Raw genomic sequence first — 71,906 nt, 5'->3', positions numbered from 1 at the left:
GGATAGGTGAGTCTGCTACTCCCAGTAAGAGACTTGGTAGAGCTGACTATTCCCAGAGCTCAAAGTAAAATAGATATCTGGAAATCACACACAAAGAACAAAGGACTGCGTTGGTGAGCATATTTCCTTTGTGCCTTTGACAGTCACAGTTGTGGCAATGGTAGAGGCCATGAGGAGTCTGTTCAGGAAGCCAGGAGTACTGTTCTGGGTCATGAAAAGGCAGCCAGTGGTTTGACTATCACATGTTTATGTGTTTTGATGTTTCACAGTGGGTTTTAAGTAAAAGGAACTCAGGTTTTGGTTGCCTGCAGGACAGATGTTCTTTTGGGTTCAATATGTTTGCATAGTGACTTGCAACCATGGGACTGGTGTTCAAGGACCCTCTTGGTTCCTTCAGTTCCTGGGTTCTTTCTTGCCTAGATTTGACACTTAGTTTCAACAGAAGAGCTGATATTCTCTAGTGAAGGCTATTAGTTTGGGCACAAGTGGTAACCTAAACCTGTTCCAACCTGTACATACAAACCTGCTAGATGGTCTCATTTCAGTCCCTCAGTCAATACTTTTTCTTTTCTTCCCTCAGAGCCAAAACCTGTGTTTATAAACCAGGAGAAGGTGCAGAAAGACGTGAGTGCTGCCCTGGCAGCAAGTGCCTCCCTCAGCTGTGAAGTAGCACAGGATCCAAGCGAAGTAAAATGGTACAAGGATGGAAGACTGCTTGCCTCCTCCAGAAAGTTCAGAATGGAATCTGTGGGCAAAACACGGCATCTGGTTGTGGAGCAGCTGGAGAAGAAAGATGCTGGAGAATACATCTGCGAGGCTGCTGGCCAGAAGATGACCTTCAAGTTGGAAACAACTGGTGAGCATTCGCTTTGGGAGCACTAAGCAGCTTTGGTGGGATGTGGTTGGGGTGGAATGGGTGGTTTCATTGACATGAGAGAAGAGGCAGTGATGCTGTGAAACCAGATGGATGATGCTCAGCCTGGCCATGTGCCTCAGAGCTGTTTGCTCAAGGAAGCCAAGTGTAGTTGTGGGGTTGCTCTCAAGAGCACAGTTTGGTAGGGATGAGTTGGCGGTTGGACTAGATGAGCTTAGTGGTCTTTTCCAGCCTTAGTGACTCTGTGGTTCTCTGCTTCAGGAAAGACCTGCTCTCTGACTTACACACGTGTCCAAGTCAAGGATGCAGCAGAAATCAAATCTGTATCAGAAAAGGCAGAATCTCGTGCCCATCTTACAGTTAACGGTAATTATGCTTCTGATGACGATTTTGCTTAAATTATCTTATATTATAAACCAGCTAACATCCTTTGCTTTAATGTCTAAGAAGTTAAACACCACCAGGACCTTTCACAGAAATAAAAACTCCTACCTACCTACCTTTCTGCCCACAAAGTATCCGGCTTGTCTTTTGGGATTTACTTTTGCTAAGTAAAACAGATTATTTTCTTAGGAGGTTGATTTTCTACCTCTAGACTTGAGATTTGTGTTTGAACGTTGAGGGATAAAAAACATAGCTTGACTTTTTCTTCATTTTTTCTGTCTGTTTGAAAAGAGCACAGGGTTCTTTTTTTAATATATACAATGTTAGGATATATATATGATGTTAAGTGCGATAAAGAAAAGGGAGACATTTGAGTTAGCACACTACTCAAGAGTTCAGTCCCCAGCTTTGCCACTGTTACAATTATAAGGGCAAAAATATTCTGGAAAATGAATTTCTCTTAAGTAGAGTCATTACGTTTGAGCTACAGAGACCTTTACTAGGAGAAAACTTGTTGTTCAGAGCTAAGTTGCTGTATTTAACCAAAGTAATGATCAATGTCCGTGTTTCATTGAACCTCTTTTCCATTTTGTAATGCGAGGAGTTTGATATCGGGATGGGAAGGTCATAGTTTGATTTGGATGTTGGAGTAAGAATCAAAAGATCTGAGCTCTCTTCAGGTTGTCAGTCTTATTGTCTGACTTCTTAACAACATTCCTTTCTTTCTATTATTTTTTAATGATGTTTTAAGGCATTTTGAGCTGATAGGTGTAGTGTTCATGTGCAGTAATGCTGACATGAGTAAGTAGGGTGATAATGTAAGGGTTTTTTACATTCCTTCTAAATCTCTGCTTTCTCTTGTTCCATCTTTCTTAAAGAGCAATCCATTAATCTAGTAAAGGAGCTGTGTGATGAGGATGTGACTGAGCCTGAAGAAGCCAAATTTGAATGCGAGGTATCCATTCCTTCTGTGAAACCTCGCAGGTGGTATCTAAGTGGGAAGTCTTACAGGCTGGCGGAAACTTGATTATGCAGCAAGAAGGCACCATCCACCGGCTGACCATACTGAAAACCACCACTGATATGACAGGCACCATTCAGTTCTCAATTGGCAGATCCAAATCCACAGCCAATCTGCTTGTTAGAGGTAACATATCCTGGCTTGGTTTACATCATGAAGATGAAGAATTAATTAATGTCCAGTCTTCATTCACTGGGGTCTTTGAAATATTGTGTGTGTGTCTGGAGGTTCTGCTCCATTTCCAGTTCAAAGTCATTGGACACTAAATGAGACCGCTGCGTCTTAGTAAAAGATCTGTATGAATAGTTGTGATGTGCTTACTATTCAGATCTACAGAGCTGAGGTTTTGTCCTTGGCTATACCAAAGAAGTCAAATCAGGTGAAATTAATTGTATTTCTGAACTAGACAAGTTTAAGTTTGGTAGCACCTAAATTTGATGCAGTTTGTCATTGATTTTATCTGAAAGAAATTTGCAGGCTTTTTATCTCCTGTTGTCCCCAGCGTAAGAGTCTCCATTCACATCCTAAAGTAATTATTATATTTTCAACTCACTCTTATTTGAATAAAAGCCTCAACTGGGAGCAATTTAATAAGCACAGAGCAAGAGCTGGAGCTTGCATTTGGTAGATACTATACAGTATTACTTTATAAAAATATAATCAATGGCCTTCCCTATAGACAATCATTTGTTTTATCTTTAGAGTTGTTCAAAGAACCATTGTGAACATGAAATTAATTGGAGTGGAATAGTTGCAAGAGACTTTCCTCTTCTTCCAATTGTCCTCATCCTTTCTTCTCTTCCACCCCTGCTTTTCAGATTACCATATACAAATCACCAGGAAGTTGGAGGACAAGACAGCTTTGGAACATCATTCTGTCATCCTGTCCTGTGACTTCAGGCCTTCTCCAAAGGTTGTGAAATGGTTCAAGGGCCACACACCCATCGAGCCCTCCGAGAAGTACAAGATCAAGAGGGATAAGCATTCAGCAGAGCTCCAGATTCTGAAGCTGAAGCCCAATGATACTGGTGTGTACAAGTGCAAGGCGGGAATTGCAGAGACTGAGGCCACGCTGACAGCTGAAGGTATGAGCAGGGAGGGTGGCCTCTTCCATGTCCTATTTCACCTCAGATTTCTCTTCTTGAGGTTGATTTCCGCCGTTCTCTCCTGCTAACTTTGCAAATGTATAAACTTCACTGAGAAGATTACACAAAGATTATCTAGTCCAGCCATTCTACTACATCCCAGTATGCTTTATAGTAACAGTGGTAACAGTTCACCTTGTTTCCCTACAGCCCACGATGTAGAAGTAAGGAAGCACCTGCAGGATGTGGAAATTGAAGAAGAGAGCTCTGCTGTCTTCTCATGCGAGCTGTCCCATGATGATGAGGATGTGGAATGGTTTCTGAATGGCAACCTCCTTTACACCAACAATTACAATGACATCAAGAACGTTGGCAACTGCTGCACACTGACAGTGAAGCAGGTTAAGCCTGAGGATGCTGGCCCAGTGACAGTGAAGTCAGACAAGGTGTCAGAAAGCGCGCGCCTGAAGGTGAGAGGTGGGTCTGATCACAGCCCTCCTGGATGTAAGAGATGCTAAGGAGCTCCAGTTCATTCTATTGTGCAGCAATCCTGCTTCTAAAACTCACCTCTCTGGGTGACAAGTCATCAGGGGCTTTCTTCCAGTGGAAGGTTCCATTGCAGCAGATATCAACGAAAGAGGATGGTTTTGGTGTCCTGCCAAAGCATTCCATTGCTTTTTATCATCATTTTACTTAACACAAGGAGAGTTACAGGAGCAAATTTTTTTACTGCTTCAGTGCCATGCAGTGTCAATGCTGTTGTCCCAAGGATTTATGACTGCAGGGAGAGATCATTCAGTGTGTGTTTTGCCTCTGGAATGACTAATGACCAGGCTGTGAGCAACCCGATCTAGCTGTGAATGTCCCTGTTTATTGCAGGGGAGCTGGGCTAGATGGCCTTTAAGGGTCTCTTCCAATTCTAAGGATACTGTGATTCTAATCTGCTCTCCCCAGTAATTAAGCTCTTTTACTCTACGTGCTCAGTGTTTGAAGGATTTCCTCTTTCTCCTTTCTTTTGCATTTGGTGGATCTTTTTTCCCCAGTGTAAACCTCTGATGTGTGAAATAGAAGATAGATAAAAGGAGTCAATAAAGAGGAAAATCAAAAGTGTTCAGCAGCTTATCCTCTTAATACTGTGGCCTGCTGTATGAGCTCTGCTCCACGTGAGGGCAATGCCAGCTCTCCAGCTTTAGAAGAGCTACATCCCAATTTTTTCATATGATATCAGTCCCACCCACAGCAATGCAGGCTGTCCCTCCTGTTCCCTGTATTCTCCTACTGATTAGTTCAGAATTCCTTAAAGTGTATTCAGTCAACAGACATGAAACCACTTTAGGTTCTACATTGGTGTCGTCAGTAATGGTAAAGATTTATTGATACCTCTTTAAAAATCTGAACACAACTGGAAATGTCTCAACTTCTGTATCACGTTGTTCTGTTTTGCCTGTTTAATTGCAGAGAAGCCTGCTGTCTTCATGAAGTGTTTGAATGATGCTTTTGTTGAGGAGTGGGGTGTGATTAAATTGGAATGCGAAGTCTCTAAAGAGAAGGTCAAACCAGTGTGGAAAAAGGACGGTGATGTGCTCACTTCTGGCAACAAGTTTGAGCTGCTACAGTCTGGGAAGACCCTATGTCTCCTTCTCCATGACCTCGAGAAGCCAGATGCAGGTTTATATACCTGTGATATTGGCACTGATGTTGCCAAGTCAAATGTCGGCGTTCAGGGTAAGTACTGTGGAAAGTGAAGGAGTGCTAAAAGCACATTCAGTGTGGTCACTATGTCTTACACCTATTCCCCCACGAGCCTTAATAGTTTCTACAATAGAACTGTATTTCTGCAATTTAGCGCAGTGATGTCTGGAAAATTCCCATTGCTTTTGAAGTAAATGTATCTCCTTTTGCCATGAAAATCACAAAACACGTCAAGAATGTCCTGGAAATGTTTCCTTTCTAAACATCCCTAAAATGGAGAAATGGTTTGAACACCAGTAGGGGTAGGATGGTAACAAATTAGCTAATAGAAACATTTAATGTCTTGTCGTAGGCAAAACCCTTTTTCTCACGCAGCATCCTAGAGTTGTCCTCTCTGTTAGGTTTTTCCCTCTGTAGCTCATTGAATCTTCATTGTGCTCCATGGACTGAGCTGCTCTCCTTGTAGTTCTCCCAGAGCAAAGCCAAGAGATTCACGTCTCTTTTTTTTTATAGCTTTCTGGTAATTCTGAGAGGAGAATGTCTTAGAGAATACATCAGTGAGGAACGCAGCCATGATCTGCAAATCCTGAGTTCAAACACCAGTACTGCTACTCACATTGGTCACGAATGCCTTTTCTCCATCTAAACCTCATACTAACCTATCTCTTATCTTCCAGAGCTGAATATTGGCATTAGCAAACGGCTGAAAAACAATGAAATCCAGGAGGTAGAAGATGGCACTTTTGAATGCATTCTGTCCCATGAAAGCATTGATGAGTTCAAGTGGACACTGAATGGAAGCAGAGTGGAAAGTGGTGGGCGATTTAAAGCTTCTAACGTGGGTTGGTAAGAGACTCTCCTTATCAAAAGTGTGACTCCTACTGACTCTGGGGAAGTCGTTTTTATTGCCCGTGGTCTAACCTCCAAAGCTTCTCTGTCTGTGAAAGGTAATGAGATGGGAGAGATTCTGGGGTCTGATTCCTTCAACTGTCTTCTGATAAGATTGTCATGAGAGCTAACTCATAATGTGGTTAAAGTGAATAGCAACCTTCTACTTGAACCTTGAAGCACTGAGAATTTCTCTTAAAAATAAGTAAAAGGAGGAACCATTTGACACAAATGTGAGAACTACCCAAAGCGCTGGGGTAGTGTTGGAAATGGGCATCTCACTACAGCTTGTTCCATTAACAGTAAATCAGGAATGATCTGTTGAGGGAACTGTGGGAGCAATATCCTCTAAGTATAAGCTGAAGGGATGGCCTTCACATCATCTAGCTGTACAACAAATTCCTATCTAGAACATGTGCATCTGAGAGCATCATCTGAGGCTCCCAGTGTGATCAGTGGAGAGAAGGAAGAGGCAGTTTTCAGACATGGTTCATCATCCTCAATGGGGTAGATTTAAGAGAGAATTAATGGTGCCTGCAATTCTATTGTCTTTACTTTACAGATTACTGCTGGCTGTAGGATGGCCTCTGTTGCAAGTGCCTCTCTAACTTATGTCCAGCATGTAGATGCGTGTATTTTGAGAGAGGCATCCTACCCTAAGTGTATGTTACTCAAAAGCATGTTTTCTTTCAGAAAAACCTACTGAGGTAACAAAACAGCTGGAGGATAAGACAGCAGCAGCAGGGCAGGACATCAGCCTGAGCCGTGAGCTGTCGAAACCAGATGTGAACATCAGGTGGTACAAGGATGGCAAAGCAATCAGAAAAAGCCAGAAGTACGACTTGCAGCAGGAGGGAACTGGGGCCATTCTGATCATCCATGACTCTACCGCCAAGGACAGCGGGGAGTACACCTGTGAGACAGAGGACTCTGAAACAAAAGCCAGGGTCACTGTGCAAGGTGAGTTGAAAAGCACACTGGGGATGGCATGTAGAGAAGTCGAGGTAAATATCTGCAGCCTGTGGGTAATGTTTTTCTCTTCTGTTTCCTTGAGCGGGATCAATTCTTAGTTTTCAGAAAATATGGTGGATTAAAATATTTTAGTTAAAATAATCTCTAAACTGAATGATAAATGGCATGAGAAAGCAAAGCTGAGAACTAAGCTCCAGAAGAGAAAACAAAGTCAAGTATGGCATATTTAGAGACAGGTGAAGAACCCTTGAGCGCACTGAGGAGTACTAGCATACTCTGGAATGTCTCTTGGGCTCCCTACAGCACACATACTTGCTCTGGGGCATGTCTGGATGTCTATAGAGCTAATTGCAGGGCCCTGAGAAACCTCTGGGGCACATTAGGGGCACTGGTTTCCATGTGAGTGTTTCCAGGTTCCCAGAAGTCAACAGGGAAGCCTTTGGAGACCCCTTGGGAAGACTCAGTGGGGCCCTAGAGTGATGTAGCAGCTTGTGTTGGTTACATCTGCTTGGCAGGGAAGCGATTTCCCTGGTGGGAGCTGACTGACTGGGAGGTGATTCCCTTGGTTTAATTAATTTAATTACCTGGATTATAATTAAATAACACTGTTCAGCGTTCAATCAAGATTATATTTTTCCAAAGTACTGCAGTCGTGCATCTGTAGCAGCTTTCCTAAAATATATCGAGTTTATTCAAAATTCCAGTGATGCTCCTAAAGCACTTGAAGTGCATTTGAGGTGGCGAGTGACAAAACAGCTCTGAGAGAATCATCATCAAATCAGAACATTGGAACGTAACTAATAGCAGAGATTCTGATAAGAATATTTAAATTTTCAAATTACCTTTTTCTAAAGTTGTATTTCACCAAGTTTCATCAATATGCACACTGAAGAGCTGACTTGCTATGTTTCTTTTTATAAAAAATCGTGTGTTACAATTGAGAAAAGAAGGTATAGCATGTAACATCCTCCAAGTAAAGTGCAAAAAACATTTCTTCACAGTTCCAATTAATGTCTTATGTTTTGTTCAGACTCACTAAATGATGTATTTCAGGGTACATCACATGGGAATATAAGAAGACTATTCAGAACAGGAGCTGCAGAGCAAGATGAACAGCATGTGAAGGTAAGGCCGGGAACCAAGGACACAGCTTTTGTGTCACTCAGCCACCTGTGGCAGAGGTCAGGATTTCAGCAGGGATTTCTGCAGACGTTCCTTGAACACCCCCAGGGTGGGTGACTCCACCACCTCCCTGGGCAGTCCATTCCAGTGCCTGGCCACCCTTTCTGAGAAGTAATATTTCCTAATGTCCAGCCTGAACCTCTCCTGCCGCAGCTTGAAAACATTCCCTCTAGTTCTATCAGTAATGACACGAGAGAAGAGGCCGACCCCCAGCTCACTGCAACCTCCCTTCAGGAAGTTATAGAGAGCAATGAGGTTTCCCCTGAGCCACCTCTTCTCCAGGCTGGACATTCCCATCTCCTGCAGCCTCTCCTCATATGGCCCCATTGTGCTCCAGACCCCTCACCAGCTTTGTTGCCCTTCTTTGAACACGTTCCAATGCCTCAGTGTCTTTTTTGCAGTGAGGGGCCAAAAACTGGACACAGAATTAGAGTTGTGGCCTCACCAGTGCTGAGTACAGGGGGACAGTCACCTCTCTGCTCCTGCTGGCGTCACTGTTTCTGATGCAAAATGTATGTAAGTGTCACATGTGTGACATCCTTTTTGATGGAGTTCTGTGACTGGAGTTCAATGGATTTGAGAGCTAACTTGAAGCCTGTGGGCATCACCCAGGAGTTGGGGTGAGAGGATGAGGTGTAGGAACAGGAACCTCTTTGGTCGTTATTAACTCCCAACTTTTTGGTCAGGAATCTCTGTGTGTTTCTTTATCATGTAAAGAACAGTCATTGTGCAGCTTGTGAATGAATTGATTCACGCCTGCTGATTGGTGCTGTTCTCTACAGGGAGCTGCAATGGAAATGGACACTTGTAGTCCACTGTCCAGCCCCCTCCCGTGTTGGATTTTCTGGGCTTTGAGACACGTCTTCCAGATGCACTTTGTGTTATTTCTGATGTGTTGACCTGTTGAGCTCCAGCCCCAAAGGAGGATTCAAGTACTACCATTGGGAATGTAGTATTTCTTGCTAAACAGAATTCGTGTGCACCCTTGTCTTTCGTCTGCACAAAGGATCTTGTAATCATCTCTGTCTGTGTTTCTTTTAGAGCCAGAGATGGAGCAGAGAGGAACACAGACTTGGGTGAATCTTCATTCAGGAGCAGGGACACGTCATGCTCATCTGAGGTGTCTGACTGACAACAAGAGCAGAGAGGTAAGTTTCATAGGGTCGCGTGCCCATTTTATTTTATTTTTCATTCATGATGCATAGAGGCGTTCCCCAGACAAAGTGAGCATTTCTCAACTGGACTTTCTAGAAATGAGCTAGGCAGTGAAAATGGGTTTGAAGCATTCCTAAGAGCCCCGCAAGAGAATGCTGAGAGTTAATCTGGCACCCTCCTTTGGAAACGTCCGTTGTCTGTCAGCTCTTCAGCTGTGCCCTAACACCTCCCATTGCGCTGCCACACCAGGATAGAATTCCAAGCCCACACTGAGTCCTGGAATGTTTTGGTGCCGTGTTGGAATCAGATGTGACCACGTGGTCTTGGCTCCCCGCCTTGTGGGGGGTCATGGTGGACCAGGCTGTTGGCCGTTGGTGATGTCATAAGCGGCTGGAATGAGGGGAGGAGCGGTGCGTTCTGTGTTCCTTTGTGGGTGAGCTAGTGGTCGGAGTGGTTGGTTGTCTTGTTGTTCTTGTGCCTTTTGTGCCGTTAGTTAGTTAGTTTTGTTAGTTAGTTAGTTTTGTTAGTTAGTTAGTGTTGTTAGTTAGCGTTGTTTGTTAGTTACTGTTGTTAGTTAGTGCCGTTAGTTAGTTAGTTCCATTAGTTAGTTAGTCCCTTAAGTTAGTTAGTGCCGTTAGTTAGTTAGTGCCTTTAGTTAGTGGCTTTAGTTAGTATCTTTAGTGCTTTTTCTTCTCACCGTCGTGTGCAGCAGCTTGTAGGTAAGCTGAGCTGACGTGGGATGGATGGGTGGGCAGTGAGGTGTTGAGAACTGCTGGCTGTTTGAGCTCACAGCACCGTATTGCTTACTCTTGACCATCAGACGTAATTTTCCCCGGTACACACGTTCCAAAGGGGGTATCAGTAAAGTTGGCATCTGTCCCGTGCTTCTTCCATTGTCTTTGCTCAGTAGTGGAAGCATTGTAAAGTTGCTGGGCGGACAGGCATCACGTAGCCTGAGACTCAGCATGTCTTGCAGCAAGTGGGTGGGACAGTTGTGCTGTGTGTGTTATTCCATGACTGTCTTAGCCCTGCTCACTGACCTGCTCTTTCTCTCTCCTCTCCTCACCCTCCGCCCACTGCCTCGGTGCAGCTTTTGCTCTCATTTCATCCGAGCAAAGCGACAAGGAACTGCTGCAGATAGCTTGAGGTGATCTCACTGCCAGGTACGTGCCATGTTTTGTCCCCCCGCATGGTTTTGCCGCAGGGTATGCGCGGGTAGCTCTGAAGAAGTCTGTCCATACTGTGCTGTGTGAATAGAGAAAACAGAAGTGTGTTTCTGCTCTGTTCCAGCTGTTCACACTTGCTGTGATGGGTGCTGCGTGCAGTGGGATCAGCCGTGAGCCTGAGTTGGCGGCGACGGAGGTACAGTATGAAGCTCTGGCCGGTCTTTTTTCCCTGTGTTGAGCCATTAGAAGGAGCTGCAGGTGTACTCTCCTGCAGGAAAGAATGGGCCAAAAAGGGCCTGGCCACCTGTCTGTGCCAGTGCCATTGCTGATTAGTCTGGGTAGAGAGAGATGCATCTTTGCATGGCCTGGCAATGCACGCCAGAAAGGGAAATAACTGTGATGAGACGTGCAGCTCCTTCTGAAGTGCTCCTGATAAGGACGGAGCGCATTTGCTGCAGCTTTCTTTGCAGATGTGCTCCTCACCTTGAAATCCTCCTGGTTTGTCCTCATCTCCTGACCACGGCCTGTGCTCTGTTTTGCAGGCTGATAACATGCGGGAGCCGCAGCTGGTGCGTGCTATGTCATCTTTAAACGTACCAGCAATTGCGGCAGCCCATGTTATTAGGAGCCACGTCGCCCAGGGGCCGGATGAGCTCTCTCTGGAGGTAAGCAGTTCCAGGCGTTCCTTGTTGTTGTGCACAGAATTAGTATAGAGTGTGAACGCCTTGGGAATACTCTCATATTTTGTGTCGTAGAAGAAGGCTTTTGTTTTAGCTGTGCTGAAGCTGGGATTGATGTTTCAATCTTTTGCAGGTTGGAGACACCGTGTGCATTGTTGATATGCCACCAAAGGAGATGAGCCCCTGGTGGAGAGGCAAGCGTGGCTTTGAGGTAGGCACACATTTTTGACTAGAGAGCACAGCTTCAGTAGTGTCTAGAATCTCCGGTTGGAGCTGCTCTGCCTGCACAGGATGGCTTCTGGATGCAAACAGTTGCCCTGTGTCGGTGTCAGAGGACCTTCCCTTTGGCTCTGGGCTTGGGCTAATGCCCACCTGTCTTTTTGTTCTTATTACAGGTTGGTTTTTTCCCTGGTGAGTGCGTGGAACTCATCAGGGGAAAACTGCCTGAGTCCATCCTACATTCATTGCCAAAGCCAGGTGCATATTTTACATTTGACAATGCGGGTTAGTAAAATGGGGTCTGAACGTGGCTTTCAGGGGGTTCATTAATGCCCGAGTTGAGCAAGCTTAGAAAGAGAACTGCATTAAGCTCCTTGGGCACCTCCAGGGATGGGGAAAATCCGTTCTTGTGTGTCTTTGTTGGGAACATGCTTTCTGTTGTTACGTGTTCTGTTGAATGTGTTGCACTCGGCCTCGTCCAACCGAGCCAGGGCTGAAATGAACTTGTTTTTTTGTTTTGTTGCGCAGAGCCAAAGAAACGGGGCAAGTTCATCTCCTGCCTTCGTTCCCTGTTGAAGGCCTGCCCCAGGAGAGCGAAGCAGCCTGAGCCTCCAACATTCTCGGGATCCATGTCCCTGCTTGACATCGTTGAGAGGTATTTAGCCAACAGGACTTGAGGGCTGAGCTGTAGGAATGGAAGCATCCTCTGCTGTTTGAAACAGAGGGCTTTTCTAAGCTGTGTTTCAGCAGAAACCAGGCATTGACAGGAACAGGCAACTATTGGCAAGGGTTCGGTGCAGCTCTTCCCTCACCCTGCACCACGACTGACAGCATGCTCTGTTTTCTCTGCAGAATGAGTTCTCCCAGTAAGAGGGCAGAGTCAGCAGCTTGCAGTTGGCGTTCCTGCTTCTGCCTGGGCAAACCATCCCCTGTGGCCAAACGCCAACTGCAGAGCAGTGCCAGGGAGCCCTCTGAAGCTGAAGTCTTGGTCCTGGCAGGTAAGCATGCAAATCCAGCTTTCAAAACACTGCTTGTCAGCAACACAGGTAGAATTCATGCTTTCAGTGGGCTTGTACATCCTTCTGGCATTCAAGCCTGTGCCTGACATCTTCAGTTGACCCCTGTCTTTCCCAAATGAGTCTCTTGTCAACACAAGAGCTGGACCTGCACGAGGATCACTTTCAAGACAGTGACACTGTTGCTAGAAGCCTATTTGCTTCTGCCCACCATCACTGCATAGCCAAATGTCAAGAACCTGTTTCATGATTCATCTTGTGAAACTTTGACACTAACTGCTGTGCGTCTACTCCTTCCTAGGTGACCCGAGCCCTTGTATATCTCCAAGACGCCAGGCATGTTACGATGCAGCATCCTGTGATTCCATCAATGAAGAACTGTTACTAAGCACAGGATGCTGCAGTTCAGATGAAAGCCTTCCGTATAACATCAGTTATAAAGAGAAGAATGCCATCATCGTTGAAGCTCTCGTTCATCCCATACCTGTTGAAGCTGCTGACCTGAGCCTGCCAGACTCCTCAGGCACCAGCCTGAACCGAGTGCCTTTCGAGGACAGCCCAGCCCAAGCACAGCACGAGTGCCCCGACAGCAGCACAACCATGCAGGCTCAGGTCAGCATTACAGAGGAGAAGCCAAACATCTTGGAGGGGGAGGTAGAATCAGGCCAAGAGTCCAAGGCTCCGGGCAACAGCACGACTTCTGAGACACTCTCGTCAGACAACAGAGAATGAGTCCCATCTTTCCTCCAGACCTCACACCCCCTCCTTTTTCCTATTGAATAAAGGCACGCTCGTGCTCAATCAACGCCTTGACTGAATTCTGAGTTTTCATTCGCAGAGACTGGGATGAGTACAAGAAACAGCAAGACAGCTCAGCTTGCAACGCTCTGGCTGTGGGGTGCGTGCAGGGACACTGTAACCATACAGGGAAAGGCTTCCACTGCTTCCTCAAGCTGTAGTCCAGCCCTGCTACTGCTCTGTGGCACAAAGCCCTGAGGGATGTTCCATATTGTTAACCTAAGTGAAGCCAGCTTCATGCACTGTGTTTTGTTGTTGCTGGGTGAGAGGGGGATGCACGTTGGTGAGAAGATGAACATTGCTGGATCTGCCACGAGTGTCCCTTCTGCCTCTAAGAATATGTCCTAAGTAGGATGTGAACACTGCTGGCACTTCCTCATTGCACGGGCTTGGAGGATCTTCAGTTCTTGCACATTCAGGATGTCTGTCAGTGACTACGAGGAAATTCTCAAGTACTAGGAATTCCATGAAACAGTTGGAACGGGTAAGTGTCATCTTTGTACAGAAACAGCACGCCTAACAGTCTGTCTCACCACTCTAGAATTAATGTGAGAATAGATTAACAGCTCTTGTCAGTTCTCTAAGTCAGGTTTCATTTGTATAAATTTGGAATTCGTTTTTTAAACCAGTTGGAAATTGTAATATTATATTAGAGAAGAATTCACACTCAACTTTAAGCATCTGTGTTTTGATTTGTAGGTGGTTTTGCCAAGGTAAAACTCGGGCGGCATCTTCTTACTGGTGAAAAAGTTGCACTAAAAATCATGGAGAAAGTTACTGTAGGGGTAAGCCAAAAGGCATTTAAATATGATAATATCTTCTGTTGGAGTTGTGGAGTTCTCAAGAACACGGGGGCAGGTGGGATGGTACATACGAATGCAGCCTACTGGTCCCATTGCCTTTTGAAAGATGCTGTAGAGCTGGAAAAAGTTTAACAGAGCACCACAAATCTTGTTGCTGGTTCTTCAGAGGGCAGTATTCTCTGGGTTTAAAATGGAGGAAGTTATTACATCATTACATTACATTACATTATTGTTACATTATTACAGCAACTTTACCAAAATGCCAATGAAAATGCTGAATGTTTTACTTTTCATTTTTCACAGCTCTGTTTCAGAATTTCTATGGGAGTGATGTCAGTCATTGCTGAGTTGATGTTGAATTGTGTACTGTCCCGTATGTGCTTGTTCTGTTCCACAGCAGTCAGATGTGGTACCTGGTATGTCACAGTAGTTAGCGATTTCATCGCTTGCTTTTATGGTCTCTTAAGGATGACTTGCCTCATGCTAAAACAGAAATTGATGCCATGAAGAACTGAAGTCATCAACATGTTTGCCCATTGGATCACGTAAGAGAGACATCAAAGAAATATTTATAGTCATAATATAGTCTTATATTATATATATATGACTATATATATATATAGTCATAATAGTCTTATAGAGGTAAGAAATAGTTTCTGCTTTCTGTGCTGTCTTTCTTACTTATCTTTCTCTGATACTCTCTAAATGCATTTTCAGATAACCTTATCTTACAGGGAAGCTGTTTGATTGCATTGTTTCTAAGGACCGCCTTTTGGAAGAGGATGCTCCAGTCTTTTTTTGACAGACTGTTTCAGCAATTGCTTCTGTTCACAGTCAGGGTTATGCCCAGAGACCTCAAACCAGTGAGCCTGAACTGCAGTCAGTCTTCCATAAATAAAAATGAATGTGTTTTTATTTTTCTGTTGGCAGAGAGAGTTACAGTACTCCACTCCATTCCAGTGGATTGCAGGAGAGAACTGAAGGGGGGAGAAGTAACACAAAGTAGAACTCATGGGTTGAGATAGAATTATGTACTGAGATAGAGAAAAGGATAATAGTTATGATGAATGCAAAAGCAATTGCTCACCACCTACCAATCAGTGTCCAGTTAGCCTCCTAGTAGTGGAAGAGATTTACATGAAGTTATACCCCCTTCAAAACTCCTTCCACAATATGTCATATAGTATGGAATATCCTTTGGCCAGTTTAAGTCAGCTGTCCTAGTTCTGTTCCTTCTCACTTCCTTGGGCTCTCAGCTGAGATTGACTGTGGCTCTGTACAACGCTGCCTGGCAGCAACTGTAAGCATCACTGCGCTATCTCCATTGTTTCTCTAGAATGAAAACGTAGTATTATATCAGACACTGAAGAAGATAATTCAGTCCCAGCTGAAACTCAGACAATAACTTGTGCTTAGGATTCTTTCCCTACAGGAAATGTTAGATATTTATTGCTATGTGGTACTGTGTTCTGTAGCTGAGCTGGATTTTGTTATCCTTGAAGAAGTATCTTCCTCTGAAAGGGGAGTAAAACATGATGCTCCTAATGAGCGGAGCAGAGACACAGATCTGATCTGAGTGTTGGTTTCACATTTTTGTGATGCTCTTTGCTGCAGTTTGTATCTCGAGAGAAGCCCTTGTGGTGTCAGTCTGTTGTGTAACCTGCTCTAGTTTTGTGCCTCAAGGAAGAGTGATCCTTTAAACAAATGGTGGCTGCACAGAGGGTATGGGGTGAGATGCATTCCTCTGGCCCCATCCAATGGATTTTCTGTCACAAAGATCATTCTCCCCAGCTTCTCTTCACTGAGTGGGAGCTTCAGCCCCCTGCACAGGCTGGAGATCATCCATAGAACTTGCTTCAGAGTTTGTTTCAGGTTGTTATCCTTCCTGGCCAAAAACCAGATACAGTATTGTAGATGTGGTGCAATGAGTGTTGAAGCAGGAATGACTTGTCCTGGTCTGGTTGTGCTGCTTTTTAATGCAGCTGATGATCTTGTTGTACTTCTTTTCTGTCAGAGCACACTGCTGGCTTGCATTCAGCCTGTGGTCTCTCACCACTTGTCCTCCTAGTCCCCAGGTCCTTTCCAACAGATACAAGCTAGTATTTCCCACCTGGGATATTGGAAGATGGGAACTTGCCAGCAGTCAGTGAAGATCTCTGAGACAGCGAGAGCGAGCGAGCTTTGAGTAGACTGGGAACCACTGTCCACAGCAGGAAAGAAGAGAAGAGAAAAGATGTTTCCTTGGGCATTTGGGTGGAAATCATTCCTGACTGCTTTCTCATCCACCGGGAAAATCTGCTGATTGACAATTTGAAGCTGATAGACTTTGGACTCTGTGCAAAGCCACAGGTAAGAGTATCTGTTAAATCAAATACAATGTGCCCCCAAGTAATGCATGTTTGACCACCGTATGCAACAGGGGCTTGTCCAAACAAACTCCTTAAAATCAAGCTGTTTCTGTGGCTGACATGTCATTGCATCTTGTTTGGATTGGCCTGAACTGTATGAGAGTGGTTAACAGATTGCTCAGAAGCACAGGTAGATAATTTTCTCTAGCTAGACTCCCTGTTTTCATAGTCTAAGCTGTAGATAATCTTGTAGGTATATCACCTGTCTTATGCAAGGGTCTGTAATAGGAGCATGGGGTTGGTGTGCCTAAGGAACCCTCTAAGGAACTGCATGTAGGATGAGATTGTGGATAGAATAAAATGACTTTTGCAGGTGACGTACAAATCCTGTGATTGCATATGCTTGAACTGAATTGTTTCTTGATCTTCAAACTGATTTCCAGAATCCTTTATTAACATGTAAGATGGGTGCTGGTAAGAAAGAATGGGAAGACTGCCTTACTGATTCCAAGAGAATTGTCCTCAAATGATTTTTCCTGGCCAAAGTTAGAGCCTCTCACAGGTAATCGAGACCAACAGGCTGTTGTTGCACAATCAACAGGCACAATCTAGATGATCAGCTGAGGAAAATAAAGCATCATGCCAAGGGTACTAGATAAGTGAGCAGCTTGAGATCTGCACATTTATGTGATACTCATGGTCTTAGACAATATTTGTTTAGTGAGGTCACATTGAATGAAAACAAAATCTAAGATTAATGAAAATATACAAAGGAGAAGAAGCCTCTGAGGCTTCTGAAGTGTTATGACCAGAAGACATAAACTCTGTTTTTGAAAGAGCAATTTGCTCTGTTAATTATCCATCATTTTTGTGCAGTCTGTTTTGTCAGACTTGTCTTTAGCTTCCAAGTTGTATGTGAAGACTTGTTTGCACTGTAATGCACAATGTACGAAAAATTGAGAGATGAAAATGTGAAGAGTTTTTCTATCTTTGACTTCATGTCTGGAATTTTGGAACCCACTACTTGCAGTTGTTAATCTGTCCAAACTGGTCTGGTTTGCAATGCCCTCATACTTCTTGAAAAGCTCTGCTGTTAAAGGCAGAACAATTCCTACAAGTGCCATGGCCCCACTGTTGTTCTAATTCTTGTTTCTTTGTTTTCCACACGCTGCTTTTCAAGCCTCCTTTTTCTTTACAGTCCAAGTGAGAATTGCACTATGAGGTGTCTGAACCTTGTTGTGCCTCTACATAAAGAGAACAGCAGCAAAGCCTGACAGGTGACTGTGCTGACAGCTCTCGTAGCCAGTAACACGTAACTGTGCTAAATCCCTTGTGATGGCTTTGATTTAATTTTTGCCAGTGAAATCCTTGTAAAAGGAACTGCAGCAGTGTGATGAGCTAAGGTGAAGATGCTGGTTTTAGTAGTGCTCTAAGCTGAGTGGAAGGGCAATTGAATGAGGGTTATATGCTTTCTGTGGACAATAAGGTTGTGGTGCTGTTGGGGTTGGTCCAGAGGAGGGGCCACTGTGATGATCAGAGGGTTGGAGCAGCTCTCCTATGAGGAAATGCTGGATTGTGGCTCTGGGCAACCTGGTCTGGTGGTTGGCGACCCTGCACATAGCAGGGGGTTGGAACTGGATGATCTTTGAGATCCTTTTCAACCCAGGCCATTCTATGGCTGTACAGTTCCATACTGGAACAAATATAAAATGCTAACTATGTAAAACATGGAGTCAAACCTGTGTGATTTGTCCACACCAGGAGGTGATTAGAAAACAATTTTTTAAGCTACAAAGCTGCTTGCATGAAAGGAAAAGAAAATAAAACTACAAGAAAAAGGGAAAACGTTTCTTCCTGAAAATAGGAAGAATAATGGACCTGACATGAAATTTGGGTGAAGCTGCCTGATTTTATGAAGCTATTCCCATTATTTTCTTGGTGCTGTGTTTCCCAAATGAGTGGTTTCTGGCTGTGCTGCAGCACCAGTCTGCATGTGAACATCAGCTCTATTCACCATCTGGGAAGATTAGGACTTCCCTTCTCCCACCAGCACCACTGAATTACAGTTACTCAGTGGTTAAACAATGGAATCCTTAAAGAAGGGTTTACAGCTGTCGTGTTATCTGAAGTGCTTGGGGCATTCTGATGCTATTAAGCTCTATGTATTAACAAGTTCAAAAAGAAAAGGTAGGCATCTGATTGTTGTGCCAGTTTCTAAGTGATTTGGAAAGCTGTACCACCCAACCACTCCTTCTGTTTGATGGAGGTGACAAAGCTCAGTTTAATTTCTGACTGCTGTTTAAATCCTGAAGCTGGAGCTGGTTCCTGGAGCAGAAAAAGCTCGGAAGCTGTCCCTCCTACAAGCAGGCACCTCTGAGCAAAATATGACATCTCGATTTCTGATGGTAAGGTCAGGAGATCTGATTCCAGCGTCTAGCTTTCAGCTTCATGCTATGTTAGTGGGACCTTTGGCATCTAGCACTGACCAACAGCAACTGACAGGCTGGTAACAGTGCACCCCAAAACAGTTATGCGTCTATTTATGTTATGAGGGAAAATTGCATTGCATTGAGATTTCCTATTTTTACACTTTGCAGATCTAACTCGCTGCTGGAAGAATCCTGTACGCCATGTTCACACCATTTTCCATGAGCTGGATGAGTCTGTTGTTGGCATTTTAATACCATTGACCAGGCAGGCAATATGTATGGAGTATTTGGCTCTCTCTACAGTCATGAATGTTTGAGTATCTTCAACATGTGGCTCATTGCTTCCATTTCAGGCTGCCCAGAGAAGCTGTGGATGCCTGTCCTTGGTGTTGAAGGCGAGGCTGGATGGGTGATGGGCATCCTGAGCTGGTTAGTGGGCAACCAGCCCATGGCAGGGTGTTTAGAACTGGATGATCTTGAAGGTTTCTTCCAACCCAAGCCCTCCCGTGATCCTATGATTCTGTGATTTCATTCAGGTTTATTAAGATGAGATGAGTTCTCCTAAATGCGCTGTTCTCCATATGATTATAATTGGAGTCTAGATGGATGACTTAAACCAGACTCCAAACTTTTTGATGGCCAAAATGAAATGAACTCAATCCTTTACTGTGTCAGTAGTCTGTAACTAGAGCCCATCAGGTAATTCCCAGCCTCCTGCCTGTATCAGTGGCTGCACACAGTGAAAAAGTCTGATGGGATTTTAACCTCTAAAATGTTCCAAAGCAACCAGAGGGTGAATATATTCACTATGCAAATACCTGCAGGAATAAGCTTGTCATGTATGTCCTCAGGTAGTACAGTAGTTAATGGTGGGACTCAGTAGGTCATGCTGAAAGTTGAGTCTGCTGATCTTGAAGGTCTTTTCCAGCCTACATGACCTTATGCTAATATTTCTGTATTTATTTCTGTTCAGCTCCCAGAAAACCTCCCACCCAGCCCCCCGCTGACCCCGTGGTGAAAAATAAAACAGAAACCTCAGTGACACTGGCATGGTCCCCTCCGAAGATGCAGCGCCCCATTCCAATAGATGGCTACATTGTGGAAGGCAATAAACTAACTGGCTTCACGTGGGTGAGGTGCCACGAGTCTCATGTCCCCGTCCCAGAGTTCACGGTGAGCAATCTGTCTGAAGAGGCTGATGATCAGTTCCGAGTGTCTGCAGTCAATGCGCATGGACAGAGCCCGTCTCTGGAATTCCCAGGGAGCGTGCACCTTGGTAAGCACAAAAACCCCAATGGAAATGGGTCAGTGTGAGCTGAGCAGCTGTGTTGGTTCCCTAAAGATGTTTCATTTGACTTTAAGGATAGTAGTGCAGTAACACACCAAAGGCTTTCCTTTATTACTAGTTCTCCTGTCAACCTCCAGCTACCACTAAAGTGATACAAGTTCTGTTTCTGTGAGAGAGACATGAATATTATTATCTTTTGATATCTCACATGTGCAAGAGGCAGAACTTTCTGTAACAGATCTTAAGCATAGAAGTGCTTCTTCCAGCACTCATGCAAAGGGAGAAGTAGAAATGTACCTATGATTTAATCTTCCATCTCTAAATGAGATACCAGACTTGCATCTAAAGAGCATTAAGACATCCATGTTGTTCTTCCTCAGAACCAGTCCTGGCTGTGAAATCCCCCCTAACAGCTGGTGAAGCTGTACCTGGAGGGGATGCCATGTTTACTACTGATCTTACAACAATGTGTTGCAGCACTTGGTACCTCAGTGGTAAAGTCTTACAGGAAAGCGAGACCTGCATCATCAAGAGAACCCAAACTACTCACAGCCTAATCATAAAGAACATCACCAAGAATGATGGTGGAGCAGAAGTGAAATTTGTTGCCGAAAATGTTGATGTCAGCACCAAGATGAGAGTGAGAGGTATTTGCTTTGATCCTTCTCCTTTCCTCTTCCAGTCAAGGCATAGTTGCTGTGATCTGATGATTAGAACTGGGGCTGCAGGCATTCACTGCCTGTACCAAATACCTGAAATTGCATCCCATGGACTGATGTGAGTCCTGGTAATGACCTAAACATGATAGCACTGAGTGTAGGGTAAGCCAGTCTACCCAGCTGCTTGGTATCTGAACCAGATTGCTTCATGCCAGCTGATGAATGTCTGCAGTTCACAGCTCTTGGCCAGTGCATTCAGTCAGCAGGTTTACCACTGCATCACCATAGAGCAGTACTTTCAGCTCCAGGTTCAGACAGCCTTTCTGATTGCACTGGAATAATTTAGAAGTAGGGGAGCAATCATTCCAATAATATCTCTATCAATCAGCTTTACATGACAAAATAGAACAAATAAACATTCATGATGGGAGGACCTGTTTGTCATTGGGTGGAAACCTCTGCAGAAGCATGTTTAGAGCATTCTTAATCAGTAGAAGGAGATGTTTGGTTGATTTTTACTTAGTAAATCCGGCAAGAAGACCAAATGAAATATCTTGAATTGCTCAGAAGTGACACAATGATGAGTGCAGGAACAGAAGGTGATACTTTTTCAGAGATGTTGCAGCAAACATTGACCACGTTAGCCTGATATCAATTGAACTAACGAGGCCTTTGCTCCTGACAGGTGCTGCAGTGAGATTTACCAATAAGAGCAAAGATGTAGAAAAGATCTCCGCTCGGCTGTGTGACGAAGCCAAACTGCAGGCTGAGCTTTCAGACACAGGTGCTACTGTGGAGTAGATGAAGGATGGGAAGGAGCTCAAGGCCAGTGAAAAATATGAACTGCACATTGTGGGGAAGAAACACACCCTGAAAATTCACAACGTCTCAATGGATGATGCTGTAAGTTGTCAGTGCATCTGTGAGGGGGATAAAATGCATGAGTTTGCATGATGAGGCTCTTCATCATCTTCTGCTGTCTTGTCACCCTTGTTGATCCATGGAGAAACAAGAAAGGCCTAGAGTAGTGTATGCACTTTGGCATTGGAGAGCTTACTTAATTGCTTCTTCTCAAAGAACAAACTCCAGAAAGTCATGGAGACATCTCCAAACAGAATTGAATAATGGGACTAAATTGATGGAGAGCAGAACTTCCTGCCACGGCTTGTCAGCTAGTCTTAATTTTGCTTTTCTTCTCTCTGTCATGTTAGCATAATATTTCATACTGGCAGGTCTCCCCAAAGAATTAAATGAATTAGCTGATGGACGTTTCCATGTGCTTTGCACTGTAATGTGACTATCAAATGAGCAATCAATGCTGTTATTTTAAAACCTGTGTTGGCAAGCTGTAAGACAAACAGCTGCTGTTGGTAGCTTGGTTACTGCAGAATCAGCTTTTGTGTATCTCATAGATAGGGAAGAGACCCTTAAGGGTCAGCTAGTTGGACTCCCTTGCAATGAACAGGGGCACCGCAGCTCCATCAGGTGCTCTGAGCCCTGTCCATCCTGACTTTGAACATCCTCAGGCTCACAAATCTTATACCTATGCCACACACTCGCAGTATTTCACCATTCAGCATCACCACTTGTATCTTCTCTTGCTGTAAATCAGAGCTAGCTGGTAAATCATCTGCTGTGCGGGTCAGCTGTGTCTCTCCCATGGGCATCACGTGGCTGCTGGGAGGCTCTGAAGAGCTGCAGCCAGAGGTGTGTCACCCGCTGGGCCTCGTGCCCAAAGGAGCCCACAGGAAAGTGTTGTTGCAGTTTGTCATGCACTGCACTGCCATGAGACTTGACGTGCCAGACATCCTCTGACATGTGAGCTCCTGCATCCAGGCAGGACATCTGAGACGTCTCCTTCAGCCTGACGTGGCTGCAGTTTCACACTGGTTTTACTAAGGAAGGAGAAGGCACGTGGATGAAACTCTTTTCCTGCTCTTCCTGGCATTAGCTCATAGTACAAGTAAAGCACTGTCAGGTCAAGCCTGGAGGAGTAATGCTTGTCACTGACATGTTCCTGTTCAGGGTGGAGCTGGAGGATAAAATAACACAAGAAATTGTCATTGAAATTCAATATCTGTGAAATTCAGCTGGCTGCATTCACAGAACCTGGCGTTAAGATCTGTTTTCTGGTTTATTTCTTGAGCCTATTTTCCATAACCCAGTCCTCATTTATGAACCGAAGCTCTACTGAAAACCTTTCGCTGTGTATGCTCATGCTGCAGTGCAGCTCTTGTGACTTTTAACAACACATTCAAGTTCCTCTGATCACAGGATCCTTAAGGTTGATTAAGACCCTCTAGTCCGACTGCTCACCCATCTCCACCAAGATGCTCACCATCAGCTAGCTAAAAACTCAGCAGAGATGATAGATCAAGCCCAACACTGGATTTGGGATGGCTAGAGATTCCTAAGATATTGAAGGATTGCTTGCAGGTGGTGTTGGCTCAGGTATTCACCCTGCATCCCACCTCCCGTTCTGTTTGGTTGAGAATCATGCATTCTGCAATTTCAGTTTGTAATTCAAAGCCCCTTTCTTTATCTGTTGACAAACTGATCTAAAACAAGCCGAGAAGACTCCGTTGGAACTGGTTGATGCAGAACAAAGGCATCCCCAAAGGACAAGTTGCACTGTTTGATGAACATTATTGGATGAGAGCTAAGCTAAGATTTAAAAGGTTCTGGGGCTGTCTCTGAGCATCAAATACAGAGGAAGCCTGCATGATTCCCTGAGAATGGATACCTCCTACTTTGGTGTAGGGTGAAGGGAACACTAGCAGTAACTCCTATCACAAAATGTCACATGGCTCAGACAAAAAAGCCATCAAGAGGGCTTAATTAGGAGCACCAAATGGTCACAAGATGGTCTTAGGGCAGGGAAGTAATCTATCTACGTGACATTGATTGATGCTATTAGTTCTAAACAGCTTGACTCTAGAGGGACTGTTCTTCTTTGGTCACCTAGTTTTACAAGAATAGATGACTCCTGTCTATTACAATTTTTAACTCATTATTTGTTCACTGATGCCATAAATGTGCCTGGCATAGCAATTGGCCTTGGTATATTCAGTGACTGAAAGCAACAGTTGTTGCTGTAAGAAATGCAATGCTAAGCTAGGTCTGCCTGTAGCTGACAGCCATCAGCTTGCTCCTCAGGCAGGTTCTGTCTGGATGGAATGAAGCGCATGAAATACTGATGTGCTCTTCAAACGCTGCTTGTTAGCTTAGAGACAAAGTGTTGAATAGGTTTGTTCATGCATTGCAAACACGTTACTTATCTGCCTTCATTTTAGCTTCAGAAGAACGTGTGCAGAATACAGAATTGATTAAAAGAAATAAGAACTGTCTGCATAGAACTTACTCTTTCCTTACACAGGAGAATCAAGCAGACGTTTGTATGTGAGTACCTCCAGAGGTGAAACTCCATCACCCAAATTTAATGAGCAGAGACATTACAATCAGTTCTAACTGTATCTTAATGCTGTACTGAATAAGCCTGAGTCAGGATGTAAACCACTTTCTCTTTTTTTCTTCAGATGAAGCCATTGATTTTGTCAACAAGCCCAAAACGACTCCAGAAATATTAGTCAGTCCTTCTGAAGACCTGGAGCTGGTGTGTGAGGTGTCAGCTGCAAGCGGAGCTGTCGTATGGAAGAAAGATGAAACAGAGGTGAAGCAGGACCAGAGGACAACCATCATCTCCAAGGGGACGCACCGCAAGCTCATGGTCAAAAATGTGACCCTGAAAGACCAAGGGAGCTACAGCTGTGAAACAAAAGATGACAAAGCAACATTCCAAGTGAAAGTCAGAGGTGAGAAAATGCTTGGAATCCCAGAGATAAAGGAACGCTTCATTTTGTGTGTCTTGCATTTGGAGGATCAACTGACAGCCTCTCTGGTGCAAAACATTTTGGCTATAGGACTTTCTTGGTCATCTAGTATCATAGCAACACTTTTCTACATGTGATTTACATCCAGGAATGAATTACTGCAACAAAGGGGAGTACAGCTGCAAGGCTGCTGGCTAGAAACTCACCTTCAAGATTCATGTAACTGGTAGGAAACACGTTTTGGTTGATATTCTTTGATTATTCCCTAGTCTGGCTGTGGAAATGTCTGTGTGAACGTGTCCTCTTGATTCTGCCATGAAACTGTTTTGAGAAGGATGAAAAGAAATGCTTACAAACGTGCAGCTAAAATGATTATTTGTTTTTAACAATATTTCATCCAGCTCTTCCCCTACAATTACTTTTATCATCAGCTGTCCATGGATGTCCAACTGTGATTTGTACAATGTGCAACACTGCTCTACCAGTTGATATTTCAACAGTACTATTTACACAGACGTCCTTTTCTGCTCCAAATCCACACCAGCCATGGGAGAGGCTGTAGGTGAGCATCTTCCTCCATTAGCTTGATCTAAATCTGACAGCTTCATCCAATCCAGGGCTTCTCCAAGACCTTTGAAAATTCTGTTACTGTTGAGGAGACAGCAGGCTTCTGGGCTTAGGTTAGAATATGTTGCCCTGTTGATGGGTCCTGAGAGTGTCCAAGCCTTACATGGAGAAAACCATCACTGCTCTTAAGATGTTTTGCAAGCAGGTGAAACTTGATTGAAGTGTGGCAGTGATGCCTTCTGAGATCTCTGGCCCCTAGTTTTTCTAGGCTTTTTGTTTGCCTCTTAAGATACAGTGAGCTGCTCTTAATTGTGGCTGTGTCCTTTGCCACGAGCATACCTCTGAGCACACAGTTATTTTGAGCTCCTCTTCTTCCAGTGGCTCGGATGAGCAATTCTGAGAGATATGCAGAATGGGGATGGCTGTGCTGCTGCTTCCTTTTCTGTCTTAGCTGTGGTTTTCCCTTGCAGGGCACAGTTCTCTGCCTGGGCCCAAGTCTGTGTGGGTCTCTCCATCCACAAAGCTGCTCACCGTGCAGGCGGCACAGGCTGAGAGGAGAGGCCAGAGCAGCTCTCCTGTTGCAACACGGAGCAGCAAGATACAAGTGGAGGAAGGGCCTGCAGCTGTACTGAGGAACTTCAACGCAATCATTGATTTTCCATCTGAAAGATAAAGAAAGAGGAATTCCCTTTCCAGCCCCTACCATCATTGTTCGGATGATTTTTATTGGTTTATTTTTTGTCCATTATATCTTTGAGGATTCAACTAACACACAGTTGCCCTATGGCCTCAGTGGAGCCACACAAGGTGCCTTTCCTTCCTGGTTGGGCAGGCAGTCACAAGATGCAGAAAGCCATGCTGGCGTCTATCCTGTTCTGTGCTGGCTGTACATGGAAATCTTGGGGTTTTCCAGATTTCAGGGCCATGTGCCTGAAACCAATTGTGCTTCTCCTGTAAGCAGAGCTGTTGGTCAGACTTGCTGGCACTAGAAATTAAAGGTGGCAGTGAGCTGAGGCCGAGGAGGTGTTAATGTAAGAGTCAGGGATGCTTTTGAACTTCCCTTATAACTGTACGGTTCCTCAGAAAGCAGTTACGCCTGCCAGCTCCTTTCCTGTCCGGCTGTGGAGCCTTTGCTCACATGCTCCGAATCTTGCTTGAAATCATTGAGAGGAATGTAGCCAGCAGGACTTGAGGGCTGAGCTGTAGGAATGGAAGCATCCTCTGCTGTTTGAAACAGAGGGTGTTTCTAGGCTGTGTTTCAGCAGAAAGCAGGCAGTGGCGGGAACAGACAACTATTGGCAAGGGCTTGGTGCAGCTCTTCCCTCATCCTGCACCACGACTGACAGCATGCTCTGTTTTCTCTCCAGACTGAGTTCTCCCAGTAAGAGGGCAGAGTCACCAGCTGGCAGTTGGCGTTCCTGCTTCTGCCTGGGCAAACCATCCCCTGTGGCCAAACACCAACTGCAGAGCAGTGCCAGGGAGCCCTCTGAAGCAGAAGTCGTGGTCCTGGCAGGTAAGGGTGCAAATCCAGCTTTCAAAACACTGCTTGTCAGCAACACAGGTAGAATTCATGCTTTCAGTGGGCTTGTACCTCCTTCTGGCATTCAAGCCCGTGCCTGACATCTTTGGTTGACTCCTGTCTTTCCCAGATGAGTCTCACAAGCTGCTTGAAACCTGCTTGACAGGCAGCACCAAGCCTTTGCCTCCTTGGACAGTGAAAGTTTGACGCTAAATGCTGTGTATCTACTCTTTCCAGGTGAATCGATCCCTTGCCAATACAGGAACCCACCAGCAAGTTGCAATGATGCACGTTGTGCTTCCATCAATGGAGTGCAGTTAGGATGCATGAGTCACTGCAGTTCCAAGGACAGCCTTCCACGTGACAGCAGTGATGGAGAGAAGGATGTTTGACCTATTCAGTTTTGGGCCCCTCCCTGCAAGAAAACCTTGCGGTTCTGGAACGTCTTCAGCTACGAAGGTAGTGAGGGGTCTGGAGCACAAACCTTTCGAGGAGCTGCTGAGGGAACTAGGATTGTTCAGCTTGGAAAAGAGCAGGCTCAGGGGAGACCTTATAACTCTCTATAACGTCCTGAAGGGAGGTTGTAGTGAGCTGGGGTTTGGCCTCTTCTCTCGTGTGATCAGTTATAGATCTAGAGGGAATGGTTTTAAGCTGTGCCAGGAAAGATTCAGGCTGGACATTAGGAAATATTACTTCCCCTAAAGGGTATTCAGGCATTGGATAGCACTGCCCAGGGAGGTGGTGGAGTCACCGACCATGGGAGTGCTCAAGAAACGTTTGGATGTTGTGTTGAGAGGTATGATTTATCCGGGAAGTATTGGTAATGGTTGGACCAGATGATTTTGTAGGTCTTCTCCAACCTTGATAATTCTGTGATTCTGAGCTGAGAAACTTTTCTTGCTCAAGTCCAGCTTCCAAACTTAACCACCTACAATGAAGTTGATGTCGTTTTTCTGGTAGCCCTCAAGACAGTGACCGCATTTACCCAAAATCAGGAGGTAACCAGCTGCAGTGAAGTGAGCAATTTCAGTGCCTATTTCTGATGGTGGCAATGAGTTCAGAGGTCACACTTAATTGACGGTGCCTGTTTCCATTCTGACAAAGGATGTAGTTGCAGCTGACTTCCCGAGGCTGCCATACGTGGTGGTGACGCAGCCTTGGGCTTCTGCGTTTGCATGATTCCCACCTTTCCTTTCTGTGTCTTGCAGGTCAGCTGGTGCTGGAAGCGGCCGGTATCTGAGTAGGAATGAAGGTGAGTGCAGGAGCAGCTGCTGAGGGGAGGAAGGAAGTCCATGCTAATGAGCTCTGAAGCATCTGCAGGTCCAGTACGAAAGGAGGCAGCAGTGATGCAGGGGGCTCCCCAGCAGGAAGCTGTCTGATCCAAATGCTTGCTGAGAGTTTGGAAGCCCAAGCCCTTATGGTCTCTGTAAGGGTGGCTAGTAAAAAGATGTTAACCAAGATGGTGGTAAATAGTCAAAGATTATTAGCAAAGGAAAACTCACCAATGTTGGTGCCTTGACCAGAAAGCTGAGGCAGTCTCAACTGGGGAGCAGTCTCCAAGAGATTCTGCCTTAGTGGTGGTCAGCCTTTAAATGAGGTGAGGTCTCAGAAGAGGTGCAGTCGAGGTCCACCCCTTCTGGGAGCACAGCTAGATTACTCTCACCTGTGCTCCCGCAGCTGGCCCAACACTTGCCTCAGCTGATTAATCAGAGGTTCAAGCTGTGATTTCCCATACAGTCTCTAAGCTGAAGGCAGCATCTCCTTGATCTGATGGTGGTGTGCCTGAGTGAGGGAGTGATCCAAGCTGGATGCAAAAGAGTCATCTTAATTTCTCTCCTATTTTACTTCAGATGACACCTATTGGGTGTTGGTTTCTTAAAATTTGGATCTAGGAGGTGGCCTCGCCCTTTGCTTCTGGTGAAAGCACAGATGTGCAGCAGGAGTAGAAGACAAAGAGGTTTTCTTGGTGACAGCAACACCAATTATTTGATTCAAATGTAGAACTGTGATGAAGATGGTGAAGAACAGATCCGCCTCAAAGACATGCTTGATCACATAAGGAATGAGCATGTGATCCAAGACAGTCAGCGTGGCTTTAGCAGGGGAAGGCCATGCCTAACCAATCTGGTGCTCTTCTATGATGGAGTGACGGCATTTGTGGACAAAAGGAAGGAAACTGATGTCATTGACCTGGACTTGAGCAAGATCTTTTACATGGCCCTCCACCACATCCTTATCTCTAAACTGGAGGGATGTGGATTTGACAGGTGGACCACCTGGTGGATAAGGGATTGGTTGAAAGGCCACAGACAGAGGGTGGTGATTCATGGTTCTGTGTCCAGGTGGAGGCCAATAACAAGTGGTGTCATCCAGGAGTCTGTCTTGGGACCAGTGCTTTTTTACATGGTTATCAGTGACACCAATGATGCAATGGAGTGCACCCTCTGCTGTTTGCTGAGTGGTGGGGCTGATGCAGTGGAAGGAAGGGATGCCATTCATAGGGAGCTCAACCGAGAGGTTGGCCTAGGTGAATCTAATGAGGTTGAACACAGCAAAGTGCAAGGTTTTGCACTTGGGCTGGAGGAATCCCAGGCATCTGTACAGCCTGGGAGGAGCAGTCCTTAAGAGAAGCCCCGCAGAGAAGGACCTGGGGGTCCTGGTGGATGAAAAACAGAACGTGAGCCATCAGCGTGCTCTTGCAGCTCAGAGAGCAAATGGTCCCCTGGGCTCCATCAGAAGAGGGGATGGCCAGCAGGGACAGGGAGGCGATTGATCTTCATGATCCTTGAGGTCCCTTCCAGCCCGGGCCATTCTATGATTCTGTGATTACACTCGCTGTCAGAAATAACGGCAGCTGTACAGAAGCTTGTTTTTTCTTTCTTTTTCTGGCTTTGAAGGAGAAGGGGTGGAGCAAGGGGAGACCCACTGGTCATTTGTCACCTCATGAACAGGATGGATTCTGCATTGACTGTGAAAAACCTGGGCTAGTAGCATGGGCATGTTTCAGGCTGGACTCTTCTTTTGCTGCTTGGTTTCCTTTTGGCTACAGGGAGACAGCTGTCTAAAGGTGTGTTTTCAAACCCACTCTCCAAAACCGTGTTTCATTGTTGCAGGTGGTTCAGTGAGCTCTTGCAGTGCAGATGCTGTAGTTTGCTGTAGAATCTGAATGGTTTCTGTTCCTAGGGGAGGACTGGGAGGAGGTAGTGAGAAGAGAATTCAATGCCTAAGGGGAGGGGAGATCGGGGATTGGTGGGAGAGGAAGCCAATAGGAGGGAGAGAGGAGTTGGGCGCAGGGTGATGGTAACACCCCTTTGTGATGTCATAATGCCCCTTTGTGATGTCATAATGCTTCTTTGTGATGTCATAATGCCCTTTGTGATGTCATAATGCTCCTTTCTGACATCACGATGCCCCTTTCTGACGTCACGATGCCCCTTTGTGATGTCATAATGCCTCTTTGTGACGTCATAACAATCCTTTGTGACGTCATGCTGCCCCTTTGTGATGTCATAATGCCCTTTGTGACGTCATAATGCTTATTTGTGATGTCATAATGCCCCTTTTTTACATTATAGTGCCCCTTTGTGACATCATAATGCTTATTTGTGACGTCATAATGCCCATTTGTGACATCATATCACCCCTTTGTGATGTCATACTGCCCCATATGAAGTCCAGGCAGAGTCAAAACTTATGGACCTGCACGAGGATCACTTTCAAGACAGTGGCTCTGTTGCTTCAAGCTTATTTGCTTCGTCCTGCCGCCACTCTATTACCAAGTATCAGCAACCTCTTGCATGATTCAACTTGCAAACGTTTGACACTAACCCTTGAGTTTCTGTGCCTTCCTAGATAATTCGAGCCCTTGTCAACCCCAAAGATCCAAACCAAGTAGTGATGTGCAGTGTGTTTCCATCAATGGAGAGTTCTTATTAAGCACAAATCGCTGCAATTCGGATGACAGCCTTCCACATGGTAGCAGTGATGGACACAAGGGGCTCATCCACGTTCATGCTCTCATATCTCCTGGCTCTGCTGAAGCTCCTGACCTGAGCCTGCCAGACACCACAGTCACCTGCCTGGATTGTGACCCAGTGCCTTTGCAGTGCTGCCCATCCCAAGCACAGCCCGAGTGCCCCAACAGCAGCACCACCATGCAGGAGCAGGTCAGCATCAGTGAGGTGAAGCTGAGCATCGTAGATGGGGACTTAGAGTCAGGCTGCCAGTCCCAGGCACCAGGCAGCAGCACCAGCTCTGAGCCACTCTCATCTTGACAAGAGGAGTCCCATCTTCACCCTTGACCTCTCAAGCCCTCCTGTCTTTTATTGAATAAAGTCACTCTCATGCTCAATCATCGCCTTGGCTGCATTCCGAGTCTTCATTCACAGGGATTGGGATGAATGCAACAAACAGCAAGGCAGCTCAGCTTGCAATGCTATGGCTGTGGGGTTCGTGCAGGCAGAGCTCTGGGTTCCCATTTTGCATGGCTTTGGGATGTCAGCAGCAAGATCTCTACCATTTTGTATGGCAGCAAATAATCTCTAGCATCCAGGTTGCTGCTCATGATAATCCCAGTCTTCCTGGCTGTTGCTTTGTGATACCTTTTAAAGCCTTTTGATACTCTTTGATGCCTTGGCTGCTCCCTAACACCTCTGTCCTCCTGCCATGTTGACTCATGTCTCCCACTTTTAAGCTGGCTTTGCAGATCATCTCCAGCCCTGTCATCATCACGCTGCAGCAGGAGGTGCTCACCTGGCCCAGTGTCTGGCAGTGCTGCTTGTTCTGCAGATGAGCAGCTGCCTCCTCATCTCTTCAGCTACAGTAGTTTTTCTCAGGGCAGTTAGATGCAGTTGTGCTCCTCTGGATTTGGTGTGTTAAATCCATGCTGCATGGCAGCAGTCAGTGCAATACAAAGGTGTTCTGTGTGCCACAGCATTTCTCCAGGGGCTGCCAAAGGTAGAAGCACAACACAGCACCATCCTTCTGACAGTAATGTCTGTGAGTGTTAGACATGTGAGCACTGCATCATCCCCAGCGTGTCAGTGCTTTTCCACACCAACCTGACTCTCACACTCTGCACTGAATGTAACTCTGCTCTTGTGGAGACAAATGCTTTCTGTCACATCCTCCATCCCTGCAACCATTTGCCGGTAGGCAGCTCTTGCAGAAGAATCAAGCAGCAGAACCTTGTGCTCACCCTACAGCATGCAAATGCTATGAAAGCAGAAATAACCTGGCGTGCTCTGGGTCTGCAAGGCTGCACAGATGGGAGAGGTAGATTGTGTTTTTGCAGTGGAGGTTTCCAGTATTTTCAGTACATAGTGTAGGCCCTACCTGAATGTATAACCCTCTTGTAAAACAGCTGTATAAGTCGTTTTTCCACCAAGAAAGTTGCTGAACAGAGTTAAGTTCAGACTGGGGGCATTCTGACATGGGTAGAATTGAGGCAAGCACAAGATAAATACAGGGTGGGTAGAGCCCAGCACAGGACAGAATGAATGTACTGACTGTTGGAAACATCGCCTTTCTCTGTCCGCAGAAAAGTACAAGGCAGACCTAAAAACAAGAGGTTGGTAATTGACCTTCTATGGAAATGAATCCTAGCAACAGTCTCGAGGAGTCTGTGAGCCTGAGATGCTCAACCAATGAGAGCCATGAGAGCATCACCTGCATTGGGTTTAGGGCACAGAACAGAATTGATTTCACTGACTGGTGTGCAGTTTCTCCCTTGCCAACAGGGGATGTGCGCGCAGTATTGCAGTAATGAATAAGCACTGCTGCTATCGCTGCCATCTTTGCCTAACTAGAAATCTTTGACTTTGAGAGTTTCTCACACAAGGGGAGAGAGTAAGAAAGTAAAGAGGCACAGAAAACTAAGGGAAACTGCTCTTCTGTATCTTATCTATAAAAATTGATACAATTGATGCTGTCGTGCATTTATTTATTTATTTTTAATTTTTGGCCAATGTCAGTTAGATTGTTTTAAAATATCCACACACCAAAATCTGACTACCAAGGAAATGTAATGAAAATGAAATGAAGGTGAGTTAGTGGAAAGCACAAGGCCATATTATATTAGGCTCTAGCAAATTTACAGGCAGTCACTGCACGAAGAGGTAGATCTGAATTGCACATTATATGATTCCCACAAAGATTAAGGAAATCTGAAGCTTTCAATATATTTTTTTAATTCTTTTTTCATTTCATTTTTTAAACACCTGACCCAGACCCCAACCCTCACAGGAGCTGTAAAGATAACAGCATTAACCCACAATGTAACTCTAATCCTAACCCTTACCCTGATTCTAAAATCATCTCTAACTCCAAATGTAACAACAAAAATGATGCTAGAAGTTTGTAGCAAAAGGAACCTTAACCCTGATCATAATCCAAAAAAAAAAAATCATTATGGTAACAATAATCTTTACCTTAAGAGTAATATTAATCAGAGCCCAGATGATGCCTGCATCCAATCAGAAGCATGCTTTGTATTATTTAAGAGTTGTACTTTTTCCAATGAACTCTCTCTATTATCACGTTTATAAAGTAACAGAGTCTGTTCTTTAACTCCTGACACTGTGCCTTACTCCTGACATCCCCTGGAAATGACCCAGATAGGGCACCATCAAAGTAATGCTAATAGTAATGTCAATCCTAAGGGTATCTCTAGCCTCACTGTTAATGGGACGCTAACAACAATCCCAACAGCCTTAAACATTCTGGTGGTGTGAAAGAGGTGCTGCCTTGCACATGCTGGGCAGTCCCATTGCCTGTTCAATGCAGGTGGCAGCGTAGAAACATGATGCCCGTGGTCAGAATGCCCTGTGGCAGATCCTGGCACCGGAGAACTGACCGGAGAACCATGAGAGAACTGACAACAAATCACTCGACATCAGAACCGACCCAGTGGTTATTTACAAGCCTTGGGTGACCCAGACAGGATCTCAGAGTGGTGAATGTAGGTACAGAAGTTGTTACTACTCTGTTTTCTTCTAAAAGCTGCTCAGCTGCTTTGCGTTTCAGACCATCCCTGGCTTCACTGTGTGCATCTGTCCAATTGATACCAGGTGGTTTTTTTTCATCTCAGAAGTTGGGGGGGGAGGGGGGGAGGGAAGGAACATCAATTCAATTACTCATTTATTTATTGACAGAGATTCACGTTTGCTACATTTGGAGAAGTTTTTATTTCTTTGCTGTGATTTGATTTTTTCTTTTTTTCTTTTTTTTTTCCCCCTTCCCTCCTCTTCCATCTTTGTGTTCTTCCCCTATAATCAAAAGAGAACAGATCCCCAGGGTCTGTCCCGCAGACGTTCTTTCCGTGGTCTCTGCTGCCACCTGCTGGCCAATACTCGGAACTGCCACTGTTGGGCGTTTGGTGCCGCAGGAAGCACAACGCAGATCTGAGTTCTGACCGGTCTACACAGCAAATCCGCCAATCTTTATTGCGATAAGCCCTCCACATGGCATTGCGCATGCACTCGAACACGCAGCAGGCATAGATTTCTCCTAACTCCTTGAGGAGCAGGCAAGCAGAACAACTGAGCGCACCACTGCTTGTGATTGGGCCACCCCCATCATAGAGATGTGTGTTAGATCTTTTACCCACCCCTGGACTGGCCTTGTTGTTTAACGATAACCTCTGAAATCTGAGTTACTGGTTCTACCACCTGTAGTGTAGAATAGGCAGCCAATAAATGCTTTTCAACTGTGATGTATCTTTATTCTGCTCCATGCCAAACCTGTGACCAAAACCTCATAGGGGTTCACAAAGAACTCTGGCTCTGCCAGAGCCCCCATCCAGACCCTTCTTGAGTTACATTCACATCTAGTTTGGCTGAAAAGGTTGGACTATAAATACTCAGTGCTTGGGCCTGTTTAACAGATATTTTTTCCTGATTATGCTGTCCATTGATCTTTTTAAACTGAACTCCTGCTCTAATCTGGTCTTTAAACATTTGTTGTCTCAAGACCCTAATGGATCCAGACTGGATTACCTTAGGGGCTGGACACCTAAGTCATGGCAGCAGATGGTTCTCTGACCTTTCCACCACTATTCAGAGCCTGCATCTGGCTGTAGGCACTCTTGTCTCCTCATCAATTGGGCAGCCTGTTGTATTACAGCACCTGAGGGCCACTTGGGGGTTCAGTATGGATAACATAGACCCATCCTGATGTAAAGGTGATGGCTGTAGGATGAGATCCCTCGTTCCTGATGAAACATTTATTGACTGGGCTCTCAAAATCATCTTCATAGATTGCCTCTTTCATGCCTAATTCTCTAATATAGTTTTGTTAGTCCTCCATAGAGGACCACAGGCTGATATTTAATGGTATGTCATTCTTATTTGGCCATGTTATATGACACACAGCCAAAAATCATTCACTGATCAAATGGCTATCCTCATTATGTTGGACAGAACATACAGTCTTTGCCTGAGGGCAGGGTGAGTAGTAATGGATGTCAGTTTTGAAATTTCCAGTCCATACAACACAGCGCTTTCTGCCTCCATGTCCCATAACAAGAGCAGCTATGCTGGCATGCTCTCTTGGTTTCTGTCTAAACCACTGTACTATATCCAACAGTTCAGCTGCTGTACTATGGGCAGCAGGGTTTGGGGGGTTGGACACTGGTCAGGGCACTCCCACCAACCTATCCTGCATTTTTTTTTTTTCATTTTTGGGTTACAATCAGTCAGATCTCAAATAGATCTAGTCCAAATGGAACCTCAAAATCTGACCTTTTAGTGCCTTCATTTACAGAGTCCATTTTATACAGATTCCCTTGTACAGGGTCCCCATGGTCTTCCAGAGAGATGTTCCTGATCTTCCATAGGAGAATGATTGAATTAGGTTTTTTCCCCATCAAAACTGCCACCTGTCTTTCCAGTTTTTCAACACTGTCATTCAATAGCTGATTTGCATCAGCCTGAGCCTCTTCAGTTATGTTCAGACAGTTCAAGGCCATCAGCAGTGGTCATGCCACCACGAACACAGCTAACTGTCATTCTCAAGTTGTAAGTATGTCTTTGCTAAGACCATGGAAATACTCAGTCAGGTGGGCCAGGGACTCATGGACCCTCCCTCCGTCCCACACAGGGCCCCATTTTTCAGTGACAGAAGCAGTGCTGCATTTTGAGGATCCTAGGAATCCCAGGACATGCCCTGACAAAAGGTCATTCAAAGGGGTAGTCTTTCCCCATCCAAACCACCCCATGATATTCACAGAATCACAGAATTGTAGGGGTTGGAAGGGACCTCCAGAGACCTCTGAGTCCAGCCCCCCTGCCAAAGCAGGTTCCCTACACCACGTTGCACAGCTCGGCATCCAGGCAGGTCTTGAATATGTCCAGAGAAGGAGATTCCACAACCACCCTGGGCAGCCTGTTCCAGTGCTCTGTCACTCTCACCGTAAAGAAGTTATTGCACACATTAGTGCAGAACTTCCTATGGTCCAGTTTCTGTCTGTTTCCCCTTGTCCCGTCTCCACACACTGCTGAAAAGAGTCTGGCCTCACCACTTTGCCCCCCACACCTCAAATATTTATAGACCCCTCAGGTCCCCTCTCAGCCTTCTTTTCTCAAGGCTAAACAGACCCAGTTTTCTCAGTCTCTCCTCATTGGGGAGATGCTCCAGGCCCTTCACCATCTTTGTGGCCCTCCGCTGGACTCTTTCTAAGAGATCCCTGTCTTTTTTGTACTGGGGAGCCCAGAACTGGACACAATATTCCAGATGAGGCCTCACCAGGGCAGAGTAGAGGGGGAGGATCACCTCCTTCGACCTGCTGGACACGCTCTTTTTAATGCACCCCAGTATGCCATTGGCTTTTTTGGCTACACGGGCACACCGCTGCCTCATGGCCAATGCGTCGTCCACCAGGACGCCCAGGTCCCTCTCAGCAGAGCTCCTCTCCAGCAGCTCTTCCCCCAGCCTGTACTGGTGCATGCAATTATTTCTACCCAGGTGCAAAACTCTACACTTGCTTTTCTTGAACCTCATCCGGTGTCTTACTGCCCAGCTCTCCAGCCTGTCCAGGTCTCGGTGAATGGCAGCACAGCCTTCAGGTGTGTCAGCCAATCCTCCCAACTTCGTGTCATCAGCAAACTTGCTGCGGGTGGTCATTGATGAAGATGTTGAACAAGACCGGACCCAGCACAGACCCCTGGGGGACGCCGCTAGTTACAGCCCTGCAGCCAGACACTGCACCGCCAACGACAACCCTCTGCACTCTGCCAGTCAGCCAATTCTCAACCCACTTCACTGTCCACTCACCTATCCCATACTTCCTCAACTTTGGTATAAGTATGTCATGGGAGACTGTATCAGTTATAGAGGTTATAGAGTTCAATTCCTGTAGTCAATTTGGCGGCCCAGGTGGGACCAGCTCTGTTCGCTGCAGGACCAGCTGAGAGGGAGACACTTTTGGCGCACCCTGAGATTTCTCTGAAGGACTCCCTTCCTCACCTGATCACTGCAGGGACAGACAAGGACCACCCATATTTGGACCAGGTATGTGTATGGTAAGTGGAGCCCATATGTCTTGAGGAGACATCCTACACAGTTTACAGCCATACATGCTGCTCCCAGGGAGGTGAGCTCATGGCTTTGGTTGCCAGCTGGGGTAGGAAGACTCCTTGGGTGAGTTCCTATGAAAGGGAACTGTATGTCATATGAATGGAAACAAGAACAAATACTCTCTCCCAGGTGGTTGGCAATAGGAGGGACCTAGGTTGGTCTCTCCTATGGGTATGGGATATAGTGGATGGCCTGTCAAATGGTAGCCTGGGTTCTCCAAGTTGTAATCATGTGGCTTATAGGTTGTATGTTCAATATTATCATCTGCTTTAAGTGTTTGGTACCGTGTGTCAAGCCGACTCTGGGAAAAACATTGTTTGCAACTGGTTGACCAGAGTATGACTGTTATTAAGATTCCATCTAGAAAACATTGTCAGCATTGTGTAGTATGAATAAACCATGGTTTTTGATCTAAATGTCAGAGTGAGTGTGGTGTGAGTGAGACACAGAACAGCTGCAGGGTGAGTGCTGAGTCCCGATCCATGTTTCCTTCCTCCTGTGAGGGAAATGGCCAGACACGGACAAAGTGAAAGACTGTGTTGTGTGTCCACTCATAAGTACTTTCTGCTTGTATGTAAGAAGATGGGAGTTTGTACTCTGTAGATTAATAAGATGGTCCTGAGGAGAGGTGTACATTCCACCACCAATGAGTGTCAACCCATTTATGTAATACTATGTACTGCTTGTGAGGAAGTGTGTGAGGGAGGTGGTTCAAACAGTGCTGGTTCTGTGGCACAGTGTTTATAACTGAAGAATACAGACTGTATTAAGGAAGTTTATGTGAACTGAAGAACTGTACTGTTTGACAAAGTGTTTTGATGGTATAAGAAAGTGTAATTGTTAATGATATATGGAAGTGTACTTGAGGGAATGTGGAAGTGTATCTGAGCATAGAAATAGAGGAAGCATTTACAGAGGAAAAAGGATTAAAGTGAGTTTACCTGCACTGACATGAGAGCAACACCCTGCACCGCTGCCCTGTGAGCTGAGCAGAGCAGAGCAGAGACACAGTCCCCATGTATCAGGTAGTGTTATTCTGCTTACCAAATGAATGAGTTCACTACAGAAGAGGCAAATCTTCCCCTCTGCTCCATTTGTGGCATACTCTGGAGTTCAAGGCATTGCAAAGCTATGGCACATCTACTTTCTTTCAATGATGACACCTTATTGTGCTCTGGGCTCTCATTTCAATTGCATCTAAAGAAGTCTAGGGTCATGCCAGCTGACAGGAAGCTGGCAAATGTTGTCTCATTGTAAGGAAGAGCAAGAAAGATGACATGGGCAATTATGGACCAATTATGGACCAATTATGGATAATAGCAGGACTAGGGGAAATGGTTTTAAGTTGAAGGAGGGAAGATTTAGGTTGGATGTTAGGGGAAAGTTCTTTACTAGAAGAGTGGTTAGGTCCTGGAACAGGCTGCCCAGTGAGGTTGTGGATGCCCCGTCCTTGGAGGTGTTCAAGGCCAGGTTGGACGGGGCCCTGGGCAACCTGATCTAGTAAATGTGTATGTTTGGCGGCCCTGCTAAGCAGGGGGGTTGGAACTACATGATCCTTGAGGTCCCTTCCAACCTGGGTCATTCTGTGATTCTGTGATTCTGTGATTCTGTGATGGACCTGTCACTCCAGTGCCTGGTAAAATTATGGAGAAAATGATGGTGGGAGTTATGGAAAAACAGCTGAAGGACAATTCTGTCATTGGTCGCAGCCAACACAAGTTTGTGAGGCGAAGGTCCTGTTTAATTTAAGCTCATTCTGTGACACAGTTATCCGTTTAGTTGACCAAGGGAAGCCAGTTGATGTAATCCTTGAGGATTTCAGTGGAGATTTTGATACTGTTTCTCACAACAACCTTCTGGACAGAATGTTCTGCATATGGCTAGACAGAAACACAATGTGGTGGGTGAGCAGTTGGCCAGTAGGTCAGTCCCAAAGGATTATAGTCAGTGGGTTCCATCAGGCTGGTAGATGGTCACTGTCGGGGTCCCCAGGGTTCCATTTTGGGGCCACTTTCCTTTCATGTTTATGCAGATGACTTGAATGCAGGACTAGAAGATGTTCTGCGCAAGTTTGCTGATGAGACCAGATGAGGAGGTGCTGTTGCCTCCACTGAGGGTGGAGAGGACTTGCAGAGAGATGTGGACAAGTCAGAGAAGTGGGTACCAGTTGGTACTAAGCACCAAGTGCATAAAGTATAACAAGAACAAGTGCCTGATTGTGCACCTGGCTATGGGCAACCCTGGACATACACACTGACTGGATATGGGACACTGGAGAGAAGTCTGACTGGAAAGGGTTGGGGTGCTGGTCAGCATCACACTGAATGTGAGTCAGCAGTGTGCCAAGGCAGCCAGGAAAGACAACAGTCCCCTGGAGTGCATGAAGCAACTTATTGCCAGCTGGGTGAGGGAAAGGATCGTCCCTCTTTGCTCTGCATTGCTACTGCCTCACTAGCAGCACTGGGTGCACTTCTGGGCACCGCGTAACATAAAGGACATAAAACTATGGGAGAGTGTGCACTGGAGGGCATTGGAACTGAGAGATCTGAAGTTCAGAGTTTCACAGGGATTGACTGCTTGTTCAGACTGGGCCCTTCTCACATCCCACATCCTGCAATGAGACACAGGGCACATGTGGGATAGGAACTTAACAGCATCCTTGCACCACATGCAGAGCCTGGGATCTTCCGTTCCTATGTCTTTCACTTAACATCATATAGACTTCCAACTCACTGCCACAGGAAGTGCCCTGAGCCAACATGAGAGACAGGATCTCCCTACTTCTGGTCTTGCAATCAGGGCTTGACCTGTCTGCTTCGTAAGGCAAAGGAGATGTTTCTTAGCATGCCAGTGCCTTTGCCTGCCTGTAGTCATGGCTTCCAGTTATCTTCTCTAACTAGTCTGTTGGGAAGCTTACTTGGTAATGGCCCTCAGTGGGCCCATTAATATTCCAAGAAACTTCACTGTTACTTCTGACTTTGTCTTCTTGAGCACTTTGTGCAAACTTCTCTCTGCACTGGAGGTTGATGGACTCAGCACCAAATGCTCACTGGGGCCCATTATAACCTAAAGAGCCTCTTGTGCCTTGTACCTTCCTGTTCTCTTCTTCAGGTTTTCAGAATGTGTTCAGCAAAATGGAGAGAGCTTAAAGAGCAAGAATCCAAAATGCATTTATTGTCTATTTATTTATAGTTTGTTTTATACAAGAAGTTAAAGAAGCACTTTGCAACTGATGTCAATCCAGGATGTCCCAATGAGTTCTGTACTGTTACTGTGTTGACAAAGTTCCTCCTCAACCTCCCCATCCCACTCCTACTCACACTGGCCCCATGGGACTTGCATCACTTTTCCTCACATCACTCTTCTCCTCTACCGTCACCCGCTCAGTGTTAAACCTCCTTTGTACCAACTCCCACTGGCTTTCCACAGAGAACCAGCTGCACACAGAAAAAGAAAGAATTCTCTTTATTTACGGCCAACAAACAGAAGGAAAGGTGATGCAATTGAATGATCAGTAAAACACAGTGATCAACTGCATGCCATGTCCAAGCAGCTTCTATTGAGGTTTATTTTTCATAGGGAATATTTGCACAAGAAATGAGTTAGAAACAGATAGGATGGGATAGATAGAATCACGGTGAAGGATTTGACAACAGACTTTTGAGGAATGGAGCAAATTTCAGTAATCTCCCTTGGATAGATCAGCCAGGGAGTTGGGAGTTATCAACTTAGAATTGAACAGGACTCGTGAGTATTTCACACACTGAGACGGGTTAACACTTTCTTCTTGATTTCTATCTTTGTCTTCAACTCTTTTTTTCACTTTTACTGACATTAATGAACATCTTTCAGAATTCATGCTTTCTTTAAAGCATGAAAAAATGAAAGAGAGAAAGAGAAAAAAAAAGAAATAGAAATAGAAAAATGAAAAAAAAAAGGATATGGAAAGGGAAAAGGAAAAAGAAAAGGAAAAGGAAAAGGAAAAGGAAAAGGAAAAGGAAAAGGAAAAGGAAAAGGAAAAGGAAAAGGAAAAGGAAAAGGAAAAGGAAAAGGAAAAGAAAACGACATAGAATAAGAAAAAGTAAGAGAAAAAGAAAAGATAGGAAGGGATAGATAGAATCACAGTGAAGGAGTTGACAACACAGTCCATCAGTCTTTGGCGAGATGGAGCAAATTTTAGTCATCCCCCTAAAAGTCACAAATCAGACAGATAATTGGGAGGTATCTGACTGAACAGTAAGAAAGGGATGGGGAAATCTGGCAGGCTGTGGCAGGAGCATGTGTCTAAATTGCCTGCTGAAAACATGCCTTTAACCACGACCATTTATTTAGGACAGCTGGAGACACCTGAAGGATGAGGGACATCAAATAGGCAGCAGGGAAGAGCAGCGGTGGGTGCCGGGATTTAGTCACAGGGCAATGATGGCACTGGCATCGCTGTCTGTGTCTCTGTACCTGAAAGCATCTGAATTAAAGGAAAAAAAAAAAAAAAAAAAAAAAAAAAAAGACACAAAATCCCTACAAAGACTCATATTTACAACTAAAAATGGAACAAGACTCATGAGAATTTCTCATGTTAAAAAGGGTTAACACATTTTCATTGATTTCTATCTTTGTCTTCAATTCTTTGTTTCAGTTTTATTGACATATATGTTCATCTTTTAAGCTTACAGCCTCAAAATAAATAAATAAATAAACAAATAAATAAATAAATTTAGATTCTTTTGTCATTTGCACGTGGCCTGATGCCCCTTTCACCTTCACAATTCCCACCAGACGTTCCATTCTAGAGAGTATGAGATCCAGCAGAGCACCTCTCCTCTTTGGTTCCTCCACTGCTTGGTCAAGAAGCTTCCATCTGTGCTCTCCAGGGATCTGCTGGATGCCACATGCCCTGCTGTGCTGTCCCTGCAGCACATACTGGAGTGAAAAAGGCTCCCAAAGGGGACAATGGCCAGACAACATCAGACTCCCATCTGTCTGCAGAGGGCACCTTCCACTTGCTCTCCCTGATCAGGAAGACAGGTACAGACACTGTTGGTCTCCTCTGTTTGCCATTTCCATTAGCTCTGACCTGGCTGCTCTGCCATCCCCAGGCAGAGCTCAGTGCACTCTCACAGAGGGCAGTCGCTCTTCCTTGTCTTCTCGCCCATCCATCCTAAAGTCTCTGTGTCCCCTTTGTGCTACAGTGCAGTTGTGGTAGCCATTCAACTGTGGTCCAAACAGGAGCTCAGGCCTGCAGCTCTACCAAGATTTCTAGCTTCTTGTGTGTTGGTGTTTGCATTAGTGCAAAAATACAGGAGTAAACATCCTCACTGGAAAGCATCAGTGGACTTAGCCGGACTGGAGAGCTCGTCTATGGTATCAGTGTGCAGAAGGTGGCACACAGGCATTAGACCTATCGTGGATCTTGGAGGTGACGTAACAGCACGGACACACCATGGGCATGGCTTTGCTGAAGGCCCTGTGCTGCACTTGCAGCTGCATGTGAATTCACCAGACAGCCGGTGCTATCCCCTCTCTGGCCCTCAGCTCATGCCCAGGAAGGAGCTGTCTATCTCAGGGATTTCCCACACGGTTTATAAGCACTGGCACACGTCAGGAGCAGCCCAGCACAGTCTTGAGGAGTCTGTGAGCCTGAGATGCTCAACCAATGAGAGCCATGAGAGCATCACCTGCATTGGGTTTAGGGCATAGAAGAGAATTGATTTCACTGACTGGTGTGCAATTTCTCCCTGGCCAATAGGGGATGTGCGCGCAGTATTACAATAATGAATAAGCACTGCTGCTATCGCTGCCAGCTTTGCCTAACTAGAAATCTTTGACTTTGAGAGTTTCTCACACAAGGGGAGAGGGTAAGAAAGTAAAGAGGCACAGAAAACTAAGGGAACCTGCTCTTCTTTATCTTATCTATAAAAATTGATACAATTGATTCTGTTGTGATTTTTTTAAATTATTTTTAATTTTTACCCAATGTCGGTTAGATTGTTTTAAAATATTCACCCACCAAAATCTGACTACCAAGCAAATTTAATGAAAATGAAATGAAGGTGAGTTAGCAGAAAGCACAAGGCCATATTATATCAGGCTCTAGCAAATTTACAGACAGTCACTGCACGAAGAGGTAGATCTGAGTTGCACATTATATGATTTCCACAAAGACTAAGGAAATCTGAAGCTTTCAATATATTTTTAAATTCTTTTTTCATTTCATTTTTTAAACACCTGACCCAGACCCCAACCCTCACAGGAGCTGTAAAGATAACAGCATTAACCTGCAATGTAACTCTAATCCTAACCCTTACCCTGATTCTAAAATCGTCTCTAACTCCAAATGTAACAACAAAAATGATGCTAGAAGTTTGTAGCAAAAGGAACCTTAACCCTGATCATAATCCAAAAACAATCATTAAGGTAACAATAATCTTTACCTTAAAAGTAATATTAATCAGAGCCCAGATGATACCTGCGTCCATTCAGAAGCATGCTTTGTATTATTTAAGAGTTGTATTTTTTCCAATGAACTCTCTCTATTATCACGTTTATAAAGTAACAGAGTCTGTTCTTTTTCTCCTGACACTGTGCCTTACTCCTGACATCCCCTGGAAATGACCCAGATAGGGCACCATCAAAGTAATGCTAATAGTAATGTCAATCCTAAGGGTATCTCTAGCCTCAGTGTTAATGGGACGCTAACAACAATCCCAACAGCCTTAAACATTCTGGTGGTGTGAAAGAGGTGCTGCCTTGCACATGCTGGGCAGTCCCATTGCCTGTTCAATGCAGGTGGCAGCGTAGAAACATGATGCCTGTGGTCAGAATGCCCTGTGGCAGATCCTGGCACCGGAGAACTGACCGGAGAACCATGAGAGAACTGACAACAAATCACTCGACATCAGAACCGACCCAGTGGTTATTTACAAGCCTTGGGTGACCCAGACAGGATCTCAGAGTGGTGAATGTAGGTACAGAAGTTGTTACTACTCTGTTTTCTTCTAAAAGCTGCTCAGCTGCTTTGCGTTTCAGACCATCCCTGGCTTCACTGTGTGCATCTGTCCAATTGATACCAGGTGGTTTTTTTTCATCTCAGAAGTTGGGGGGCGGGGAGGAGGGGAAACGGACATCAATTCAATTACTCATTTATTTATTGACAGACATTCATGTTTGCTACGTTTGGAGAAGTTTTATTTGTTTGCTGTGGTTTGATTTTTTCTTTTTTTCTTTTATTTTTTTCCCCCTTCCCTCCTCTTCCATCTTTGTGTTCTTCCCCTATAATCAAAAGAGAACAGATCCCCAGGGTCTGTCCCGCAGACATTCTTTCCGTGGTCTCTGCTGCCACCTGCTGGCCAATACACGGAACTGCCACTGTTGGGCGTTTGGTGCCGCAGGAAGCACAACGCAGATCTGAGTTCTGACCGGTCTACGCAGCAAATCCGCCAATCTTTATTGCGATAAGCCCTCCACATGGCATTGCGCATGCACTCGAACACGCAACAGGCACAGATTTCTCCTAACTCCTTGAGGAGCAGGCAAGCAGAACAACTGAGCGCACCACTGCTTGTGATTGGGCCACCCCCATCATAGAGATGTGTGTTAGATCTTTTACCCACCCCTGGACTGGCCTTGTTGTTTAACGATAACCTCTGAAATCTGAGTTACTGGTTCTACCACCTGTAGTGTAGAATAGGCAGCCAATAAATGCTTTTCAACTGTGATGTATCTTTATTCTGCTCCATGCCAAACCTGTGACCAAAACCTCATAGGGGTTCACAAAGAACTCTGGCTCTGCCAGAGCCCCCATCCAGACCCTTCTTGAGTTACATTCACATCTAGTTTGGCTGAAAAGGTTGGACTATAAATACTCAGTGCTTGGGCCTGTTTAACAGATATTTTTTCCTGATTATGCAGTCCGTCGATCTTTTTAAACTGAACTCCTGCTCTAATCTGGTCTTTAAACATTTGCTGTCTCAAGACCCTAATGGGTCCAGACTGGATTACCTTAGGGGCTGGACGCCTAAGTCATGGCAGCAGATGGTTCTCTGACCTTTTCACCACCATTCAGAGCCTGCATCTGGCCGTAGGCACTCTTGTCTCCCCATCAATTGGGCAGCCTGTTGTATTACAGCACCTGAGGGCCACTGGGGGGTTCAGTATGGATAACATAGACCCATCCTGATGTAAAGGTGATGGCTGTAGGATGAGATCCCTCGTTCCTGATGAAAAATTTATTGACTGGGCTCTCAAAATCATCTTCATAGATTGCCTCTTTCATGCCTAATTCTCTAATATAATTTTGTTTGTCCTCCATAGAGGACCACAGGCTGATATTTAATGGTATGTCATTCTTATTTGGCCATGTTATATGACACACAGCCATAAATCATTCACTGATCAAATGGCTATCCTCATTATGTTGGACAGAGCATACAGTCTTTGCCTGAGGGCAGGGTGAGTAGTAATGGATGTCAGTTTTGAAATTTCCAGTCCCTTCACCACAGCGCTTTCTGCCTCCATGTCCCATAACCAGAGCAGCTATGCTGGCATGCTCTCTTGGTTTCTGTCTAAACCACTGTACTATATCCATCAGTTCAGCTGCTGTATTATGGGCAGCAGGGTTTGGGGGGTTGGACACTGGTCAGGGCACTCCCACCAGCCTATCCTGCATTTTTTTTTTTTTTTTTTCATTTTTGGGTTACAATCAGTCAGATCTCAAATAGATCTAGTCCAAATGGAACCTCAAAATCTGACCTTTTAGTGCCTTCATTTACAGAGTCCATTTTATACAGATTCCCTTGTACAGGGTCCCCATGGTCTTCCAGAGAGATGTTCCTGATCTTCCATAGGAGAATGATTGAATTAGGTTTTTTCCCCATCAAAACTGCCACCTGTCTTTCCAGTTTTTCAACACTATCATTCAATAGCTGATTTGCATCAGCCTGAGCCTCTTCAGTTATGTTCAGACAGTTCAAGGCCATCAGCAGTGGCCATGCCACCATGAACGCAGCTAACTGTCATTCTCAAGTTGTACGTATGTCTTTGCTAAGACCATGGAAATACTCAGTCAGGTGGGCCAGGGACTCATGGACCCTCCCTCCGTCCCACACAGGGCCCCATTTTTCAGTGACAGAAGCAGTGCTGCATTTTGAAGATCCTAGGAATCCCAGGACATGCCCTGACAAAAGGTCATTCAAAGGGGTAGTCTTTCCCCATCCAAACCACCCCATTGATATTCACAGAATCACAGAATTGTAGGGGTTGGAAGGGACCTCCAGAGACCACTGAGTCCAACCCCTCTGCTAAAGCAGGTTCCCTACACCACGTTGCACATCTCGGCATCCAGGCGGGTCTTGAATATCTCCAGAGAAGGAGATTCCACAACCACCCTGGGCAGCCTGTTCCAGTGCTCTGTCACCCTCACCATAAAGAAGTTATTGCACACATTAGTGCAGAACTTCCTATGGTCCAGTTTCTGTCTGTTTCCCCTTGTCCCTCCTCCACACACTGCTGAAAAGAGTCTGGCCTCACCTCTTTGCCCCCCACACCTCAAATATTTATAGACCTGGATCAGGTCCCCTCTCAGACTTCTTTTCTCAAGGCTAAACAGACCCAGTTCCCTCAGTCTCTCCTCATAGGGGAGATGCTCCAGGCCCTTCACCATCTTTGTGGCCCTCCGCTGGATTCTTTCCAAGAGATCCCTGTCTTTTTTGTACTGGGGAGCCCAGAACTGGACACAATATTCTAGATGAGGCCTCACCAGGGCAGAGTAGAGGGGGAGGATCACCTCCTTCGACCTGCTGGACACGCTCTTTTTAATGCACCCCAGGATGCCATTGGCTTTTTTGGCTACACGGGCACACTGCTGCCTCATGGCCAATGCGTCGTCCACCAGGACGCCCAGGTCCCTCTCAGCAGAGCTCCTCTCCAGCAGCTCTTCCCCCAGCCTGTACTGGTGCATGCAATTATTTCTACCCAGTATCAAAACTCTACACTTGCTTTTGTTAAACCTCATCCGGTGTCTTACTGCCCAGCTCTCCAGCCTGTCCAGGTCTCGCTGAATGGCAGCACAGCCTTCAGGTGTGTCAGCCAATCCTCCCAACTTTGTGTCATCAGCAAACTTGCTGCGGGTGGTCATTGATGAAGATGTTGAACATGACCGGACCCAGCACAGACCCCTGGGGGACGCCGCTAGTTACAGCCCTGCAGCCAGACACTGCACCGCCAACGACAACCCTCTGCACTCTGCCAGTCAGCCAATTCTCAACCCACTTCACTGTCCACTCACCTATCCCATACTTCCTCAACTTTGGTATAAGTATGTCATGGGAGACTGTATCAGTTATAGAGGTTATAGAGTTCAATTCCTGTAGTCAATTTGGCGGCCCAGGTGGGACCAGCTCTGTTCGCTGCAGGACCAGCTGAGAGGGAGACACTTTTGGCGCACCCTGAGATTTCTCTGAAGGACTCCCTTCCTCACCTGATCACTGCAGGGACAGACAAGGACCACCCATATTTGGACCAGGTATGTGTATGGTAAGTGGAGCCCATATGTCTTGAGGAGACATCCTACACAGTTTACAGCCATACGTGCTGCTCCCAGGGAGGTGAGCTCATGGCTTTGGTTGCCAGCTGGGGTAGGAAGACTCCTTGGGTGAGTTCCTATGAAAAGGAACTGTATGTCATATGAATGGAAACAAGAACAAATACTCTCTCCCAGGTGGTTGGCAATAGGAGGGACCTAGGTTGGTCTCTCCTATGGGTATGGGATATAGTGGATGGCCTGTCAAATGGTAGCCTGGGTTCTCCAAGTTGTAATCATGTGGCTTATAGGTTGTATGTTCAATATTATCATCTGCTTTAAGTGTTTGGTACCGTGTGTCAAGCCGACTCTGGGAAAAACATTAACGTTTGCAACTGGTCGACCAGAGTATGAGTGTTATTAAGATTCCATCTAGAAAACATTGTCAGCATTGTGTAGTATGAATAAACCATGGTTTTTGATCTAAATGTCAGAGTGAGTGTGGTGTGAGTGAGACCCAGAAGAGCTGCAGGGTGAGTGCCGAGTCCCGATCCATGTTTCCTTCCTCCTGTGAGGGAAATGGCCAGACACGGACAAAGTGAAAGACTGTGTTGTGTGTCCACTCATAAGTACTTTCTGCTTGTATGTAAGAAGACAGGAGTTTGTACTCTGTAGATTAGTAAGATTGTCCTGAGGAGAGGTGTACATTCCACCCAACCAATGAATGTCAACCCATTTATGTAATACTATGTACTGCTTGCGAGGAAGTGTGTGAGGGAGGTGGTTCAATCAGTGCTGGTTCTGTGGCACAGTGTTTATAACTGAAGAATACAGACTGTATTAAGGGAGTTTATGTGAACTGAAGAACTGTACGTTTTGACAAACTGTTTTGATGGTATAAGAAAATGTAATTGTTAATGATATATGGAAGTGTACTTGAGGGAATGTGGAAGTGTATCTGAGCATAGAAATAGAGGAAGCATTTACAGAGGAAAAAGGATTAAAGTGAGTTTACCTGCACTGACATGAGAGCAACGCCCTGAACCTCTGCCCTGTGAGCTGAGCAGAGAAGAGTGGAGACACAGTCCCCGTGTATCAGGTAGTGTTATTCTGCTTACCAAATGAATGAGTTCACTACAGAAGAGGCAAATCTTCACCTCTGCTCCATTTGTGGCATACTCTGGAGTTCAAGGCATTGCAAAGCTATGGCACATCTACTTTCTTTCAATGATGAAAACTTAGTGTGCTCTGGGCTCTCATTTCAATTGCATCTAAAGAAGTCTAGGGTCATGCCAGCTGACAGGAAGCTGGCAAATGTTGTCTCATTGTAAGGAAGAGCAAGAAAGATGACATGGGCAATTACGGACCTGTCAGTCCAGAGCCTGGTAAAATTATGGAGAAAATGATGGTGGGAGTTATGGAAAAACAGCTGAAGGACAATTCTGTCATTGGTCGCAGCCAACACAAGTTTGTGAGGCGAAGGTCCTGTTTAATTTAAGCTCATTTTGTGACACAGTTATCCGTTTAGTTGACCAAGGGAAGCCAGTTGATGTAATCCTTGAGGATTTCAGTGGAGATTTTGACACTGTTTCTCACAACAACCTTCTGGACAGAATGTTCTGCATATGGCTAGACAGAAACACAACGTGGTGGGTGAGCAGTTGGCCAGTAGGTCAGTCCAAAAGGATTATAGTCAGTGGGTTCCATCAGGCTGGTAGATGGTCACTGTCGGGGTCCCCAGGGTTCCATTTTGGGGCCACTTTCCTTTCATGTTTATGCAGATGACTTGAATGCAGGACTAGAAGACGTTCTGAGCAAGTTTGCTGATAAGACCAGATGAGGAGGTGCTGTTGCCTTGACTGAGGGTGGAGAGGACTTGCAGAGAGATGTGGACAAGTCAGAGAACTGGGTACCAGTTGGTAGTAAGCACCAAGTGCATAAAGTATAACAAGAACAAGTGCCTGATTGTGCACCTGGCTATGGGCAACCCTGGACATACACACTGACTGGATATGGGACACTGGAGAGGAGTCTGACTGGAAAGGGTTGGGGTGCTGGTCAGCATCACACTGAATGTGAGTCAGCAGTGTGCCAAGGCAGCCAGGAAAGCCAACGGTCCCCTGGAGTGCATGAAGCAACTTATTGCCAGCTGGGTGAGGGAAAGGATCATCCCTCTGCTCTGCATTGCTACTGCCTCACTATGTTCTGGGCACCACAGAGCATAAAGGACTTCAAACTCTGGGAGAATGTGCAAAGGAGGGCACTGGAACTGAGAGATATAAAGTTCAGTTTCACAGGGATTGACTGCTTGTTCAGACTGGGCCCTTCTCACATCCCACATCCTGTGATGAAACATAGGTCTCATATGGGACATGAACCTCACAGCGTCCTTGCACCACATGCACAGCCTGGGATCTTCTGTCCCCATGTCTATCATTTAACATCATACAAAATTCCAACCCATTGCCCCAGGAAATGCCAGGAGCCAACATGAGAGACAGGATCTCTCTACCACTGGTCTTGTAATCAGGGCTTGACCTGTCTGCTTCGCAAGGCAAAGGAGAGGTTTCTTAGCATGCCAGTGCCTTTGCCTGCCTGTAGTCATGGCTTCCAGTTATCTTCTCTAACAAGTCCCTTGGGAAGCTTGCTTGTTAATGGCCCTCAGTGGGCCCATTAATACTCCAAGAAACTTCACTGTTACTTCTGACTTTGTGTTGTTGAGCACTTTGTGCAAACTTCTCTCTGCACTGGAGGTTGATCGACTCAGCATCAAATGCGCCCTGGGGCCCATTATAACCTAAAGAATCTCCTGTGCCTTATGCCATCTTGTTATCTTCTTCAGGTTATCAGAACTTGTTCAGCAAAAAGGAGGGATATCTGGAGAGAGATTAAAGAGAAATAATCCATTAAAAATTTATTGTCTCTTTATTTATAGCTGGGTTTAAAGCAGCACTGTGCAACTGATACCAATCCAGGATGTCCCAATGAGTTCTGTACTGTTACTGCGTTGACAAAGATCCTTCTCAACCTCCCCAGTTGCTACAGTGCTACAGTGCTACAGTGCAGTTGTGGAAGCCATTAAACTGTGTCACCATGGTCCAAACAGGAGCTCAAACCAGCAGCTCTACCAAGATTTCTAGCTTCTTGTGTGTTGGTGTTTGCATTAGTGCAAAACCACAGAAGTAAACATCCTAATTGAAAAGCATCACTATACATAGCCGGACTGGATAGCTCATCTATGGTATCAGTGTGCAGAAGGTGGCACACAAACATTAGACTGATTGTGGGTCTTGGAGCTGACGTAGCAGCATGGACACACCATGGGCATGGCTTTGCTGAAGGCCCTGTGCTGCACTTGCAGCTGCGTGTGAATTCACCGGACAGCCGGTGCTATCCCCTCTCTGGCCCTCAGCTGATGCCCAGGAAGGAGGTGTCTGTCTCAGGGACTTACCACACGGTTTACAAGCACTGGCACACATCAGGAGCAGCCCAGGCACCTTGGGCATCACCCAGTGTCAGTGTGTGAGCAGCTATGTCCCTGCTGAAGGGCCGAGGACTCAGAGCAGGAGCTCACATGCAGGCAACTCCTTGTGCACTTCTGAACGGAATCAGAGGAATCCCAGCTCCTGTGGTTCTGTGGGGAGCTGAATCTCATTTCAGCTCCAGGATTTCTGTCAAGGGATGAGACTCCTGCACTGCCTCAGCTGGATCACTGCCCTGCACAGGGAAAGTCCAAACCTCGCCTTCCTCGTCTGGTTGCCCTTTGTGCTTCATCAAACAAACTATATTAGTACTCGCTATATGTCTCCAATCAGTCACTGACCACTGGACATGTGGTGGTTAATTGAGCAGATTTCAAAGCACAGTCATGATGCTGTTGTCTTTCAGGAGCTGTTGGCCATGAGGACCCAGGGACATGTCAGGGGAGATGAGTGGGAAGGATAAAAATGACATCATCTGTTGCTGAGCTGGGCCAGGCTCCTGGGACACAGGGAGCTCATAAATGAGGGCAGAGCTGCAGAGAGACAGCTGTGCCCAGGAGCAGATCTCGTGCACAGCACAGCCTGCAGGTGACAGAAAAAGAAGAGAGAAAGTGAAGAGAGCTTGCAGGGTGTGTGTGGTGTGAGCGGGCTGTGAGCTCTCTGCAGGAGCATTGCTCACAGACCATGACAAAGTAAGTCTCACTGCAGACCATGAGCTGCTTTTCATAGAGGGTTAACTTAATTTGGGATATCCCATAGCAGATCTGGATGCAGGCACTGCATGTTTCTTTACTGTGGAAAAAGCCTTCTGCTCCAGCTGAGGGCTTCCATACTGCAGAGTCAGAGCACAGCCCTGAGGGCTGCGTGTCCCAGCACGGCTGCAGGCTGTGCAGCCGGGGCTGCAGGCGGGTGCCCAGGGCTGTCCTGCAGAGCAGGGTCCCTGCTGTGCCCCAGGGGCTGTGTGCCGGGTATGGGACTCTGCCGCCTGCCAGGCTCAGCACTCAGCCTGCCCGGGGAGCTGCCCAGGGCGCTGCGGGGAGACGTGTGGGGGGAAGGAGCCCCCCGGCAGGGCTTGTGCTGCCACAGCTGCTGCCTGGGGCAGGGGGATCACAGCTCCACTGCACAACTGAATGTTTCTGAGGGTTCTCTGCAAGAGCAGAGTGAAGGCAGAGATTTTCCATGCCCTGCTCCTAGGAAAGGAAAAAGGATTGGAGGCAGGAATCTAATAAGGGCTGTAAAATTTAAAACACAGTTCTGAGACTCCCCGGTATTTCTTCAATCCATCACTTGTTTTGTGAACAGTCACACAAGTTGTGCTTTCAGCCTTTCTTTCCGAAAGGATACAGTCACTTTCAGTTCTTGTGTTTTTCTGCAGACATTAATAGTTCGCTTATATTGCAAAAAGGCTGATTTCTCTATGAGAAGTTGTAGTGCACAGAGATAGGGGCTGGAGTCTTGAAAAGCAGTTGTGCTAAACAGGAAAATATCCAGGAGGCTTTGATATGATTAGGAAATGAGAAGCAAGTAAGAGCTTCCTCATCTTCTGCTCCTTAAGGGATGGTGTAGCTCATGAAAATAACTTCAAATTCTGGAGTTAAATGAACATTTTGCAAAGGGAAAGAAAATCTTTTACAATACAGCAGAAAGCAGAAAGGAGAACATCTATAGTATAGCAGAAGGAGTGTCTCTGAGAATGGTCTGGACTTGTCATTATCTTCTGCATTCTGAACAGGACTCCAAGCCCAACAACAGCAGATGCCCAACAGCAGCTCCATCAGCGAGTTCCTCCTGCTGCCGTTGGCAGACACGCGGCAGCTGCAGCTCCTGCACTTCTGGCTCTTCCTGGGCATCTACCTGGCTGCCCTCCTGGGCAACGGCCTCATCAGCACAGCCGTAGCCTGCGACCGCCGCCTGCACACCCCCATGTACTTCTTCCTCCTCAACCTGGCCCTCCTCGACGTGGGCTGCATCTCCACCACTCTCCCCAAAGCCATGGCCAACGCCCTCTGGGACACCAGGGCCATCTCCTACACAGGATGTGCTGCACAGGTCTTTTTCTTCCTCCTGTTCATGTCAGCAGAGTATTACCTTCTCACCATCATGTCCTATGACCGCTACGTTGCCATCTGCAAGCCCCTGCACTACGGGACCTTGATGGACAGCAGAGCTTGTGCTACCATGGCAGCAGCTGCCTGGGGCACTGGGGTTCTCTATTCCCTGCTGCACACTGCCAGTACATTTTCACTGCCTCTCTGCCAAGGCAATGTTGTCAACCAGTTTTTCTGTGAAATCCCCCAGATCCTCAAGCTCTCCTGCTCAGAATCAAATCTCAGGGAAGATGTGTTTCTCATTTTTAGTGTCAGTTTAGCCTTTGGGTTCTTTGTTTTCATAGTGGTGTCTTATGTGCAGATCTTCCTTGCTGTGCTGAGGATGCCCTCTGAGCAGGGACGGCACAAAGCCTTCTCCACGTGTCTCCCTCACCTGGCCGTGTTCTCCCTATTTATCAGCACTGTCATTTATGCCTACATGAAGCCACCCTCCTTTTCCTCCCCACTCCTGGATCTGACAGTGGCAGTTCTGTATTCAGTGGTTCCTCCAACACTGAACCCTATTATCTACAGCATGAGGAACAGGGAGATCAAGCAGGCTCTCAGGAACATGGTGCAATACGCACTATTTCAGCTTACATAAATTGCACATCTTCATCACACAATTCACTGTGATGTTTCTTTATGTTTTATTCTTGTTTGTATTTTTTATTTTGTTTAATACTCTAATCTGCAAATACGTTGCAATTTATTTCACTACTTCTTTCCTACCTACTTTCCACTTTCTTACTCCCAGAGCTTGTGTAAACATTGAACCAGAATGCCTGAATAGGTTAAGAAATAAATAAAAAGCTTTAAAAATAGACTTTTCCTTAGCTCTTCTCTCTTCCTACCTTGTCTGGGTCTGGGGTAGGTACAGACATGGACAGCAGCACAATGTGCTCTTTTCATTCTGGCATCATTTACACAGCCACAGTGCTCTCAGGTCCTCGCATCCGTGCAGGCCTGAAGGTCTTGTGTGTCTGACAACAGTCCTGTTGCCTCTACAGCAGCACTCCAAGACAGCAGTCAGTAGCCAGCAATATGAATGGCTGTGTCAGGGCTGGTTTCCTTGCTAGCACTGTCATGGATTTATCTAGGTCAGTCTATGTCCATGACAGAGGGGGCAGTAGACCCGTGGTCCGCCTGGCCCCAAACAAATGGGAAGGGAAAAGGGAAAGGGGTAGGGAAGTGGGAGCTCAGCTCTAGGAAACAAACATAGCAGTGGCAAAGACCTAAGGAGGAAAACTTGTTTTACTAGCTGTGATATGTGGAATACCAATAGAAAGAATGACAAAACCATGACATTCCACCCTTAATTGTACATCACTATATCATGCTTAGAAAACATATCTGTGTACAAATAAACAATAAATAAAATGCATTACACACACAAGTCTGTATACATATATAGTCATGGAATTACTGTCTTCACTCCCCCAACATCACATTCCCTTGTGGTACACATTGAACATCCCCACCTTTCTGCATCACCCACCAAGTGCACCGTGTGCAAAAATGGTTCCAAGGGGAGGTTTGCACTTTCCAGAGGCTGGAAGGACCCAAACAGATTTTCCCAACATGTTCTTTACATGCACTGCAGGGACTTTATCTCCCTCTACAGTATGTAGGGAGCTGGACTGTGTAGCACCATCTCTACTGACAGATCCACTTGTGTTAACTAGCCATGTTCTTAATTCTTAAATGTTCAGCCTCCCATTGCTTTCAGCACAGTTTTTAACAACCCTTTGAAGCATTCAGTCTTACCAGAGGCTGGTGTATGATAGGGGATATGATAAATCCACTCAATGCCATGGTCTCTGGCCGAGGTATCCAGAATTGAATTTTTGAAATGAGTCCCATTATCAGACTCATTTCTTTCTGGGGTGCCATGCCACCACAGGATTTGCCTATCCAGACCCAGTACGGTGATGCAGGTGGTAGCATGGGGTACTGTGTATTTTTCAAGCCTGTGGTTGCATAACACCACAGAGAGATCGTGGCAAAGTGATATAATCATCCTGCCATGCCTCTCCATATTTATACTTTTGCCATCGCCCTTCCCCCCAAAAAGGTTTCATCCTCTTGGCTTGTTTAATTATGGCACATGTTTCACAGTCATGAATAACCTGAGTAGTAGCATCCAGAGTTAAGTCCACCCCTTGGTCTCTGGCCCACTAATATGTTGCATCCCTTCCTTGATGACCCGAAGTGTCATGGGCCCACCGAGCTAGGAATAATTCACCCTTGTTCTGCCAGTCCAAGTCTATTTGAGCCACCTCAGTTTTGGCAGCTCGATCAACCTGATGGTTATTTTTATGTTCTTCAGTAGCCTTACTTTTAGGCACATGAGCATCTACATGGCTCACCTCCTCATATCTATAATTCTGCCATCTCCCTTCCCCCCAGAGGCGTTTCATCCTCTTGGCTCATTTAATTACAGCACATGTTTCACAGTCATAACCTGAGCAATAGCGTCCACAGTTAAATCCACCCCTCGGTCTCTAGCCCACGTATATGTCTCATCTCTTCCTTGATGGCCCGAGGTCTCATGGGAACAGAGGGCTAGAAATAGCTCTGCATTGTTCTGCTAGTTCAAGTCTATTTGAGCCACCTCAGTTCTGGCAGCTCGATCTACCTGATTGTTATTCTGCAGTTCTTCAGTAGCCCGACACTTGGTTACATGGCCATCTACATGATGCACATTTATAACCATATTTTTTGTTCAGGCAGCAATGTCCTTCCACAGTACAGCAGCCCAAATAGCTTTACCCCTCCACCGCCAGTTGTTTTGTTCCCACTCTTGTAACCATCCTCAACCTGTAGCTCCCAACACAAATCATTGCACAAGGTACCCCTCGTACAACTTATGTTCCCCACATACGACTTATGGGTCCCTTTGTAGGAACTCCCAAGGAGTTTTCCTACCCCAGCTGGCAAACAACCAGATCTATGAGCTCACCAGTCCAGGGAAAGCGACAACCACTTTGCTTATACTTCACATAGGACGTTGTCAGGTCCCCTCTTCCTCATTCCCTGTGAGACCCTGCACTAGACAAGATCTTGGATATGGGTTATCATGTCAGAACTTTCCAAGCTTCCTTCAGGACTGCTTCCATTTTGTACACAGAAGTGGTCTCTGCCTCCAGGATTGTCTGTTGTAGAGGAATCTTGCACAAAGTTCTGGTAAAAGTTACCCATCACCTACAGGAGCCATTCTTGGAGCATAGGCTCTTAGGCAGAAAGCTGCCGCTAATGAGATGACTGAAATGAGGAGGTTGGGAGAAGCCTGGAGAACAGAGATGGGAGACTGAGGGGAGGGAAGATGCGCCTATGTGCCGTGCTCATTACCATCTGCACCAGCAATGTTGACCCACTGTTACCACTGCTGAAACACACCTCCCATTGCCTCACTCTGCTCACATCCACTGTTTGGTCTCCAGAAATGTTCAGCAAACATTGCTGAATGTCAACATGTGCCATTTTTTCCACTTGGAGGAATTCAATGGCACACCGTTGCTTCATGTGTGCTTCCACATCAGATGCCATTCTGTCACGCTACCCCTCTGCTGCCATCTGTCACATGGCAGCAACTCATAATGGGATTTTGGTTGGAAGATTCACCCTCTACAGCCACATCTCCTACATCTGCCTCTGATCTTACGGCCCAGGTAATACAAGAGGGGGCATTACAATTGAAGCAGATCTTATCCAAGTTAAAGTTGGATGGCCTGAGAGGTCATTTCTAACCTAAAAGATGCCATGATGGGGAGATCACTGCTTGGGTGTCTGTTGGCTGAGCAGCCTGAGAACTCAGACCTCATCACATTTCACTTGTTCAGAGTTTGACTGTTACAAAAACCTGAGACTTTCTTTTTAGTTTTCATCAAACCAGCCAAGGGGGTTTCCTGAGGAGAAAATCCTAATGCAGCTTGTGAGAGAGCCCACGAGAGGAGTTGCCCTTCTAGACCTGATGTTCACAAACAGGGACAGTCTGGTGGGAGATGTCGAGGTTGTGGGCTGTCTTGGACAGAGTGACCATGAAATGGTAGATTTCTTGATTCTAGGTGGAACCTGGAGGGAGAATAGCAAGACTGCCACCTTAGACTTCCGGAGGGCAGACTTTGACTTTTTCAGAAGACTAGTAGGGGAAGTCCCCTGGCATTCAGTCTTAGCGAACAAAGGGGTCCAAGATGGCTGGTCGCTCTTAAAGAAGGAAGTCTTAAAGACTCAGGAGCAGGCAGTCCCCCTGAGCCCCAAAATGAGCCAGTGAGGAAGAAGACTGGCGTGGATGAATAGGGAACTGTTCTTAAGGTTGCGGGAGAAAAAGAGAATCTACTGCTTGTGGAAGGAGGGAAGAGCAACTCAGAATGACTACAAAGAGGCTGTTAAGATGTGTAGAGGGAAAATCAGAGAGGCAAAAGCCCAGCTTGAATCTAAGCTGACTGCTGGGGTAAAAACAAACAAGAAACTCTTTTACAAATACATCAACTGAAAGAGGAGGACAAAGGGGAATCTCCATTCTTTACTGGACGAAGCTGGGAATGTGATTACAGACGATAAGGAAAAGGCAGATGTTCTGAATGCCTTCTTTACGTCTGTCTTTAAAAGTCACAGAATCACAGAATCACAGAATTACCCGGGTTGGAAGGGACCTCAAGGATCATGTAGTTCCAAGTTTGGTGCCTAGAAGGGCCACCAAACATACACATTTACTAGATCAGGTTGCCCAGGGCCCTGTCCAACCTGGTCTTGAACACCTCCAAGGACGGGGCATCCACAACCTCACTGGGCAGCCTGTTCCAGGACCTAACCACCCTTCTAGTAAAGAACTTTCCCCTAACATCCAACCTAAATCTTCCCTCCTTCAACTTAAAACCATTTCCCCGTGTCCTGCTATTATCAGCCCTTTCAAAGAGTTTACTCCCCTCCTGGGAGTAAGTTCCCTTCAGGTACTGAAAGGCTGCAATGAGGTCACCCCGCAACCTTCTCTTCTCCAGGCTGAACAAACCCAACTCCCTCAGCCTGTCCTCATAGGGGAGGTGCTCCAGCCCCCTGATCATCTTTGTGGCCCTCCTCTGGACCCTTTCCAAAATCTCCATATCTTTTTTGTACTGAGGGCTACACACCTGGACACAGTACTCCAATGGGGCCTCACAAGAGTAGAGTAGAGAGGGACGATCACCTCCCTATCCCTGCTGACCACCCCTCTCCTGATGGAGCCCAGGATCCCATTTGCTTTCCGGGCTGCCAGAGCGCCCTGCTGGCTCATGTTAAGTTTCTCATCTATCAGGACCCCCAGGTCCTTCTCTGCCAAGCTGCTCTCAAGGACAACTCCTCCCAGCCTGTACAGGTGCCTGGGGTTCTTCTGGCCCAAGTGCAAAACCTTGCACTTTGCTGTGTTGAACCTCATTAGGTTCACCCGAGCCCAGCTTTCCAGCCTGTCAAGGTCCCTCTGAATGGCATCCGTTCCCTCCACCGTATCGACTGCACCACTCAGCTTGGTGTCATCAGCAAACTTGCTGAGGGTGCACTCCATTCCCTCATCTATGTCATTAATAAAGATGTTAAAGAGCACCGGTCCCAAGACAGACCCTTGAGGGACGCCGCTCGTTACCGGCCTCCACCTGGACATAGAGCCATTGACCACCACCCTCTGTCTGCGGCCTTTCAACCAATTGCTTATCCATCTAGTTGTCCACCCATCAAATCCACCTCCCTCCAATTTGGAGATGAGGATGTTATGGGGGACTATGTCAGAGGCCTTGCTCAGGTCCAGGTAAATGACATCGGTCACCTTCCCTTCATCCACCAACGCCGTCACTCCATCATAGAAGGCCACAAGATTAGTTAAGCATGACCTTCCCCTGGTGAAGCCATGCTGGCTGTCTCGGATCACATGCTTGTTCTTTATGCGATCAAGCATGTTGTCCAGGAGGATCTGTTCCATAATCTTCCCAGGCACAGAGGTGAGACTCGCCGGCCTGTAGTTCCCCGGGTCGTCCCTGCTCCCCTTCTTGTAAATGGGAGTGACGTGACCCTTCCTCCAATCATCCGGGACCTCACCTGACAGCCACGACTTCTCAAATATGATGGAGAGCGGCTCAGCAACCACCTCAGCCAGCTCCTTCAGGACCCTGGGATGCACGCCATCTGGCCCCATAGACTTATACTCATTCAGTCTAAGGAGGCACTCTCGGACTTGCTCTACCCTTACAGTGGGGAGGGATTTACCTCCTTGGTCCCCACATGGAGGTATGGGGGTGCAAGACTTAGGGACGTGAAAAAGACTAGAATCCTGGCCACCAGTGAAGACCGAGGTGAAGAACTCATTCAGCACCTCAGCTTTCTCTTCATCTGTTGAAGCCATTTCTCCTTTTAAATTTACCAGAGTAGGTACGCCCATTTTGGCCTGTCTCTTCTGGCCAATGTACCTGTAGAAGGTTTTCTTATTGTTTTTCACATCCCTCGCCAAGTCGTCTCGGTCATCCCCAGGGCTCCCCACGCTCTGACCTGGTAGTCTCGGCTGGGGAGCAGACTGAACCCCCTGTGATTCTTGAAGAAGTGGTCAGGGAATTACTACTCCAACTGGACTGCCACAAGTCCGTGGGTCCGGATGAGATTCACCCAAGAGTGCTAAAGGAGCTGACGGAGGTGATCGCTGAGCTGCTTTCCATTATCTTTCAGCACTCCCTGTTAATGGGTGAGGTCCCAGAAGACTGGAGGCTTGCCAACGTGACTCCCATTTACAAGAAAGGTTGTAAGGAGGATCCGGGGAACTACAGGCCTGTCAGCCTGACCTCGATGCCAGGGAAGGTAATGGAACGGATAGTCTTTGGGGAGATCATGTGGCAGGTGTGGGAAGACCAGGAGATCCAACCTAGCCAGCATGGGATTGTGAAGGGCAGGTCCTGCTTGACCAATCTGATCTCCTTCTATGATCCCATGATCCGTCTAATAGATGAAGGAAAGGCTGTTGATGTGCTCTACTTAGACCTCAGCAAAGCCTTTGACACTGTCTCCCATGCTGTTCTCCTACAAAAGCTGGCAGCCCGTGGCTTGGATGAGTACACTCTCGGCTGGGTAAGGAGCTGGCTGGAGGGCCGGGCCCAGAGAGTGGTGGTGAATGGAGTTAAATCCAATTGGAGACCAGTCATGAGTGGTGTTCCCCAGGGGTCGGTGCTGGGACCTGTCCTCTTCAACATCTTTATTGATGACTTGGATGGGGGCATTGAGTGCACCCTCAGTAAGTTCACAGATGACACCAAATTAGCAGGGAGTGTCGATCTGCCTGAGGGTAGAGAGGCCCTGCAGAAGGATCTGGATAGGCTGGAGAGCTGGGCCAAAGCCAACGGGATGAGGTTCAACAAGACCAAATGCCGGGTTCTGCACTTTGGCCACAACAACCCCATTCAGCGCTATAGGCTTGGGGTGGAGTGACTGGAGGACTTTGTTGAGGAAACAGACCTGGGGTTACTGATGGATGCTCGGCTGAACGTGAGCCGACAGTGTGCCCGGGTGGCAAAGAAGGCCAACGGCATCCTGGCTTGCATCAAAAACAGTGTTACTAGCAGCAATAGGGAGGTAATTGTCCCCCTGTACTCGGCATTGGTGTGGCTGCACCTTGAGTACTCTGTTCAGTTTTGGGCCCCTCACTGCAAGAAAGACATTGCGGCCCTGGAACGTGTTCAGAGGAGGGCTACAAAGCTGGTGAGGGATCTGGAGCACAGGCCTTACTAGGAGCGGCTGAGGGAGCTAGTATTGTTCAGCCTGGAGAAGAGGAGGCTCAGGGGAGACCTTATAGCTCTCTATAACTTCCTGAAGGGGGGTTGTAGTGAGCTGGGGGTTGGCCTCTTCTCTCGTGTAATCAGTGATAGAACTAGAGGGAATGGTTTTAAGCTGCGTCAGGGGAGATTCAGGCTGGACATTAGGAAGTATTACTTTTTGGAAAGAGTAGTCAGGCATTGGAATGCACTGCCCAGGGAGGTGGTGGAGTCACCGACCATGAGAGTGTTCAAGAAATGCTTGGATGTGGCACTGAGGAATATGATTTAGCCAGGAAGTATTGGTAATGGTTGAACTAGATGATCTTCTAGGTCTTTTCCAACCTTGATAATTCTGTGATTCTGTGATTCTGTGATTCAGATCTCTCAGATCCAGTGCCCTCCTGTGCACACTCTCCCATAGTTTGATGTTTTCTATGTTCCGCTTTGCCCAGAAATGCACCCAGTGCTCCATGTGAAGCTGCAGCAGCGCAGAGCAGAGAGGGACAATCCTTTCCCTTACCCAGCTTGCAAGAAATTGCTTTATGCACTCCAGGGTACCGTTGGCTTTCCTGGCTGCCTGGGCACACTGCTGACTCACTTCCAATTTGATGTTGAGCAGGACCCCCAATCCTTCTCATTCAGACTTCTCTCCAGTGTCCCATATCCAGTCAGTGTTTATGTCCAGTGTTACCATACCCAGGTGTACAATCAGGCACTTGCTCTTGTTATGCTTTATGCACTTGGTGCTTAGTACCAACTGGTACCCACTTCTCTGACTTGTCAACATCTCTTTGCAAGTTTTGTCCCCACTCAGTGGAGGTAACAGCACATCCTCATCTGGGCTCATCAGCAAACTTGCTGAGAACATCTTCTAGTCCTGCATGCAAGTCATCCACAAAAACATGGAAGAGAAGTGGCCCTATAATGGAGCCCTGGGGAACCCTGATAGTGACCATCTACCAGGCTGATGGAACCCATTGACTATAATCCTTTGAGCCTGACCTATTGGCCAACTGCTCACCCACCACGTTTTGTTTCTGTCTAGCCGTATGAAGGACATTCTGCCCAGAAGGTTGTTGTGAGACACAGTATCAAAAGCTCTACTGTAATCCTCAAGGATAACATCATCTGGCTTCCCTTGTAGAACTAAATGGACAACTGTGTCATAAAGGGACCTGAAGTTAAACAGGACCTTCCCCTCAGGAACTTGCTTTGGCTGCAACCAATGACAGAATTCTCCTTCAGCCGTTTGTCCATAACTCCCACCATCACTTTCTCCATAATTTTACCAGGTGCTGGAGTGAGACTGACAGGTCCATAATTGCCCCTGTCATCTTTCTTGCTCTTCCTTATAATGAGACAACATTTGCCAGATTCCCATCAGCTGGTATGACCCTAGACTTATTTAGATGCCATTGAAATGAGAGCCCAGAGAATACTAAGGTGTCATCATTGCAAGAACATAGATGTGCCATAGCTTTGCAGTGTATTGAACTCTGGAGTATGCCACAGATGGAGCATAGAGAAAGACTGGCCTCTTCTGTTGGCAAGCAGAATAACACTGCATGATACATGGGGACTGTGTCTCTGCTCTGCTATGCTCTGCTCGCAGGGGAAAGGTGCAGGGGGTTGCTCTCATGTCAGTGCTCATATCTGAGGTGTGGAGTCAAAGGGGAGAGACCAGGCTCTTTTCAGCAGTGTGTGGAGACAAGACAAGGGGAAATGGTCAGAAAGTTGAGCATAGGAAGTTCTGCACAAATGTGTGCAAGAACATCTTTACAGTGAGGGTAACAGAGCCCTGGAACAGGCTGCCCAAGGGGTTGGGGAGTCTCCTTCTCTGGAGATATTCAAGACCAGCCTGGATGCCCACCTGTGTGCCTACCTGGTGTTCCCCAGGGGTCTGTGCTGGGGCCTGTCCTCTTCAGTATCTTTATTGATGACCTGGATGAGGGCACTGAGTGCATCCTATGTAGGTTTGCAAACTACGCCAAATTGGCTGGGAGTGTGGATGTGCCTGAAGTTAGCAAGGCCCCACTGAGGGATCTGGACAGGCTGGAGAGCTGGGCTGAAGCCAGTGGAATGAGGTTCACCAAGACCATCATCCTGAACTTTGGGACCTGGAATGGACTGCCCGGGGGGGGTGGATTCACCGACCCTGGAGGCGTTCAAGGAATGATTGGATGTTGTGTTGAGGGACATGGTTTAGTGGGAGCTATTGGTGATAGGTGAACAGCTGGACTGGATGATCTTTTAGGTCTTTTCCAACCTTGGTGATTCTATGATTCTGTGATATCCTGTCCTTGTATGACTGCCCTCTTTGAGCAAACACTCTCTGGGAGGACTCAGCACATGTCTGGAATTAGTCATTGACCACTAGAAATCTGGTGTTTAATTCAACAGATTTTAATGTACTGTCATGATGTTGTTGTCTTTCAGGAGCTGTTGGCCGTGAGGACCCCGGGACACCATAGGGGAGATGAGTGGGAAGGATAAAAAATGACATCATCTGTTACTGATCTGGGCTGGGCTTCTGGGACAAAGGGAGCTCATAAAAGTGGAAAGTATTGTAGTTGTAGTGCTCAGCTGTGCCCAGGAGCAGCTCTTGTGCACAGCACAGCAGGGCTGGGGCTTGAGGAACAGTTCACAAGAGGATAGAAGAGAAGGGAGAGAGAGCTTACTGTGTTTGTACAGTGTGAGCCTGCTGTGAGCTGACTGCAGGAGCATTGATAACAGATCAGCAGAATGGTAAGTGTCATGCAGTAGGCAATGCATCTGCTTTTCCTAGAGGGATCACCAAATTTGGGACATCCCATAGCAGATCTGGCTGCAAGCACCACATGTTTCTTTAATATGTTAAAAGCCTTCTGCTCCACCTGAGGGCTTCTGTACTGCAAGGTCTGAGCACAGCCCTGAAGGCTGCGTGTCCCAGCACGGCTGCAGGCTGTGTTGCTGGGGTTGAAGGCAGGTGCCCAGGGCTGTCCTGCAGAGCAGGGTCCCTGCTGTGCCCCAGGGGCTGTGTGCCGGGTATGGGACTCTGCCGCCTGCCAGGCTCAGCACTCAGCCTGCCCGGGGAGCTGCCCAGGGCGCTGTGGGGAGACGTGTGGGGGGAAGGAGCCCCCTGGCAGGGCTTGTGCTGCTACAGCTGCTGCCTGGGGCAGGAGATCACAGCTCCACTGCACAACAGTATGTTTCTGAGGTTGCTTTGCCAGAGGAGAGCCAAGGGAGGGGGCGTCCATTTCCTGTTTTGGGGGAACACAGAAAGGATTGGAGGCAGAAATGTAAAAGGGGCTGTCACAGCTCTGATAATTTTTCTTCAATCAATTGCTTGTTTTGAGAACAGTCACACATGATGTGCTCTCATTCTCCTATTTCCTGAAGGATTGAACCAATTGAAAACATCCTCATTTTCAGTAGACAGGAATAATTCAAATAACCTGCAAAAAGGCAGTTTTTTAGAATTCACACTGAATGGCACAGAGGCTGTTTTTGGGGCTCTAAGAGCAGTTGGGTTAAAGATATGAGACATGAAACACATGAAAATATCCAGGGAGGAGGGATAAGAAAATAAGTGGAATGTTATAGCTCCATATGCTGCTCCTACTTAAGGAATGATGAACTACATGAAATTAAATGCAAGTAATGGTGCTAAATGTACACTGTTGTAGGAGAATGAAAACATTTTATATTATAGCAGGAGGAGTGTCTCTGAGAATGGTCTGGACTTGTCATTATCTTCTGCATTCTGAACAGGACTCCAAGCCCAACAACAGCAGATGTCCAACAGCAGCTCCATCAGCGAGTTCCTCCTGCTGCCGTTGGCAGACACGCGGCAGCTGCAGCTCCTGCACTTCTGGCTCTTCCTGGGCATCTACCTGGCTGCCCTCCTGGGCAACGGCCTCATCAGCACAGCCGTAGCCTGCGACCGCCACCTGCACACCCCCATGTACTTCTTCCTCCTCAACCTGGCCCTTCTCGACCTGGGCAGTATCTCCACCACTCTCCCCAAAGCCATGGCCAACGCCCTCTGGGACACCAGGGCCATCTCCTATGCAGGATGTGGTGCTCAGATCCTTTTCTTTCTCCTCTTTATGTCAGCAGAGTATTACCTTCTCACCATCATGTCCTATGACCGCTACGTTGCCATCTGCAAGCCCCTGCACTACGGGACCTTGATGGACAGCAGAGCTTGTGCCACCATGGCAGCAGCTGCCTGGGGCACTGGGGTTCTCTATTCCCTGCTGCACACTGCCAGTACGTTTTCACTGCCTCTCTGCCAAGGCAATGTTGTCAACCAGTTTTTCTGTGAAATCCCCCAGATCCTCAAGCTTTCCTGCTCAGCCTCCTATCTCAGGGAAGTTGTGCTTCTATTTTTTAGTGCCAGTTTAGCCTTTGGGTGTTTTGTTTTCATATTGGTGTCCTATGTGCAGATCTTCATGGCTGTGCTGAGGATGCCCTCTGAGCAGGGACGGCACAAAGCCTTCTCCACGTGCCTCCCTCACCTGGCTGTGGTCTCCCCGTTTCTCAGCACTGGCCTTTTTGCCTACCTGAAGCCCCCGTCCATTTCCTCCCCACTCCTGGATCTGACAGTGGCACTTCTGTACGCAGTGGTTCCTCCAACACTGAACCCTATTATCTACAGCATGAGGAACAGGGAGATCAAGCACGCTCTCAGGAAGGTGTTGCAATAAGGACTATTCCAGCTTCCATAAATGCACAACTTCCTCATACGATTCCCAGTGATGGTTCTTTATGTTTTATGCATCTTTGATTGTTTGCTTATGTGAGATATAGCAATGTGCAAAAAAAAAAAAAAATGTTAGTGAACTTATAAATAAAAATTTATTTCACTTCTGTCCTACGTAATTTGAATTTTTTTCACTCCAAGAGCTCATGTAAACATATAACCAGATTCCCCGAATACGTTATATGATACCTAAAAAGCTTTCAAAATTGACGTTTACTTAGCTTTTCTTTCTTCCTACTTTGTCTGGATTTGGGGAGGTACAGCCGCAGACATCAGCTCAACGTGCTCTTTTCATTTCTGATCTCTTTACACTGCCATAGTGCTCTCAGGCCCTCTCATTTGTGCAGTTCTGAAGGTCTTGTGTGTCTCACAACAGTCCTGTTGCCTCTACAGCAGCAATCCAGGGCTGCAGTCAGTGGCCGGCAATACGAACGGCTGTGTCAGAGCTGGTCTCCTTGCTGGCACTGCCATAACAAGAGGGCCCCTTTAGTGCACGACCAGAGAATATGAGGGAGGCCTCTTCCAAAGCTGGTGCAAGGAATATACATCAGGAGCTGCTCCCTGAGAAAACCTTGAGATCTTCTGGTGCTCTTCACTGTGTGACCAGATCAGATTGAATAGTCCCAAGGAGATCGTAAGCATCTCAAGGCAGTGCTGTGGTTTAAGGTTTATGGGTTGAGACAAAGAGAAAAAGAAAAGGATAATAATTATGACAAATGTATTTATACATATATAATATATTTAGTGTATTTTCACACATATACAACATATGCAGTTGCAAACATATATGAACTAATCCCTATGCGCATCTGTTTGCAAGTCCAGGATTAATTGCAGGGGTTTTAACAGCCACAGGGTTCACTGTAGGAGCTGAAGTGGCTGTTGGGCAGTTGCAGGAGTTGAAGTGACCTCAGAGTTCATTGCCAGAGCTGAAACCACCACAGAACCTGTGACTATGTTGGAGCAGCCACTGGGCTCATTGGAGGGGTTGGAGCCACCGCAGGGCTGAACCTCCTGGCACAGTGCACCTCCCTTGGGAGGAATTTGTAGGATTTTCTTATTAAAATACTTGGAACAGCTACAGGACCCGTAGCACGAGTAACTGCAGAGCTCATTATGAGGGATGGAGTGACAGCAGGATCTGTCCCAGAGCTTGGAGCAACTGCAGGACGTGTAGCAAAACCTTGGATCTGCTGCAGGGTCTGTGCCAGGAGTTGCAGAGGTTGCAGCACTGTCAGCAGATCCAGCTCTCTGGATCTGGCACACTGCAGTCATACCAGTGCCACAGCAGACCTGCCCCCAATATTCTACCAGTTTCTCAGGATCCTGCAGTTGCTCGGAGATGAAGTTCCAAAGCCCTGGGGGTGCCCACCGCTCCAGGCAGCTGCCCAGACCGTCCCACACCCTCTGCCATGCAGAGCCTTCTCACCTTGGGGCAGATCTCTCACTGATATTCCTGAATAATTGTTTAACCTCAATCATAGATTCATAGAATCACCAAGGTTGGAAAAGGCCTAAAAGATCATCCATTCCAACCGTTCACCTATTACCTATAGCTCCCACTAAACCATGTCCCTCAACACAATATCCAGTACACCCCCGGACTCACAGAGGCGACAATGTAAATTGTGTAATTCCTAATCATATGGACAATATTACTTACAAAACCCAAAGATGACCGCAGAGCTGAATGTGCACAAAAATTCACTTTGTCAGCTGCCAATTTTATCATGGTACAAACTGAGGTCAAACAGCATAGCAAAATAAATACCCTAATCCAGCATCCAAGCACCAAGTAAGGAGCTGTGCAGTGAAGCTTCATGAGAAGACTCAACAAGCTCCATACATAGGGAGCACATCCACACATAGCACCATGGCCTGCACTTCTCCAGCTCCCACAAAGCCCTGAGTTATCTCGCTCTGGACAGATGTTTACAGCTGCTGCTAAGCAGTGTTGTACGGAGCCAAGGCCATGGTCAGTGGAGAGCACATGGAACTGGGAGGGAACAGAGTGAGGACAGCTGACTGATAGTGGCCAAAGGGACGTTCTCTATCAGCTGACAGCAAGCAGAAATTGTATTGAAAGCGGTGGGAGTTCATCTCAGTCTCTTCACTGCCCAGGGTCCAGCTGAGCATCAGTCTGGTGGTGCTGAGCAAGTGCTTGTGCATCAGTTGTTACATACAATTCCATATCAACGGATATATAGTGATAACTATTACTCCTCTCCTTTTATCTCTGCAAAACCGGTTTGAGGCCCTGGAACTTGAGGGGGGGACTAGTGAGAGTGTGGAAACAGGTGCACCCATGAGGTTGCCACAGGTGAAGCGGTCACCCCGAAGCCTCAAGACTGCTTCTACACGTAAGGACAGAAGGGTGATTGTTGTAGGTGACTCCCTTCTGCAAGGAACAGAAGGCCCTATATGCCGGCCTGACCCTACCCGCAGAGAAGTGTGCTGCCTTCCTGGGGCACGGGTCAGGGACATTTCAAAGAAAATTTCTAGATTGATTCATCCTTCAGACTACTACCCACTTTTAATAATTCAGGCTGGCAGTGAGGAAGTTGGCAAGGGAAGCCTGAGGTCCATCAAGAAAGACTTCAGGGGAATGGAGCGAATACTTGAAGGAGCTGGGGTGCAGGTGATCTTTTCTTCTATGCCCGTGGTGTCAGGAAAAGGTACAGGGAGGATCCAAAAAACCCATCTCTTAAACAGATGGCTTAAGAGCTGGTGCAGACACAAGAATTTCGGCTATTTTGACCATGGGGCAATCTACACTGCACCTGGAATGATGGCTGCTGATGCAAGCAGCCTGTCCCTGAGGGGTAAGAGGGTATTAGCTGAAGAATTAGCGGGACTCATTGATAGGTCTTTAAACTAGGAACGAAGGGGGAAGGGGGCAAAATAAGGGCTACTGGGGTTGAACGGTGCATTCAAGGGATTGTACCAAACTCCGTAGGCAATGATTGCAGAGTGCAAAAGGAGGGAGTAGGGCAGGGGGATGCTGGGGATGCTGCTGTTCTAGCGGATCCTGGATCACTTATGAAGGTGGTGAGACGGACAGCCCGGCTGAAGTGCCTTTATACTAATGCACGGAGCCTGAGTAACAAGCAGGAGGAACTGGAAACTGTGATGCACTCTGAAAATTATGACATTGTTGCTATCACAGAAACATGGTGGGATGACTCCCACAATTGGGATACTACCATCGATGGCTATAGGCTCTTTAGGAGAGATAGGCGAGGTAGGAAGGGTGGGGGAGTCGCCCTTTATGTCAGAGATTGGATAAGCTGTGAGGAGCTCCCCATGAGAAACAGTCAAGAACAGGTTGAGAGCCTGTGGGTTAGGATTAGAGATGGGACTAATAAAGGTCAGCTGGTATTAGGGGTATACTACAGGCCACCTGATCAAGGGGAGGCTGCTGATGAGGCTTTCTTGCTCCAGATGCGTGAGGCATCTAGCTCACAGGCTCTTGTCCTGGTGGGGGACTTCAACCATCCGGACATCTGTTGGGAAAACCACACAGCGAGCTGCAAGAGCTCCAGAAGGCTCTTGGAATCCATTGATGATAGCTTTCTGGTTCAGGTATTGGACAGACCGACCAGAGGTCAAGCGTTGCTGGACCTGCTGCTCACCAACGCTGAGGAGATCATCAAAGGCGTCAAGGTTGGAGGCTGCCTGGGCTCCAGCGATCATGCCCTGGTTGAGTTTGTGATCTCAAGCGATGTGGGCCTGGCAAAGAGCAGGACCAGGATGCTGAACTTTAGAAGAGCAGACTTCAAGCTTCTCAATGGAATGCTGGCCAAGATCCCCTGGCACGCTGCCCTCAAAGATAAGGATGTTGAGGAGAGCTGGCTACTGTTCAAGGATGCCCTCCTGGCAGCACAAGAGGTCTCCATTCCCCTGATTAAGAAAGTGGGCAGGAGAGGTAGAAAACCGGCATGGCTCAGCAAGGACCTGCTAAGAGAACTGAGGGTGAAGAAAGGGGTGTACAAGCTCTGGAAACAAGGCTGTGTCACCCGGGAAGAATACAGGGATGCCGTCCGAACTTGCAGACGTGGGATCAGGAAAGCCAAGGCGCAGGCAGAACTGAACTTGGCGAGGGACGTGAAAAACAATAAGAAAACCTTCTACAGGTACATTGGCCAGAAGAGACAGGCCAAAATGGGCGTACCTACTCTGGTAAATTTAAAAGGAGAAATGGCTTCAACAGATGAAGAGAAAGCTGAGGTGCTGAATGAGTTCTTCACCTCGGTCTTCACCGGTGGCCAGGATTCTAGTGTTTTTCACGTCCCTAAGTCTTGCACCCCCACACCTCTATGTGGGGACCAAGGAGGTAAATCCCTCCCCACTGTAAGGGTAGAGCAAGTCTGAGAGTGCCTCCTTAGACTGAATGAGTATAAGTCTATGGGGCCAGATGGCGTGCATCCCAGGGTCCTGAAGGAGCTGGCTGAGGTGGTTGCTGAGCCACTCTCCATCATATTTGAGAAGTCATGGCTGTCAGGTGAGGTCCCGGATGATTGGAGGAAGGGTCACGTCACTCCCATTTACAAGAAGGGGAGCAGGGACGACCCGGGGAACTACAGGCCGGCGAGTCTCACCTCTGTGCCTGGGAAGATTATGGAACAGATCCTCCTGGACAACATGCTTGATCGCATAAAGAACAAGCATGTGATCCGAGACAGCCAGCATGGCTTCACCAGGGGAAGGTCATGCTTAACTAATCTTGTGGCCTTCTATGATGGAGTGACGGCGTTGGTGGATGAAGGGAAGGTGACCGATGTCATTTACCTGGACCTGAGCAAGGCCTCTGACATAGTCCCCCATAACATCCTCATCTCCAAATTGGAGGGAGGTGGATTTGATGGGTGGACAACTAGATGGATAAGCAATTGGTTGAAAGGCCGCAGACAGAGGGTGGTGGTCAATGGCTCTATGTCCAGGTGGAGGCCGGTAACGAGCGGCGTCCCTCAAGGGTCTGTCTTGGGACCGGTGCTCTTTAACATCTTTATTAATGACATAGATGAGGGAATGGAGTGCACCCTCAGCAAGTTTGCTGATGACACCAAGCTGAGTGGTGCAGTCGATACGGTGGAGGGAACGGATGCCATTCAGAGGGACCTTGACAGGCTGGAAAGCTGGGCTCGGGTGAACCTAATGAGGTTCAACACAGCAAAGTGCAAGGTTTTGCACTTGGGCCAGAAGAACCCCAGGCACCTGTACAGGCTGGGAGGAGTTGTCCTTGAGAGCAGCTTGGCAGAGAAGGACCTGGGGGTCCTGATAGATGAGAAACTTAACATGAGCCAGCAGGGCGCTCTGGCAGCCCGGAAAGCAAATGGGATCCTGGGCTCCATCAGGAGAGGGGTGGTCAGCAGGGATAGGGAGGTGATCGTCCCTCTCTACTCTACTCTTGTGAGGCCCCATTGGAGTACTGTGTCCAGGTGTGTAGCCCTCAGTACAAAAAAGATATGGAGATTTTGGAAAGGGTCCAGAGGAGGGCCACAAAGATGATCAGGGGGCTGGAGCACCTCCCCTATGAGGACAGGCTGAGGGAGTTGGGTTTGTTCAGCCTGGAGAAGAGAAGGTTGCGGGGTGACCTCATTGCAGCCTTTCAGTACCTGAAGGGAACTTACTCCCAGGAGGGGAGTAAACTCTTTGAAAGGGCTGATAATAGCAGGACACGGGGAAATGGTTTTAAGTTGAAGGAGGGAAGATTTAGGTTGGATGTTAGGGGAAAGTTCTTTACTAGAAGGGTGGTTAGGTCCTGGAACAGGCTGCCCAGTGAGGTTGTGGATGCCCCGTCCTTGGAGGTGTTCAAGACCAGGTTGGACAGGGCCCTGGGCAACCTGATCTAGTAAAGGTGTATGTTTGATGGCCCTGCTAGGCAGGGGGGTTGGAACTACATGATCCTTGAGGTCCCTTCCAACCCGGGTAATTCTGTGATTCTGTGATTCTGTGATTCTGTGATCTCTCTTAGTAAACTGTTTTGTTACAACCCAGAAGTTGTACTCTTTTTCCCAGTTCTCATCCCCATCCCACTGGGAATTGGGCAGTGCACAAAGCACTGTGAGCTGCTGAGCCACATGTTGGGTTCAACAACCACTGTCATTTTGGTGCCTGATGTGAGGCTCCAAGGGTTGAGATAGCAGCACATCTGTCCAGAGTGG

The 71,906-nt window shown here is 46.7% G+C and overlaps 2 long non-coding RNA genes and 1 pseudogene across 2 annotated transcripts; all 3 read left to right on the top strand.

Moving 5' to 3' along the window:
• Positions 1-24,454: 24,454 nt before the first annotated feature.
• Positions 24,455-25,610, top strand: LOC146755802 (uncharacterized). The gene is made up of 3 exons (XR_014937914.1): positions 24,455-24,715; positions 24,921-25,051; positions 25,527-25,610. It is a non-coding gene; the product is annotated as an uncharacterized LOC146755802 (long non-coding RNA).
• Positions 25,611-29,520: 3,910 nt separating this feature from the next.
• LOC146755801 (uncharacterized) lies at positions 29,521-30,926 on the top strand. Its single transcript, XR_014937923.1, has 2 exons — positions 29,521-29,642; positions 30,428-30,926. It is a non-coding gene; the product is annotated as an uncharacterized LOC146755801 (long non-coding RNA).
• Positions 30,927-52,888: 21,962 nt separating this feature from the next.
• On the top strand, positions 52,889-57,505 carry LOC146755800 (olfactory receptor 14J1-like; annotated as a pseudogene).
• The last annotated feature ends 14,401 nt before the right edge of the window (positions 57,506-71,906 follow it).

Source organism: Coturnix japonica, chromosome 30, assembly GCF_054131305.1.
Source record: "Coturnix japonica strain WE chromosome 30, WE-NBRP24, whole genome shotgun sequence".
In the NCBI taxonomy this organism is placed as follows: domain Eukaryota; kingdom Metazoa; phylum Chordata; class Aves; order Galliformes; family Phasianidae; genus Coturnix; species Coturnix japonica.
Note: the sequence above shows the minus strand (reverse complement) of the source record. Positions and strands in the feature narration are given on the sequence as shown.